A 72,089-nucleotide genomic window follows, 5' to 3' on the forward strand; every position below is an offset into this window, starting at 1 on the left:
AGCAGTAATGTAATCCTGAGAGCGCTGCACTGCTATGGACATTGCCTGTCCCCTCTAATAATGCTCCCTTTGGGCTGTAAAGATGAACGTGCCAGTCACGTGATGGGTTTCGGTAGACAAGTATTTATGATGCTCAACAAGGATTATCCCTCTGAACGTCATTTTAAAGTTCACTGTAAATAGTCACGATTACCAAGTATATGTAAACACTGACACCCTGAAGTGCTTTGGTTGTGGTGCAGTGGGACACATGAAACAGTTTTGCCCTCTTCGGAAAACGCAGCTTTCCACGGCCGAACCGAATAACAACGACTCACAGATTAATGTTAACGTTGCCCTTTCAACGAACGTACAGGATAAACCTGCTGAACGAGTGGACACGCCCCCTCCCAATGACGTGCAGGATAAATTAACTGAACAAGTGGACACGCCCCCTCCCAATGAGCCAATGGACAGTGTAAGTTATGGGTTCATTACCGTCTCAAAAGTTAACTAGCGTCCGTTGAAGACAAAGTCTTTGATATCCCCCACCATAGTAAATGATTACAAGTAGCAAAAGGCATCAGTTGAATTTATTCTTGATGTGTGTACCAAATTTCATAAAGAAATAGTTAATAGTTTTGCAACTATGCTCTGGAAACAAAGGTTAACCTCAATTATTTCTTAATACCCAACTTGTTTCCATGGAAAGTGACAGAAATTTTTTTTGGGGAAATCTCTAAATATCAAAAGGCACCAGTTCACCACTTGCTTGATATGTGTACCAAATTTCGTAAATATATCTTGAGGGGATTTGTAGTGAAGCTCCGGAAACAAAATGTGACAGACGGATGGACGGAACCCATTTCTATATCCCCCGCCAACGAATAAAAAACGTAAATCCCTTGCAAGAGGTGTGTCACCTTCTGGTAAAAGGCAAATCAGTGAAAATGTAATTACTGGAATTCCATGTAATAACAGATTTGCTTTTCTGGAAGAAGAAAGTAATCCAGAAGCGTCCGTTTGTTCATATGTTATCAATGAAACAATCGTATCGAACATGCCAATCCCAATCAGTGTTTCCAACCCCACAGAGAGAGTCCTCTCGCACAAGGACGTTCCTAATGTAGACTGCTCCCATATCCAACAGTCACAGGAGGAAGAGAAACTTTTACAGTCTTTCTCTAACAAAGCATTAGATGAGACAAATAAGGACACTGAGGAAACAATGGAGGATGGTTTAAATCCTCCAATAGAGAGTGACACTCACGACCCGAGCACCGTGGCCGTGTCCGGACAAGCTTGGAGTCCACTCTCTTACATTCCGAAGAATCCCCAGACGTAACTCTGATATATAAGGGGCCGAAGAAGATTCTTTCATTGAAACCGAGCAATCATGTGATGTTCACAATGAAACAAACACCAATGGATTCCCCATGTGAGGAATCTGATGATGAAAGTCAAGATGACTCCTCTCAGATTCTAAAGGCTGAAAGCAGACCTTCGGACGACGAGCTTCAGGACTTCTTGAGGGACTCTTATCGTAAGAGAAATATTCAACTGAAAGATCATTTCCCTGATCTTCCAGTGTTAATTACGAAATTGAAATAAATTGTGCGTAACCCTGTCACCCCAAACTTCACTGAGGCTCAGAAACACAGGTTAAAAAAAAGATCCAGAAAGCTCGACAGGAGCTTCTTAAGTGAGGTCCTTATGGTGTGTTTCTCTTGTTTATTTATTTTTCTTCTTTCCCTTTCGAAGCACATGAATGTTAATTTTGGAAGTCAAAACATTAATGGTGGTGCTAGTTTAGAATGCAAAGTTCAGGTAAAAGATCTGACATGGCGTTTGCACCTGGACGTCTTGTTATTGCAAGAAATGCACGGAGATCTGACTGCCCAAGCCTAATGGAGAAGGCTCATGAAGGGTCAGTAGTTCTTCAGTGATATAAATTCCTTCACTGCCGGGATTGCCTTCTTTGTCTCTCCTTCATTAACGCTTTCGCAAGTTCATTTTAATGAAATAATTCCTGGACGTCTGGCTTGCCTTCAGTTCATTGCCAACAATAAAATCGTTATTTTTGTAAACATTTATGCCCCCAATGAGAATTCTGAAAAGTATAACTTCTTCCTTAAACTGGAGGCCTTTCTAAGCACAATTGACTTGAACTGTTGTTTCATACTGAGTGGTGACTTCAACTTTACCCTTGACCCTGCTTTAGATAGAAACAGTGCGGAGCCACATCCAAAATCTGCCAAAACTTTGGAAAAATTTTTTTAAACTGTGGGTCTCATGGATATTTGGCGTATCCAACACCCCAGACAACGTCAGTTCACCTGGTTAAGATGTGTGTCTCAGAGACACACTCTCGCCCGGTTCGACAGAATTTATGTCAATGCTACAACGCTTGATAAGATATTAAAATCTGATATCATGCCTTCTCTTTTCTCTGATCATCTGGTGACAACATTCTCCTTTAAGCTTGCTCTGCAGCAACATGGCAGTCCCTATTGGAAGCTTAACGTCATGTTACTAGAGAATGTTACTTTTTGTGAAGCCTTTAGGGTGTTTTGGAATAGCCTCATCAAACGAAAGAACAGTTTAAGTAACCCCAGATTATGGTGGGACTATGCAAAGGCACAGATTGCCGTCTTTTGCCAACAGTTCAATCACTTCTCATCTTTTAGTGTAAAAAAGGAAAGGATTGTACAAGAAAAAGAAATACTGAAATTACAATCTGATGTTGCAAACAACCCCAGTGCAACAAATAACCAACTGCTGCTGGAAAAAAGGCCCTTTTAAATGATCTTGTTGACTATCAAGTGAAAGGTGCAATGATCCAATTACGGATGGATCAGATTTATAATTTGGACTCGCCAACATAAAAATTCTTTCATTTTGATAAAAAGATCACCCATCAAAGGCAAATTGAAACCCTAAAGCTCTCAACTGGGGACATTGTGACATCACAAGATAGCATAAAGAGGGAATTCTATAACTTCTTCAAAGACGTGTTTATGGCAAATGATGTTGACAATGATGCAATGCAATATTTCACGTCTAATCTATCCACGTTAAGTGCTACTCAAAGGGACCAACTTGATTCCTTACCTTCCTTGGAAGAACTTACACTCTCACTTGCTTCTCTGCCGACTGGAAAATCTCCCGGACTCGACGGCCTCCCAGTCGAGTTTTACAAATCCTTTTGGTCTTTATTAGGCCCAGAGCTTTTGGAGGTCTTTACTAGTTCTTTACAGTGTGGGGAATTGCCAATGAGCTGTCGTAGAGCAGTAATTAGTTTATTACTGAAAAAAAGGGGACCCTCAGCTTATTGGCAACTGGTGCCCAATCTTTCTTTTAACTTCAGACTATAAAATATTTTCCAAAGATTTAGCTTGATGCATCTCCCCCCTTCTAGAATCTTTGATTCAAAGTGATCAGTCCTATTGTCTCCCTACAGATAGATACATGATAACATATTCCTAATAAGGGATCTTTGGGATGTGTGTAAAGTTAAAAATTATAATCTTGGTTTGATTGTGCTCGACCAAGAGAAAGTTTTTGACCATGTTAGTCATGCATATCTTTTCAAGGTTCTCGAGTGTTTTGGACTTGGTCCCAGGTTTACCTTCCTTATAAAACTTTTTTTATCATGGCATTTCCTCAGTACTCAGAGTAAACTCTGAATTGACTTCAATTGTAAAGGTTGGAAGGGGTATCCATCAAGGATGTCCTTTATCTGGTATTTTATACTCTCCAACTATCGAGCCTCTCCTAATCAAAGTGCGCAGCTTCTTAACTGGATTCACAAATCTGCAAGTAAAACCTGTGAAAGTTTCTGCCTATGCTGATGATATTTGTGCCATTGTACGCACAAGCAAGGAGATCAAGAAACTAGTGGACTGCTTGAACTATTATGGTTTAGCTTCTTCAGCTGCAATAAACTGGAACAAGTGCCAGGCACTGTGGATCGGCCCATGCCAGCTGCCCATGCCTATTCTTCTGGAACGCCTCACCTGGTCTTACAACGGAATGAAGTACCTTGGCATTTTCATCGGTGATGCAGCAACACAAGCAAAGAATTGGGAGGGTCTCTCAAACAAAAACTGCTGAAATGGAAAGGCTTACTGACTCTGCTCTCTTATCGAGGCCGAGTCCTGGTCATCAATAACTTAGCAGCATCTCTCTTGTGGCACGGGATCAAAGCCATACCACCTCCTTAACATTTTTTTGCTGAACATACAGAAAACCTTAATAAACTTTTTCTGGAGTGGAAAACACTGGCTTCGTCCACAGATCCTGAATCTTCCATTGGAGGAAGGTGGACAGGGTCTTATGGACATTGCGTGCAGGGCAATGGCCTTCGGCGTCGCCTCAATCTGGCGGCTTCTCTACGGCCCGTCGGACTTAGTCTGGAGGTCCGCCGCCCTTCTCATCCTTCGTCAAGCTGGTATGCTTGACTTTTCATCAGGATTATTTTTAATGAATGTGAAATGTATTGATTTGTCCTTTCTTCCACCTTTTTATAATAGCATTTTAAATACTTGGCGTGTTTTTATAGTTGACCGTGATTATCTTTCCTACACCAAAGATATGTTTTTGAACGAACCTCTGCTTTACAACTCTCTTTTTAAAAGAATAAGAACGGAGCGTTCTTTTATCAATCATTTTATTCACAACGGTGTCCATTGCGTTTCTGATGTAATGATTGATAACACGAGATGGTTGAGTGCTGCAGCACGAGCAACCAAGGTTGGCATACGGTCCAACCGCCAAGTATCTCTTTTATTATGTGAAGTACTTCAGGTGTACCGGAGAGTTAAGGTACACTGGGAGAGATCTCCTCACACTGGTAATGGCTCAACTGTTCGTGAATCAAATCCTCTCTTCCCAAATCTCGAACTCACTCCCACTGTCATGATTTCCGGTTCAATTGTAAAATATTTACCAAAAATACATTTTGGAATCACACCACAAGTAGGTCTGAGAAAACGTCACATATACCAGGCCTGTGTGAAAGCAATTCGACCTTCTTTAGGAACTTGGCAGTCAAGGAAGTGGCACAACTACTTGCCTCCAGAATACCCCTTCCAACCTAACTGGAAAGCCTTTTACCAAGTTCTCATCCCAAAGAAAGCTGCTGACCTGTCTTGGAGGCTGGCACATTGGGTATTACCGACCAATAAACTCCTGCATGTTTTTAGATCCTCGTGGAGGATCTCTAAGTCTTACTCATGTTGTTGTTCTTGTGGACTTTTTTTGTTTCACAGCCTACAGTTTCCATTGAAACTTCCTGAAACTTGGTATATACATGTAAAAATACCCTGCGCAGACAGTAACCATCTCTGATTTTGAAAATTCCTCCGAGAAAAAAAGGTTATGACGTCAAAATATCTCCGCTAATGGAAATCGCCTAAAAAATTATCTCCGAAACTAAGCAAGCTTTTTGAATTCTGTTTGCGGGAATCGAACAGGGCATGAGCAGAGATGAATTACCGCACATATGATGCATCACTATGACGTCATATCAATTTTTATGACGTCATTCCTATTTTTTGACATTTTTTTTGTTTCACAACCCAGAGTTTTAATCGGATCTTCGTGAAACTTGGCATGTATATGCAGAAAGCCCACACGCAGGCAGTAACCATCTCCGATTTTGGAAATTCTTCTTAGAAAAAAAGTTGACGTCATAATATCGCCATTAATGGAAATCGCCTATACCATTATCTCCGAAAGTAGGCAAGCTGTTTGAATTTTGTTTTCCGGGAATCAAGCCGGGCATTAGCACAGATAATTTATCGCAAACCTGATACATCACGATGACGTCATGTTCATTTTTATGACGTCATCATTAAGAGGACGAGGATATTAGCTCATTTGAGCTTGTTTCTCCTGAAATACCTGACCAATGTCCCTTCTGTGGAACTCTCAAGACCTTGTCACATGCTTATGTTGAATGTGCACGCTTGATCCCTTTGTTTGGTTTGCTTTGTGAATTGTGCTCCAAGCTTTCTTTAAACTTCACTTTTATAAGTTTTTATTTTTGGCTTTGAATCCCAAACACATCCACTGGAAGTCATTTTGGCCAATTTTCTCATTGCCACAGCAAAGAAGTCAATATATCGCACAAGGAAAACGAAAATTGAAAATATTTCAGGGTGTGCTGATAACCTTCTGGCTTTGTTTAAAGGAATCGTTTTTGCCCGTATTGAAATGGAATTTTCTTTTTACACTTTCATAAACAAAATGTGCATTTTTAAAAGTGTGTGGGCTCCAAATGATGCACTTTGTACTGTTCAAAATGGTCTCTGAATCACACACTGATCACTTTTTCTATCATGATGTAACCTTGTATTCTTGAATCTGTCACTTTTGTGTCCTCATGAAAAATATTTCTCCTTTAGAAATTGTGTTTTATACTCTTGTAATAAAAGGACATAAAAGTCAAGTCTCTCTCTGTCTCTCTCTCTCTCTCTCTCTCTCTCTCTCTCTCTCTCTCTCTCTCTCTCTCTCTCTCTCTCTCTCTCTCTCTCTCTCTCTCTCTCTCTCTCTCTCTCTCTCTCTCTCTCTCTCTCTCTCTCTCTCTCTCTCTCTCTCTCTCTCTCTCTCTCTCTCTCTCTCTCTCTCTCTCTCTCTCTCTCTCTCTCTCTCTCTCTCTCTCTCTCTCTCTCTCTCTCTCTCTCTCTCTCTCTCTCTCTCTCTCTCTCTCTCTCTCTCTCTCTCTCTCTCTCTCTCTCTCTCTCTCTCTCTCTCTCTCTCTCTCTCTCTCTCTGTCTCTGTCTGTCTCTCTCTCTGTCTCTGTCTGTCTCTCTGTCTCTCTGTCTCTCTGTCTCTCTGTCTCTCTGTCTCTCTGTCTCTCTCTCTCTCTCTCTCTCTGTCTCTCTCTCTGTCTCTCTCTGTCTCTCTCTCTGTCTCTCTCTCTCTCTCTCTCTCTCTCTCTCTCTCTCTCTCTCTCTCTCTCTCTCTCTCTCTCTCTCTCTCTCACTCTCTCACCCCTATGCCCCTCTCTCTCTCCTTTATTGTATCTACCATACCCTCTTCACCCCCTCCCCCTTCACACCCCCTCCCGTCTTCACCAGTTATAACATCCATCTTAATTTTGGTGTTTGTGTGTGAATTTTTGAGAGCCACCTCTGTGTGCACGTCATTGTTGTCACGGGGGCGAAGGCACGAGCCAGATGGGGCAGGATGGGATTGCGGATTAAAGGATGAAAGGCAGCATTTGCAGATGCATTTAATTCATGTTGAAATTTTAACTTTCATTTGACAAGAGCAAGCAATGACTTCACAACAATTAATTTTGACTGATATAATTAACTTATACAGCATGTAGAGGTCAATTACAAGGAGTAGAGGGTGATGAGGTTCGTGACAAGTTTGTTGTTGTTTTTGCATTTGATGCTCCACGTGTTTAATGATTTTTGATACCTTTCTAAGAATGACAGAATATGCACATGAGGTTAAGAAATAAAATATTAATTAAATTCATCTTTCATGAATTTGGCAATACTTTGCTCTTGTATTGGCAACATGCCTTTTGTTTGGCTAAAGGCCCGGTCACACCTTGACGTTTTAGCCAGCGATAGCAACGTATTAAAATGTATCTAAAACGCTGGCTTACGTTGAACTTTTGATGTTTTTTTTTTTAAAGATTCGGACGTAATATAATCATAGCGACTTGGTCTTATGTATAACGCATTGGTAACGGACACAGAACGTTTCGTTGTGTTATAGATAACTTATACCAACGAATGCTGAACCTGTTGTCGGCCTACACAACCGATGCCCAACGATAGTCTAACTTCGGCATAGCGCGTTGCACGCATCGCCGACGATGTCATGACGTAGCCTATTAAAAGGCTGACGCACAACGATTCGAATCATAACTGCCGTAGAAATGGAAGTGTCAACATCGCGGTCACACCTTGGCGATCTTGCCAGCGTATGCCGACCTAAGAAAAATGTGTCTAAAACGTTGGGGCACGTCAAATACGGTATGAGTAAGTTTGGTATACGTGAGTACAACGCTAAAGTACGCTATCATACGTCGTAGTAAGGAGAGTACGTCAAGAAATTTTAAACATGTTCAAAATTTTTGGACGTACTTGGCGTATGACACACGTTCCGCATGAGATGGGGATAAGTTTTACACACGATATGTGGACGCTTACACACGTCCACAAAGGCTACTTATAAGCTACTCATAAGTCGAAACACGTCGTGGTAATGTCTTTTTTACGCGAAACTTATTTCTAACTTATGTTTGACGTGTTTTGAACCAATTCTTTACGTAGTCCCAACACACATCGACGTATGTAGACGTATTCCAATGACGTCTTCCGGTCGACAAAAAAAATAAATGAACGTGTTTCTAGCTTACAACTGCCATATAACGACGTGTTCCCAGCGGTTTTGGGAATTGGTATATAAAAATGCTGCTCATAAAAGGGGAACCCAACAGTGTTTTCGAGTCCTTTTTGAGTCGATGTCTATGTCAGCAGTATCAGTATCAGTATCAGTATTAGTATTAGTATTAGTAGTAGTTTGTTCATGTTGGCAGTAGTAGGTGAGTGTGAGGGGGAGGGTGTGGGTTATCATGGATCGTCCTTGCGTTTAACGATTTAAATGATAAACTCAACGATTTAAATGGCTGCATCTCCACTATTGAAAGTAGACACTTGCGCTCAACAATTGGATTTTTTTTGCATTCAACGACATTTAAACGGTACCACTCAGCTATTTTCATTGTTTACAATGAACAATTTAAATTGCTGTCACTCGCCTTTGTTTTTTGACGCTGGGGTTTGGAAATTTGAAGCGTTTCTTCTGAACGTGTTAAAACGCTCAAACTCGACTATTTTAATAGACGCTGCCGATGGACAATTGGAATCATAGCCAAGCTAGACATCGAAGTGTGAACATCCTCGTCATGCCGAAGAAAAGTTTGAAGAATGCTGCAAATAAGTGTCCTGGCCGTGGCCGTGGACGCTGACGCAAGGACGATCCATTATACTGACGTCTTTCAGCCAATGAGTAACTTAAAAGTAACGTCTGTCGATGTGTGGCAACGATCGCGTAACGTGCCAACAACACGTTAATCATAGGTTAGAAATAAGTTTCGGGTACGCTAAACATTACCTCGGCGTGTCTCAACTTATGATTAACTTACAAGTAGCATGTGTTGACGTCTGTCAACAATCGCAGACCGTGCATACAACTTGTGGCCAGCGTTGCGGAACGTGTGAGTCATACGTCGTGAAATTTCAAGCATGAAAAAATTTGAGGACAACCAAAAAGTACAACGTTTAAAGCCAACGTACAACGACGTATGGCAGTGTTTTTCAGCGTGCTCTCAATGTTATCAAAACCTACCCATAACGTATTCAACGTGTGCCAGCGTTTTAGAAAAAAAATTCAAAAATCGGCATACATTGGCTAAAACGTCAAGGTGTGACCAGGCCTTCAAGCTTGAATAATTGGAAAGATTGCTTTGATAAAGTGCTTTTAAATCACAGAGACAAACTTCATAAGGAGAAGAAGGTACAGGGTTGGGGGGAGGGGGTTCAAAACTTGCCATATTTGGCATTATCCCAGCCTGCTGCTACGAAATGAAAATAAAACAAACAAGTCTGGAGACGCAATGGTTCACGAGCAATGTACACGGTTCGCCTTTTTTTATTTTTTGACCTTCGAGGGGACGCCACGGGCAAACTGGTGGGAATCGGGAAAAACGTAAATGATGAAAGTTGTAGTACTCGAAGAGCACTACTTGCATACCAACTTTCATTCGAGACAGTTGAAAACCCTCGGAGCTCGATGCCCAATTTATTGATTTTTTTTTTGACATTTTCTAAGTTCGTGATCTTGTGACCTTGACCTTGGGACGAAAATGAAAAATCGAGCTCTGTGGGGCTATGCAGGTGCCATTGGGCTAACCAAATACCGAAACCCCTGCCAGATTCGACAAACCCCCTCAGAGAAGATGTAACTTGAAACCGGCTACCCCGTAAAAACACTGTTTTTTGGGCGTGGCTCCTCCCAAAATGGGCACAGCACGCCCATTCTCCAGAAAACACAACTAGATCATGATACAAACCTCACACCCTAATTAAATCAAGATCGGATCAAAACCCACGGAGCTATGCTTGGGATAGACAGACAGACAGACACACACCCATAACGAATATAGAGGTCACTTACTGACTCGTGAACCAAAAAGCCTTGGACTTGACCACCTCCATCAGAGAAAAATTGGAAAGAGCTGCAACAGTCCAGAGTGGGAAGCAATCCTACATAGTACTTTCGATGAAGGCCTTATGACACACCTTTATAAGCCCTGTTTTCAGCTTCGATTGGACTTTGCTTTGTGGAGAATATCAGCTAGCCTTGGCCATCAGTTGGAAGATATGGTCTGCCCACGACAGGTTGTGACAGGCTCCTGGTGTTGGCATAATGGTTCGAGTGGTGGGCTTGGGATCCTATGGTCCTGAGTTCACATCCTGCTTGGCTGTTGAATTAATATCAGGTAGGGTTGACTCAGCCTGTCATCCTTCCGAGGTTGGCAAAATGAGTGCCAGCTGGCTGGTATCCTGCGTCGGAGTGGTGACCCGTCCAGGATTGTGCCCAATAGCCAAGGAGACTGCTGAGGCAGCACCAACACTGCACAGAGTATGGTCCCAATGGATGGATAGATGGGTTGCACTGATGGAAAAGGGTTGGACAGACAATAAAATTGGGGGAAGGGGAGAGGGTGTTTCAAAAGCTGATTCTTATGGAAGGACTAAGTGATTGCTTGGACTTTTATAGTATTGAAAGACAACTTTCAACGATTTTTTTTCCAGGTATGCAGACAGGGATGCTGATACAGCCTGTGCTGCTCAAAAAATATGGACTGATCTTCACATGTTGGAGTCATCATCGAAACAGCACAAAGGATTTTCTAGCTAAATAGTACAAAGGACTCGACTAGGGTTGAGTTAAAATAAGCAAATATCCATGGTAGAATATCTGGGCAGAAGCAAAACTGATGATTAGAAATTCCAAAGTTGGAGAACAGATCTGATGAGGAGATTTTACCCTCAAGTCCATAATTTTCTCGACCGGACTGATTCCAGGCCATCAGTTTGAATTCAGACTGGGTCACTTCCACTGGACATGCTGCTTTTGCTCTCCCAACAATGGATGAAGGCCTTCAATCTCAGACATGAAATCATGACCATCTCTCTGGACATATAATACATCATTTGATATGATCTGGCTCTTCAAACTCTCTACATATGGCATCCAAGGCCACCACCTATCATGGCTTACCAATTTCCTACACTCTCGTAATCAACGCGTAGCTCTCAACGGGATCCTAATTTCTTCTCCCGGTCGAGGCTGGAGTGTACCAAGGCAGTGTTCTGGGCCAAGTCCTATTCGTAATCTTCATCAACGATCTCTCTGATTGGAAAATCCTCTTAATCTTTTGCTGATGACTACACCCTGTTGAACCATCCGTCATCCCTCAGAAAGGCAGGCAGCAGCCTCTTCCCTCTCTGCAGACCTTGATAAAATTTATGAGCTGGTCCAATACTTGGAATATATCTTTCAATCCTGACAAAGCTCACACTTTCACTATACAACTCTGGTAAGACCATTTGGCAAATCCTCCCGTGAACTTCCTCAACAAACGTCTTGAAAAATCCATGTACTTCCTTAAATGTCACTCATACCTTTGGGCCTCAGCATCAACCATTCCCATCAGAAGTTATATTCCCACAAGGCCTTGGAATACTGCTCTCCCCTTGGACTCGGCTTTATGTCGAGAAAAACAAGACCTTCAAAATCATTGGAATCTCCCGCGATGAATCCGAGTCACTGGGACTATTATTTTTCCAGCACAGACAGGTCAGTGTTATCGTGGTCTTGTACCGCCTCCATGCTGTTCTTGCACTTTCTGCCCTTTCCATGCTCTGTCTCTTCCAGGTTTCTGCAGGGTGCACGTGAACTGCCAGTATCCCTCTTCTGGTGAAACTCCCAAAATCCAGACTCGCTGTTCACCTCCACTCGTTTGTTCCTCTTTTTTTTTCCCCTGCCTTTGAAACCAACTTCCTCAGTCTTTTCAATCTCATTTTTCCCCCAGTGATTCAAGACAGCTGTTCACTACCATCCACCTATTTCAATTGTTCTTTTTGTTATGTTATGTCCTGGTCAATTCTGTGTTCTAGCTCTTCCATGAGCCTTGGTTGTCTACAAAGAAGGCGATGATCTGGCTGAAGCACCTTTTATGAACCATAAATCGCTAATATTGTCAGGTCATCTGGTATTGGAGTTGACTATAAAACTTCTCAACCTCAGTGGGATAGAAATCCACATGCTGCAGGAAGCAATCTGTGATTGCTAATAACGAAATAATTTTCTTACTGTCTACAAATACTTATATATTAAAACAAATAAATGTTGGTGTTTCTTGGACTCTTGTGAGTATCTCATTCAGTGAAGCTTTGGAATGGCTCATGTACCTTCGAGGGTAAAATTGCTGTCACAGGGAGTGATTACCGGACTTTAATGCAGTTTCAACATCATCAGCCTGTAATTGATTTTAAGTTGCAGGAAGTCAGGACTCATCGGTTATATGTTATTCAATCAGATTGACGAGTTGAAATGGATTGTGTGTGATGAATGCCCCTCTTTCTAAATGAAGGCAATCTAAATAGCACAATGACATTTCGCTCCATGGAGAGAAAAAAAAAAAGAAACACTGCAACAATAATGTCCATAGGATACCCTGTTGAGAAATACACAATGGAGTTGGAAACGAAAACAAAACACATTTAGCTCGGACACGTGCTTTGTACGCTGGAAGTGGGTGTACATTTAGCTAGGACATGTGCTTTGTACACTGGGAGAGGGTGTACATTTGGCTAGGACATGTGCTTTGTACATTGGAAGTGGGTGTACATTTAGCTCGGACATGTGCTTTGTATGCTGGGAGAGGGTGTCCATGTTCTTTGGATGAGGTTCTGGATTAACAGCCACTCAAAGGCACAGTGTGCTCCAGATTTCCTATAATGGGAACCAGTAGTTGTCTTTAGTTTGGCAGTGGCACTATATATATATGGTGGCAGAACTCGACATCTGTGAGCAATCTTAGTGCTCTTTGTACCGTGCAATGAAGTCATTTCCATCAAAGGGAGTTGCGGTTCTACAAGTGCCCGCACTCATGCAACATAAGCGTCTCTGCTCCACCTGCATCGAACTTGTCCTGGTCACTCTTCCAAAAGCTTCAGCCAAATGCCGAAGCATTGATGATCAGAATGGATTATAAAAGTGTGACCTTTGGGGACTCCTGGCATTCATCATGACCCTGAGTTTTGACACAACTGACAGATTTAGCAGAAACAAAAGAAGAAAAGCTTAAAAAAAACATTAAATGGTTGGAGTTGATGGATTACAAGATGCTCATGACGGATAACTCCAACCATTTTATTCTCATGTGTTATTACCTTGTGCCGCCAATGCAGACCACTAGGTTCATGCTGGAATTATCAACGACACCTGTAAATCAAACACAAGCACACAAGATGATTGAGTAAACAATATCTTTATTTATTACTCGAAACATTCGTGACAGTTTGTAACCAGACATTAATATCACTTTATATTATTATTATATATTTGTGAAAGGATAAAAGAGCAGTGCATTTCTTCAGAAGCTATTTTATTACTGAGTAGGCAATGTTCGTGAATTATCGCTTCATCATCTAGTGGACGAATGACATTCTATTCTGTTGCAGCGCTACGTGTCATTTTGGAATGCGTTTCATTCCTAAAAGTACAAAATGTCACAATAAATATGTTACAATCAATATTTTCCAAAGTACCATTATTATTTACATATATTAAAAAAAAAAAAATTTACTTTTATTTATTAATCCAATTTCCAGCAAAACTTGGGACAGTATATTCAGCTTGTGTTGGCGTGGTGGCCTTTAATAAGAAATCTGATGGTCATACCGCAAACTATCTTGTAAGCTAAGGGTGTCGGTGTGCTACATCCTGTGTCTCCGGTCACAGGTTTGGTCTATGCATCATCAAGAGTAGAAAACAATTTCTGGAATCTGTCCGCCTTGGACACCTGTGCCATTGGTACTTTCAGGTGATCCTTGGAACAGAAATGTGACGTCTCCACATTGCACCTCAGGCAGTCCATCCTGACCGAAGTGGCTCAATTGACTGCCATGAAGCACAGCACTGGCGGTGTAGAACGTGTCTGGCTCCACCTGTCAGCAAGAAGAACGATATAAAATTCACAACAAAAAAAAAAATCGAGGAAAATAACAACTGAAGTGATTGAGAATAATGTAAGTGTCCAAATTAGATTGTTTGCATAAATTCATCGTAATCTAACTTCACTTGAGACTTGAAAATAATCCAAACTGGTAAAAATGAGTGCACAAATGAAATATGATAATGAAGGGAAATTACGAATATAAAACAAAGCCAGACAATGACAAATGACACAAAGAAAGATAAAATATTACTCTCTGATCTGATCACCATTCTTTGATACCCAGTAGAAATCCACCATAAGAGTTCAGTGAGGGAACCAACACTCAATGATTTTTATATATTTGATTTAAACCACTATCAAGTATGCAAGATCCACTAGTAAATAATATAATAATACATGTTCCCTTGGAAGAAACTTCAATGCACGAGGATACCATTCGGCCCCTCAAAGCCTGTGCTAGTATTGCCAACTTAGAGAAGAATCAGCTTGCTGACATCTACAAAAAGGATGGCACATTCTATGATGCAATGCCTGTGGGTCATTCCTTGTTGGATCATCTTGTATTGGAATTTGAACCCAGAAATATGCTACCTCTGAGCCATCCTATTAATCCAGTATACGCAGGCATTAATAAGTTTGAAAGCAAGGCTAATGAGGAAGCATATTAACCCTATGGTGGAACAGAAGAGAAGGGAACAAGAATAAGAGACGTGAATAAAGGGAGAGGGGAAGAAAATTGGGAAAAAATGAGACAGATAGAGAAGCAGGGCTGGCAGGATGGCCTAGAGGTATGCACACTCGCCTCCAAGCTGTCTAGCCTGGGTTTGATTCCGGACCGAGCTATAAACTGTCATCCTAGCGTTTCACAGGCAGGGCGATTCATCAATATGTGTGTTGTCTGTCAGATGGATGTTAAACGGGGATCCCATCTGCCAGCATTCATTGGTGGATGTGAAAGATCTACTGGTGTCCTTCGCAAAGAGTAGGCAAGCTATCGCCGGCACCCTGAACAAATTCCAAATTTCTGCCCTAACTAGTCAAACGTCAGGCCTGGCCAGCCAGTTCGTGAAGACTCGGGCCAAGCTTCCCCCAGCTGACCCCACAATGTGGGATAATCGTGGCCATTGCAGAATAATAATAATAAGAGAAAATAATAATAATAACTAGAACTGCCACTTTATAACTGCTGGCAGTGATGACCGGGTACCCAGTCCGTCCGCCTTTGATACAACATGGGACGTAAATACAACATGGGTCACAATTTTCGCATTGAAAGGATAAGCGGTGCCAGAGAAAACATAATTTAATGGTGATACAAACACAGGCATGCTTCGAGACGGCGCGGAACAGGCGAGTTACGAACCGGGCAGCACAAAGCGTTCAATTTCGTTATTACTGGCTTCCAGATTCAAATAATAAAATAATTCTGGCTCCCAAACTGCGTGACCGATCAGGTTGAAATTTTAAGCTTTTGTTTCGCATGTTTTATAAATGTGAAGGTTCGCATATATAGAAGCAGCGGTTCCAGAGTAAACATTAATTAATATTTATCCTTCAATCCAAGATGGCGGACAAACCATGTGACTTATGATGTCATAATTTGCACCACGTGTGAAAACACGATGGTGGATGATAACTGCAATTTTTTGCTTCTCCAGGTTAAACAGTTCCAGAGAAAACATTATTTAATATTTTTCTTAAAACCAACATGGCTGCCAAACCCTGGGCCCGATCCCGTTGAAATTTCAAACCCTCATTCCGCATGACTGTTCCACCATAAAGGTGATGTTTCACATTTATTGATGCAGTAGTTCCAGAGTAAACATTAATTAATATTTTTCCTTCAATCCACTATGGCTGCCAAACGTTGCATCGTACCGCAAAAGGGGGTGAGAACTTTTTATTCGTCATGGAGAGGCGGTCATAGTGGTGGAGTTTCGCCTGGATCTGTTCAGCCGTTTCAGAGAAAAGACGTTTAAAGATATTGTTTTTCAATCCAAGATGGCTGATGAACCATGTGACCTATGACATCAGAAATTTATATTCTGCTTCCAACTGGGTATTGGAACACGTATGTGAAGTTTCGTGTTAATCGGTAAAGGTGCGTTTTTCTATCCAAGATGGCCGCCAAACCATGTTACGTTTGACGTCATAATTTTTACCTTGCGTGCATAGATGATGATAGATGATAATTGCAAATTCTCGATTCGTTAGGTTAAGCGGTTCCAGAGAAAACATTATTTAATATTTTTCTTAAATCCAAGATGGCGGCCAAACCATATGACTTATTCGAAATTAACAAACTTATATCGCCTTCCTGTCCCAAATATAGTTCTCAAATCTCCCCTTCATTGGACCAGCGCTTCTGGAGAAAAGATGTTTGGAGGTTTTAGGGTTTTTTCAAGATGGCCGCCAAACCATGTGACCGATCAAAAAGAAATTAACAAACTTGAGAAAGGACTTCATGGGGAATATATGTGTGAAGTTTCATCTTAATCTGTCTTGCCCTTCTGGAGAAGAAGATTTTTAAAATTTATTCATTTTCAATCCAAGATGGCTGCCGAACCTTGTGACCAAGGATATCATAAATTTAAATTCTGCTTTCCATCGTCGACCCGAACAAGTGTGTGAAGTTTCGTGTAAATCGGATAAGGTCTATTTTTCTATCCAAGATGGCCGCCAAACCATGTGACTTCTGAGGTAAAAAATTTTTTACCATGTATGCAGACTTGAGGGATGAAGGCACTTGCAAATTTTCGCTTCGATGGCTTATGAAATTCCAGAGAAAACATTATTTAATATTTTTCTTAAATCCAACATGGCGGCCAAACCATGTGACCTATCACTTCAAAATTAACAAACTTGCATCGCATACATGTCACGAATATATTTCTGAAATCTCGCCTTGATTGGACCAGCGCTTCTGGAGAAGATGTTTGATGGTTTTAGGGTTTTTTCAAGATGGCCGCCAAACCATGTGACGTATCAACAACAAATTAACAAACTTGAAAGAGGACCTCAGGGGGAATGTACCTGTAAAGTTTCGCCTTAATCTGTCCAGCCCTTCTGGAGAAGATTTTTAAAAAAAAAAACACTAAAAAACAAGATGGCGGCCGAATTACGTCATCGATGACGTCAAAAATAACATTTTTGACGAGTTTTGTTGTAGATGACGCTCAAAATTTTTCAGATTTTTCCTATATGGCGTTCTACTTGACGAATTTTCACCGGTATATCGCTTCACCTATGACGTCACGAAAAATCACACGTATTCCCCATCGTGAGCTTAGTAAAATGTATTAAACGAAAAAATTTTCCATTGCACGGTTTCCGAGATGCAGATGTCCAAAGTTTATCACTTTTTTCAATATGGCGACCGCACCACGTGACCAATGACGTCATAATTATAACGTGATTGTGCTATCAAAAAAGATACAAACTATGGTGAAAATTTCCTGTCGATAGGACTTAGTGTCCCAGAGAAAATGATTTTTAAAGCGAAAAAGGGTGCAAAATGCCGGCGGAAAAATAATAATAATAAACAGAAGAAAAACAATAGGATACCCTGTACTCACAGGGTAGCCTAATAATGCGTAATAATAATAAACAGAAGAAAAACAATAGGGTACCCTGTACTCACAGGGTACCCTAATAATGTGTAATAATAATAAACAGAAGAAAAACAATAGGGTACCCTGTACTCACAGGGTACCCTAATAATAATAAACAGAAGAAAAACAATAGGGTACCCTGTACTCACAGGGTACCCTAATAATGCGTAATAATAATAAACAGAAGAAAAACAATAGGGTACCCTAATAATAATAAAGAAGATGCAGAAAGAATTGCCTGAACATGGTGCTTTGTGTCAATGTGCTCTCCTGCCCTATGTTCATGCACCAGTGCGTGTGCACCAGTAGCCAAGCATTGCCAGAACCTATTAGATTCAGCAGTAGCAGATAATGGGAAAAAGCTGCGTGCACACAAAATGGAAAGGGGAGGTGGGACAGGGCTCAGTATTGGCTTCACTTCTCCTGAGGGTGAAAGTTTGAAGGCACATTTATCATTGCACCTGGAAGGCCATTATTATTTTCACTACCACAGGTTCATTGCATAAAGGCGAGTGGTTGAAATGACTTTTATCACATCAAAGATGCATTTTGAAGTCAATGTCTACCTTACGCAAGGATTTTATTAAGGTGATTCCTACCAACTCCACCATTAGTTTCTGCTCCTTAGGTTCCCCTGCCCTATCCACGCACATTGAGTTCTCAGCTAAGTTTGGCCTTTACCCAATTGCTTATTTTCTTCCTCACATTCTGCAGTCTCAAACTTTTGCCTCGAGCACCCTGTGCATCGGACATAAAATCGGATAAATAAAATGGCGCCTTAATAAGGTTAAAACATTTGAGCTGAAAATTCAATTTTACCATTGGATTTCTGCTGACGGAGACAGGCACGCTGTATCATGCCATCAATGCAGGAAGAGCAGATGACAGCAGTGGGAAACAAAGAGCAGAGTGCACAACCGGGAATGAAATTACCCGGCAAAAGCCATGAAATTACTTCAAAGTCCCCAAACAACCTCTAATAGACTATTTGCACCCTATCATTACGGGGTGAAACCTAAATCAGCAGCTCGCCACAAGTCGACAGTGCTTAGTGATAAAGATAGCCAGGTGCCTGAATTTATCAGAAGACCTAAGCTTAACCTGCTGCCTAGCAATTTCAAAGCTGCACATTAAAGCCCAGATTAAGGTGAGCTATGGCTGGAGATTAATGTGCTCCTATCCACCAGGCAACATTGTACAAGCAGAAAGTTCAGGTGTTGAGCCATTCGAATTCCAATTTTAACTTATCTACTCTTTCTGCTCCCTCTGCCTTTCTTGGGAGACCATTTCATGCATTAAAAAAAGAAAAGAGGAACTTCACCCTGAAACTCAGAACAATTGTTAATGTTACATTTTTATTCTACAATGTAATATACAGAATAATGAGAGATGCTACGATGGACGTATCTTTCCTCATGTTACTGGTAGGCCTTTATGTGGCTCATGGAGCAGAACTGCAATAAAAAAGTTCCCCTACCTATGGAACCAACTTCCACATTCTCTTCAATCTCACCCTTCTCCCCAGGTCTTCAAGACAGCTGTTCACCACCATCTCAGATCATCCTCCATCAAAAACCATGATCTTTTCTATCCCTGTTAACCCCCTCCCCCCCCACCCATCCACTTCTGAAATTTCCATTTTTTTTTTCCTTTCAGAGAATTTGCTTCTGTATCCATTTGTCCACCCCCTGCATTCTTCCCTACACCTCATTCTTACCTGCGTCCCTTATTTGCCCGTCTCTGTCTATTTTGTCCCTCGGCCTTGCTGTTGGTGTGTTTCCCCACTCTCTGCTGTTGCATCGTGATATATTCTGTCTTCTAGCTCTTTCATGACCATTGACTTTGGATCCAAATTTTTTTTTTTCTTAATGCAGGTGTCATCACAATAATAGATGCAGATGTATTTACTGCATCATTGAGGAAAGCAAAATATGACAGTCATGCCAATATTGGAAAAATACAGCAAATATTATTAACAGACATTTCTTGAATTGCTGGTTGGAATGAAAATTTCAAATAATTACTAATCACAGTCTCATCGCTTTATGCCTTCCCTGTCCATGCCCTCCTCTTGCCACTTTGTTCTTCCGAAGTAGATGCAGTTTGAGCATTATTTAGCTCTGCTCCACTGTATTCCATTTTGAAAAACAAATGAATTGCTGCAGTGAGATGTGCTCCAATGTGGAAGCTCAGTAACGGTCTACTAGCACTGTGACGTTACTTCCACAAGCACTTCTGCCGGCCTATGTATGGCATTATGCAGTATCTCTCAAAAATATACCTGGTGTTGGCTTAATGGTTAGGGTGGTGGGCTTTGGATCCTTGAGTCCTGAGTTCAAATTGCGTTCAGCTGTTGAATTAATATCAGGTGGGGTTAACTCAGCCTGTCATCCTTCCGAGGTCGGCAAAATGAGTGCCAGCATGCTAGTATACTGTGTCGGAGTGGTGACCCGTCCAGTATTGTGCCCAATAGCCAAGGAGACTGCTTAGTCAGCACCAACGCTCTGCATAGAGTATGGTCCCAATATTATCCTCCTCCTCCTCTCAAAAAAATGCATAGTTGCAAACTCTACCACTTTTTGTACACTTCAACAACCTTCCAAATTTATTGCCCAATAATAGCGGAAAATACCACTTTCACAAAGTAATATCTCATCGAAGTTTTTGATAGATTTTCATGTTATGACAAAAAAACAAAAAAAAAATCATATACGAAATCTCATTTTATTTGATTGGCGGCAGCAAAGCACACGGCAGCCAATGTCAAATGCTGTCCCTTTATTGACCTGCAAAACGTAGGATGTTTCTCATTGGTTGACTGACATAATGCAACTCAGAAAAAAAACATTGTACCAATGAGAACAATGCCTGTGCTGTATTAACCAAATGTGCTGCACATGCACATTGCACACACAAAAGCTGTGGGCCAAGGCGAAGACAGCCGCCTACCAAAATATTCGTGCTACGTAAGTCCGAAGCATCCCAATGACATGAGGTCATTGCAGTAGATCTACCTCAAGTCTGTATTGGAGAGTAGGGCATGGCCAAGTCTAAGTTTATCTTTCAATTTGAGTTCATACTTCACTCATTACAAGACATGTCACTCTGTGTTGTAATGAGTGCATCACACTGCAGTATAATGAGTTATACAATGTAAAGTCAACAACATATTCCATTACTTAAATTCATCAGGAAATTAACATGATTATTGTGCTTTAATTTTGCATAACAGCATGTTAGAATGTACAAATTTAAGGTTAAAACAAGTCTGAATACGACGATGGTTCAGGAGCGGTATTTGACGATGTAGATTGTTTCAGAAGTCAAGGATGAGACAATGTGATAATGTTTGACCAATTTATAAAAATGATCAACATGATGTGGTACGAGTGACAGGTTATTAGCTGCAAAATGTCGAAAACCCGGTTTCGTTCAACAACTTTAAAAATTTGACCTTTGCATATAACCTTGAAAGGTCCCAAAACAATGTTGTGGACATTAAAATAAGGAAACAGGATACGTGCTATAACTTAATGGAGTTAGATCGTCGAAGAAGGTCGAAAACCCGGTTTGATTCCCACAACTTTGAAAATTTGACCTTTGTGAACTTTAAAGGTCAAAGGTCAAGGATTATGACCTTTGGTGCAAAACTTCCTCTGGAACATTCCAGGAACAATATAAGGGACATTTTTACAAAAGCGGGTCAGGCAACGGTAAAGACTGTCCGAGAATTTTTATCAAGCATATATTGCCCAGTCAGTGCAGAGGCCTTATGGTGATCCTGTGTTGCTGACATCATTTGAACATTTTTCTAGGCCTTAAGGGGTTCAAGCACTATTTCAAGAATATCAAAGAAAGTTGATTTTTGAGTTTGTTCTTTACCGTTACCTGACCCGCTTTTGTGAAAATGTCCCATAACATCATATAGGCAATATGGCATTTCACAGTCCTCGGATTATCCATACTTTGATGAAATCAGCGTAAAAACAAACTTGAAGGGGGCGCCACGGGCAAGGTGTTCGAGATAGAGCAAAATGGTTTCAAGACTTTAGGTAGGGAATGACCTCAAGATTATGCATAAAAAATATTGTCATCCTAGCTCTCAAAGTTTGGGTGGTCGTCTGATTTTTATGTCAAAATTCGAAATTTTCTAAGTTCATGACCTTGTGACCTTGAGACTAAAATGAAAGATCGAGCTCCGTGGGGCTATGCAGGTGCCATTGGGCTAACCAAATACCGAAACCCCTGCCAGATTCGACAAACCCCTCGGAGAAGATATTTTTATGTCAAAATTGCAATTTTCTAAGTTCGTGACCTTGTGATCTTGACCTTGGGACGAAAATGAAAAAAAAATCGAGCTCCGTGGGGTTATGCAGGTGCCATTGGGCTAACCAAATACTGAAACCCGTCAGATTCGACAAAATCCCGAGGAGAAGATGTAAATTGAAATCGGCTACCCCCGAAAAACACATGTTTTTTGGGCGTGGCTCCACCCATAATGGGCGGACCACGCCCATTTTCAGAAAAACACATCTAGATCATGATATAAACCTCCCACCAAAATTTCATCAGGATCGGATCAAAACACACGGAGCTATGCTCGGGACAGACAGACAGACAGACACACAACAATAACGAATATAGTGGTCACATATTTTTCATGAAAATATTTTTCGTGAACCAATTACAAAATTCCCCCATCATGGGGGTGGGGGGCACCCTCTCTCAAACCATGTCTCCACCATCCCGCACCCCCCCCCTTTCACCCCTCGGTCGCTTCGCTCCCTCGCACCATGGGTCCTTTCCATCCCCCCTCTTTTTCTTCTCTCAATGTTTGCAACTATGGAAATGGAACTTTTTGTCGAAATTTCTGCATTGCCGGAAATCTTTTGTGCACGTTCGGATAATTTTTCTCAAACCATCTGATCACATCAGCATTTATTGCTGCGTTTAATTGCACTGTGAGAGTCAAGTCAGCGTTCAGACTGAATGGCATGTTGTATTAGTTTATAAACACAGGTTATCGAGTCGATATGAAAATAAAAACCTGACAGCGTTTAGGTTTTAGTGATATGGTGATCTTTCATGCACACTCGCTATTGCATCAGTCATACCTTCATTGAGCTAAGAACATGTGAGCATTGTAACTAGTTAAATACTAGTGATACCCGTACACATGCACGGGATAGCAGTACAACATAGCTGGTAGCAGACGACAGACCGTACACGGGGAATGACAAAAATACGCATTGTGCAAAATGCAAGTGGTACTATGGAACGCCAAGACTTCCCAAACATTGTTGGCATGTCCGCTAAGTGCCACAGCAATTTCATAGGGATCGTGTGCAAGCTTGGTATTATAATAGAGATCCTACTCGGAATATTTCAACGCAGATTCTCCAGCACACCATTTTGCACGATAGTCCAAAGACAAAAGACAAATGCTCCCAAGTCATAAAGCTTCCCCCCTCCCCCCCCCCCTCTCATGGATTATTTTACATTATGAAGAGGCCATTAGCAACCAGATAGAGAGCACTGATAAGATTATTGAATCAAAGTTTCAAAAGCAGGAAATGGCAAAAGAGATTTCATAAATATATGCGAAAAATTACAGGCCCAGACCAGGAATCAAACCCAGATCCTTCTGGTAAACCATACCAGTGCTCTGTCATCTGAGCTATCTGGGAAACCCACCTGCTGAGTAACGCAATTCTTCCACATATACAAGTGCCACTCTCTTTCCCCTGCTGCTTCCAGGGTACTCACTGCTAACCATAGGAGCAGTGAGGGCCTGCTCACGAGAGGGTCTTCCCCTTGTGGGGAGACACATCCATGTCCGCTATTAAACACCACAGGGGGCGTAGTTTAAACACCAAGCGGGGGAAGACCCTCTCGTGAGCAGGCCCTCGCTGCTCCTATGGTTAGCAGTGAGTACCCTGGAAGCAGCGGGGGAAAGAGAGTGGCACTTGTATATGTGGAAGAATTGCATCACTCAGCAGGTGGGTTTCCCAGATAGCTCAGATGACAGAGCACTAGTATGGTTTACCAGAAGGATCTGGGCTTGATTCCTGGTCTGGGCCTGTAAATTTTCCACATATATTTATGATGTTGGTTCTGTCCTGTCCATTAATAATCAGACAGATTGTAAAATATTGAACCATTTTACATGAATGAAAGAAAATTTTCAACATACCTGTGCGGGCTCATCAAACAAGAGTGAGAAAGGCTTGTCAGATCCATCCGTGGACAGTCTAGTCTCAGTTTGTGCCACCACCTTGGCCTGCAACTTCAGTTCTATCGTAACAGCGTACTCAGCTGGTCCTCTGCTTGAGCCATAGAGCCCCAAACCGGCGATGAAAATCCGCTGATCTACAGCAAATTGAACCGAGTCACAGCGACCTTTGTAGCGCCACTGATTGGCACGGCTTGCAGCAGACTGGAAGCGTAAGCAACGATGGGCGTGAAGGCCGACACGTGGGTGGATGATGAAACCTTCTGGAGGCCCGATTCCAGCTGTGTGGTATAAAAATATGTTTTTTACCTCCTCAGCTGTGAGGACACCTGACTGTGCTGCACCATTGGCGAAGTCTTCCAGAAGTATTGCAGGCACACGCACTAATTTAAGGGAAGGCCCAAGCACACAACGTTTGTTCATGGGTGTCGAGACTAGGCCGCGACGATCACACTCGGCTTCGGCCCACGTCAGGCACGCATCAAAGATCGTGCTCTCAGATACAGCCAAAGACTCCCGTTGTAGCAAGGCATCAAGTGTTGACCGGTCGAGACGACAGAATGCAGCTGAGCGCAGTGCCCGAGCTGCAGCTGCATCGACAACTCGCCAGCAGTGTTCATCAAAACCCGTCTCACCGAGTCGTCTTGTCTGAACTAGGAGGTCACAGACATTGGTGCTGTTGAGATTTGCAATGAGATAGTCCTCACAGGCATGTTGTAAGTGTGGGAGGTCAAATTTCTTGGCCGCCTGGTAGGTTGGCAACACAGTAGCAACAGTGAGGTCCACCTCGTCACAGTAGATATACCTGTGGTGATTATTCAACCAAGTTAGTAAGAGTTAATACAGTGATTTCAGTTAAATGCTACGAAATAATTTTAAAAATTTTTTAACTACATACATCTATCATCATTGATATGTCAATACATTAACATTGAAAAAAATGGCAGTGCAGTATTTAAATAAAACATGCCAGGTCTCTTTCTTAAGAGTGCAGCTTCAGATGGAAACATCACATCAGTCAACCCAAATTTCAATCATTTAGTTACATCTTCCTCTCCCCTGATTCTTATTCTTTCTCTTGGTCTCTAAGCAACTTCACTGCTGTTTGCATCATTGGTTAGGGACACAGCTACGCCACTGATGCAGTGTTCCTATTACCTTTACATTGGTAATCATTTTGCTGACCTCAGAAGGATGACAGGCTGAGTCAACCCCACCTGGTATTAGTTGAGCACCCAACAGGGCTCAAACTCAAGAGCCTAGGATCCCAAGTCAGCCACCCTAACCACGAAGCCAATACCAGGCTCATTCACACCACTCAAAGGTGACCCAATAAATCAACAGCAATGAATAAACAAGAGACTTGCACAGTGGTTTGCAGTATCAACCAGAAGATACCATAAAAAAGCAATCCATCAAACAATGACTGATGGACTTTTGTGGTGCTACGACATTTTTTGTTCCGAATCTCGTGATACAGCCTCGGATTGAAGTGCTACAAGGACAATTCAGCAGAATGAGGCAGTAAGAACCAGGTAAATGAAATCCAATCAGAGTCGTTGGTTGAGGCTTTGTGATGTGACAATTCCTGATCAGTCTGCTCTCAGCCACATATTAGTCCAGTGGGGATTGGTATGGACGGCCAAAGGAACTCTCAACTACTAAGGTAATTCAATAATATTCAGTCATGAGTGTCCATACAGAATCAAAACACATTCAAACTTTTTTGGTATGCAGTGTCGAGGCTCATGGAAGAGCCAGAACACAGAACAGATCAGGATGTAACAGGATGAAACCATCAGCAGGAATCTAATCATTTACCTTTGAGTTGTTTACTCTACTGGTTCGGACAGACTGTAAACTATTGCATTGATGCTTCACAGCCGGGTGTTGCATCAATGAGTGCATGATTCCTCGCATGGACATTAACTTGGGAATCTACCTGCTAGCATTAGCTGGTGACATTGAAGACTAAGTATTTTGACGCAGAGTAGGTGAGTGATTGCCAGCAGCCTGAAAAAGTTCTAAACTGGCTGTTCTGTCATCATATATTGGACTGTTCTTGATCTTCCATTCTTGTAAAAATTGATCACATCTTCCATTGAGTGCTCAGACTCGGTTTAAGGAAGACCGGATCTTCCTTGGGAGCTCATTTCCTCATCATGGTGTGGCTTGGTTGGTCATGAAGAATTTCAGTGACGTGTTGTGATTTGATCACGTCTCTCTCCAGTTTTCATACAGTAAACCCATGGCATATTGCAAGTCTGGTGCTCCTAAACTACAGCAGTAAACGTACTCTAATCAACTTATACTGATAAAATTGATCATTTTGGGGGCTTTGAACATGTGATAATAGCATGATTAAAAATATGCTTCAGATGGAAACATCACATCAGTCAACCCAAATTTCAATCATTTAGTTACATCTTCCTCTCCCCTGATTCTTATTCTTTCTCTTGGTCTCTAAGCAACTTCACATCCATTTAGACCACTTCATGTAACTTATTGTCATTGAGCTGATATTTATTGCAAGTTAATTGGCAATATCTGTATCTGACTGTTTTTCATTATGCAGAGAAGACACTCTGAAATACTTAGCATTGATTTTGGAGAGTTTCCTCTTTCTCCCTCTACCACTTCCATTATCAAGTGTCAGTTATATGTACCCAACCATGTTCAAAGACCTAGATGTTTCACCAGGCAACCTTTCGATCTCTCATCATTCCTCGATTCCCACAACAAAAACTGGACATAATATGACTGTCTCTACTTGAATTAGCTTTATACCAGTGTGGAACCCTCTGATTAAGCGTGCTGTTGGTTTTACGGTTAAAGTGGCACGCTTAAGATCTTAGGGTCTTGAGTTTGATCCCATGAATTAACACTTGGTGAGGTTGACTCTTCCTGTCATCCTTTCAAGGTCAGCAAAATGAGTACCAGTGTACTGGTAATAGAAGGCATCGAATCTGTGGCACAACGGTGTCCCCAGTAAATGATGCAACCAGCAGCCGCAGGCTGCACACAATAGCAGACGCCTTCTGAATGGTTGAATGACAACCAAAACTCTAATTGTAAACTACCACATGTGAGTCTATCCCAGGGCACAGTATTCTAATGCTGTGCATCTATATTTGAACTGAATAGTCAAAAACTCAAACAAACTCTTCTGGCAAAGGTCATGGTAACTAAGCTTCCCAGCGTTGCACTGTTTTCAGTGCAAGATATGCCTGCCTGTAAAGGGAATTCAAACAAAAAAATAACAAAGGCCACGATTAACGACCTTTACCATGTACGTCATTCCCCTCAACGGCCTTTATAGTAAATGATTCATTTGTGTGTGTGTGTGTGTACATATATATATATATATATATATATATATATATATATATATATATATATATATATATATATATATATATATATATATATATATGTCTTGTGCACATGCCTTCCTTTCCTTTTCTCCAATTTGATTCCACTTTTATTTGCAACATCCCTTTCAATGAGCTTCTTGTATCATTGTTAACCACACAAGATAGTTTGAAATTGTAAATTTTACAATGCTTGCTGGTGCAGAAGAATTTTGTTTCGTTTTTCCTAATCGAAAGCCTCAACATCGGTCTTTACGACTAATACTACTTTTACAACTACCTCTATTAGTAACCTTCTGGTGGAGTCAACTGGGGAAAGTTGTTGGCCAAAGTCTTTTGGAGATGTTTAAGATAATGAAGTGTGTGGCCAGGATCGGTGAAGTGGAGTTTTCGCAGAGAGTGGACAGTGTTCGGACCAGGGGCCATAGCTTGAATGTAAAGAAGATGAGAGTTGGGACAGTTTTTTTTAAGGCATGGGGTCTTTCAGTTAGAGAGTGGTTGATGCATGGAATTGTCTCCCTGTAAAGGTAGTGGCAGTGTAGGGATGGATACGTTTAAAAGGGAGTTGGATAGGTTCCTGGATGTATTGGATATCGAGGGGGAGGGGGATATTGGCTCGTGTGTGGATGGGTGATGATACTGGATGGGGTTGATGTAGTGCAGGCATGATGGGCTGAAAGGGCCTCCTCCTATGCCGAAGTTCCTCGTGTGGAACCAACTGGTCAGGCCTGACGGTTGGCTGAAGGTGCTCGGAATTTGGGATTTAGCCACAGTGCCGACGATAATTCACCTCCACTTCACCAAGGACACCATGGCATCTTCAACATTTCAGCAATTAACGCTGACAGACGGAACGGCCAGTTTAACGTCCATCCGAGGGACGGCACACACAATGATGAATCGCCTTGCTGCAAAACTCCAGGATGGCAGTTTATATCTGTGCCGAAATTCCAACCCAGGCTAGACAGCTCACCTCGTGGCTATCCCACCAGTCCATAAGCATAGGGTTTGACACCTGCATTCTTTTCAAAGCAGTCTCTTCAATGCACGAAGGCAAGAGCCCATGTGAAGATTTAATTTGGAGCAGCAGGCCCAATAGGCCTGGTGTCAGCTTAACAGTCAAGATAGCTGCTTTAAGATCTTAGGGTCTTCAGTTCAAACCCCCATTGTTCCGTTGAATTAACAACAGGTAGGGTCGACTCAGCCTATCATCCTTCTGAGGCTGACAAAATGAGTATCAGCTCACTGGTAACAGGGGGCATTGCATCAGTGGCACAGCTGCACCCCTCTAAAATGATGCAGCCAAGCAGCCACAGGTGCATACGAATGAATGAAGCAGGACGGATTTACAGTGAAAATATGCACATCATCGAAACGAGCAGTCCATCTCCAAGAGTCTGGAATGCTTTGTAATATGTTTGACATGAAGATGCCAAATGTGTTATTTTGATCCCTTCCTTGTTGGTTACAAGACAAAGCTAATCAATACACCAATTATCTTCCATACATATCGACCGAATGTATTGGCAAAACTCAGAGAGTGAAACTCACTTCATGAGAGCCAGGAAGGCGTCTGGCTGCATGTCAGGAAGGGCGATTTCTTCAGTGTTCTTACATGTGTTACTGAACAGCATGGACTGGAACACAGAGCTACCAACAGCGAGCACGTACTGGAATGGGAAAAAAAGAGAGAGAGAGAGAGAGAGAGAGAGAGAGAGAGAGAGAGAGAGAGAGAGAGAGAGAGAGAGAGAGAGAGAGAGAGAGAGAGAGAGAGAGAGAGAGATATAGAGATATAGAGATCTCTGTTGCAATATTTTAATAAATCATCATTATTATCAAGGGGACTCAGAACTGAGGGATTCGGGGTGTTTTATCGAGTAAATGTTAACATACTTTCGACTTGAAAGACATTTATAAAAACAGCAAATGGGTCCGTTTGACAATGGCGATGGGTGTGTTTACGTCAGTATCACAACAATGGAACTTGTTTAAGTGACAGTCCAGTAACACAGGGGTCGGGGAACAACACCGAAGTGTCACGTGAGGTTATTTCTCCACTTATTGCATGGTTTGATGATAGACTAACTCGACCATAAGGATACCTTATGTGCAGGAATGCGCACACACTCCTCCGGAGGGCCAACGACAAAATGCACGTCGGCCATAAGGTCGTTATTGTACATGAGAGCATTCCTGGGGGTAAGGGGGATAAGTGGGGGGGGGGCACGAAAGTCACAACTCTACTTCTTTCATCATAACATACAGTATGTATATATATATATATATATATATATATATATATATATATATATATATATATATATATATATATATATATATATATATATATATATATATATATATAAACAGGCAACCATTGGTAGTACAAAACATAGTGAAATAAGTCATTAATTGAATATCATAAAGAACCCAAATTATGTAAATTAATTGTGTAAAGCAGAAATAGAACAAAACGCGCGCTCGTCACAGTGACGCACTTGTGGGGGTCACGTGGGCATCGTGGGAAAGTGTTGGAAAAGCGTGAAGGAAAAATTTCACGTTCAGACTACTACCTTTGGCTTGTTACTCACTGCTACTCTTGGGTTCGAGGTCGGTTGACTGAGCGCGTCTATGACGTCATCCTTCCGAACTCGGCAAAATGAGAACCAGCTTACTTGGAAGAATGAAGCCATTTGAGCATCCTCCGTCGGAGTGGCGACTCGTCCAGGATTGTGCCCCCCCCCTCGCGAATGGGTGATTCTTCTTCTTCTTTCCCCCCCCCCTCCAGTGCACTCACCTTTGAGCCGTGTGGTGTGGGTTCGATTCCCGACGTCACGCGCTAAACGGTTACCCTGGTATTTCGCAGGCATTCAGTTTCCCATCCTTTGGAGGAGGTTATGCCGTCTGCGCCGTCTGCTCGGATTTGACGGTGGATGGTCATATCAATTCGATCCCACCACGGCTTTCAAAAAAAGCATACCATTGCGTGCCGGTGCCTAAAAAATAAAGGCTAAATTTCAAGTTTATACTTTGATTAGACCGCTGGGAAGAGCAACGGCAAACCAGCCAGTGTATTATATGCTTAATATAGTGACTTGCCTTGAGTAGTGTCCACGGACCGAGAGCACGGACGGCCATATGTGAACGGAACGGACAGTAAGTATGGATCGGTTTACTGAAGTACTATATCCGAATCCCGCACCACATACAGTACAGTGCAGAAGTACGCCCTGTTAAGGCGTCGCCAGGTACGCATCACCGAGTTCCGGTGCTCGTACGTGCCGTACGTGATGCCCACCTCTCACGCACGGTGGGGAATGCTTCCTGCCAGTGCTCGTGCGGCCCCATGGCGTGCTGCTGCTGCTGCTGCTGTCTCGGCTTCTTCGCAACACTCCCCGCGAGACTCCGCTCTCGCGACTCCAGCTCGGGCCGTCCTCCCCACACTGCACCGCCTCGACCACCCGGTCTCGGGCCGCGACGTGCGTTCCCCGCCCTCCGGAGACGCGCACGTTTCAGCGCCTCGGGCAGCAGAAGCACGAAGGAGAGACAGCGGGAGGGCAGCGTTCCCACCCAGGCGATGCCATCGCGGCCCATCGGACCCACTCCGATGGGAACGATCTCGCGGTCTCACACTGGTGTTTGATATCGATATCTCTCTCTGTCTCTGTCTCTCTCACACTGGTGTCTGCTACCTCTCCGGGACCTCTCTCTCACACTGGTGTCTGATATATCATATCATATCATATCATATCATATCATATCATATCATCTCTCTCTCTCTCTCTCTCTCTCTCTCTCTCTCTCTCTCTCTCTGTCTCTGTCTCTGTCTCTGTCTCTGTCTCTGTCTCTGTCTCTGTCTCTGTCTCTGTCTCTGTCTCTGTCTCTCTGTCTCTGTCTCTGTCTCTGTCTCTGTCTCTGTCTCTGTGTGTCTCTCTCTCTCTCTCTCTCTGATCGTTCCACCCTTCACGTGTTGTCTCTTTAATTACCTTCCTCGCTTTATCTCCACCTTCTACTTCAGACGAGTTGTACAAGTCACTGTGAAACGTCTGTCTCTATGTATAAATACCGCGCTTGTCCTGATACTGCATCTCACGGTGTCTGCTTCGGTCGCTGTACACAAGGTTCCAGTCTTGCTGCGTTGTCAGGATACTTCAGACCCAGGACGACGAGGCCGCTCGGTTTATTATGGATGCCAATATAATTCCCGCTCCCTTTTTCCCTTCCGCACTTTCCTTTCACTTTTCCTCATTATCACGTGTACCCTCCTGTGCACGCACCTTCCGCGGTCTATCTTTAAGCGCGCGCGCCCTGCCATAATACCCATGGCGTCACACGCCTTCCCTTCGCCCCGCCCTCCCTTACGCCCCGCCCCTCCCCGGCGCCCCGCCCTCCCTTACGCCCCGCCCCTCCCCGGCGCCCCGCCCTCTTTTCAGACCACGATTCGCGTCTTTCTGCGCGGGGGATCCACGGACGCGCTTTTGTCCGAACACCTGTCGGCTGCGCTCTCTGGCCTCGTAAATTGCAACAAATCGCCAGAAAGCACATCGTCCTCGCCGAAGGATCACGTGCCCGTATTTTTCTCTCTTTACAATGTCACGCGCGACTGTTTGGGATGAAATCCAAGCGCTCGCTCTGCACTCCCAACAGAGTGTCGCCGATGCGAATGTTTAAAACGCAAACACCGGTCACGGACCGGCTGGCAGGCCAAATGAAAATGAAAGCGGTTTCATTGGTTGGCTGCTTTATAACGTCATTTTCTCATGTACAGCTTGTAAAGGCTGACCTTTACACAAACCTGAGCAAGCTCGTTGGGAATCCGAGATCAAGCCCGTCTGGGATATGGTTCCCATCACGATAAACATGGCCATTAATACATCCAATTTGATCAGCTGTCAGTTCATTTTAACCGTCGATGGGATGAGGTGTTGAAAATGGAGAACACGGACTGAATGAACCATTTACCTTATACCAATCCCAGCATGCTGTTTGTTTAGAGTTCGTCACCGCATTTCACCCTAACCCATCGGATACACGTTGAGCCGGACGTCCTGTGTGCGAGCGTCAGGCCTGGCGAGCTGGTTCGTGAAAGACTTGCGACAAAAACGTTCCCTGGCGAACTGCAATAAAAGACGAAAAATAATTGGGGCCTTGTAATGAAGTGGAAGCAGTAGTCGTAGTAGTCCTAGTTGTAATGGTGCTGATAGTAGTAGTAGTAGTAGTAGTAGTGGTGGTAGTAGTATTCGTAGTGATTGTAAGAGTAGTAGTAGTAGTAGTTGTCGTCAATATAGTCGTGGTAGTAGTATTCGTAGTGGTTTTAGTAGTAGTAGTGGTAGTAGCATTTGTAGTAGTTGTAAGAGTAGTAGTAGTAGTAGTAGTCATCGTCGTCATTGTCATCGTGGTCGTAGTATTCATAGTGGTTGTAGTAGTAGTAGTAGTAGTAATAGGAGTAGGAGTAGTATTCGTAGTGGTTGTAATAGTAGTAGTAGTTGCAGTAGACGTAGTAGTAGGCATAGTAGACAATATTACAAACACGCCTTCAAAGATTATATGAACAGACCAAGTGAAGCCACAGTATAATCTATCGATAATTCCAGCAATGTGTGTGTGTGTGTGTGTGTGTGTGTGTGTGTGTGTGTGTGTGTGTGTGTGTGTGTGTGTGTGTGTGTGTGTGTGTGTGTGTGTGTGTGTGTGTGTGTGTGCCACCACTGTTTCTCGACAACCACTGGTCCGATCTAATTGAAACTTGCCAGGTATATTGCTGGGGCCCTGTGGATGTGTCTTTTCAAGGTTTGATATTAATCGGACAAGTGCTTCCCAAGTTATGGCCATTTATTTACCAACCAATGACAAGACACGTTGCTGCATAGGCATGGCCGATGGGGAAGAGAACCTCAGCCGCGTTCCCCATTACGGGTTACAACGTACGGACTTCCGGATAGTGATGACTTAGTGTATTCTAATAATTTCTCGATTTCTTATGCGCATTTATAGGTAAATACAATTCCCCAATGCAGTCGTTGTTTACAAGAGCGAAGGAACGGCCTGTGTGGTTGTTTGAATTTTTTTTGTCTCTTCTCTTCTCTTCTTTTTGTGTTTTTCTTTGCGATGACATTGCGAAAAGGCAAAATACGTTGGCGCTAATTTAATGATTGGCCATTAAAATGAAATTGCGAATGATCGTAACTGCAATGTGTGAACTTCTGGACAGTGAGGTCATCAAAACGTTGGCAGATCCAGCAGCCTCCACATTCTTGCCCTGGACGAGGAAACAAAAAAGAAGTGGCGTTTCCTCAGTCATGTTGTTTATGAAGAGGTGCTAACAAGATAAAGGTCTGTACATGTAGACAATTTTTTTTATTATTACTTACGAAATCTTTAGATTTCGTATTGATTTCATTGATGACTTCCGTCATCTGTTTGTGTGTTTGTTTATTTGTTTGTAGGCATGATAACTCGAGAACGGAAGAAGCTACCAATGTCAAATTACATCACTTGATTCAGGAGGGTGATGGCTCGTGCTGATTGGATTTTGGTCAAAATCGGTCAAAGGTCAAGGTCACAGTGAGGTCAAACATTCGATTTTTATGGCTTGGTACAGAATCATCGTAGAAATTTCTGGTTTGCGTCGCTACCTTCTCTCGAGACAGCTTTTATTTGACAAGGTCAGAGGTCAAGTTGACGATTTCGTAAATACCAGTCTATGACTGCTTGTTTGTGTGTGTGTGTGTGTGTGTGTGTGTGTGTGTGTGTGTGTGTGTGTGTGTGTGTGTGTGTGTGTGTGTGTGTTTGTAGGCATGACAACTCGAGAACGAAAGAAGCTACCAATGTCAAATTAATGAGACCACGTGATTCAGGAGGGTGATGGCTAGTGTTGATTAGATATTGGTCAAAACCAGTCAAAGGTCAAGGTCACAGTGAGGTCAAACATTCGATTTTTGATGGTTTGGTACAGAATCATCGTAGAAACTTCTGGTTTGCGTCGCTACCTTCTCAAGAGACAGCTTTTATTAGACAAGGTCAGAGGTCAAGTTGACGATTTCGTAAGTACCAGTCTATGACTGCTTGTTACTTATGAAATCTTTATTGATGACTTCTGTCCTCTGTTTGTGTGTTTGTTTGTTACTTACGACATCTAAATATTTCTTAAGTATATTGATGACTTCCGTTTTTGTTTGTTACTTACGAAATCTAAAGATTTCTTAAGTATATTGATGACTTCCGTTTCTGTTTGTTTGTTTGTTTGTTTGTTGGCACGATTACTCGAGAAGGGAAGGAGCTACCAAAGTCAAATTACACCCCGTGATTCAGGAGGGTGATGGCTCGTGCTGATTAGATTTTGCTCAAAATCGGTCAAAGGTCAAGGTCACAGTGAGGTCAAACATCCAAAACATTCGATTTTTGATGGGTTGGTACAGAATCATGGAAGAAACTTCTGGTTTGCGTACCGACCTTCTCTCGAGACAGCTTTAATTCAACAAGGTCAGAGGTCAAGTTGACGATTTCGTAAGTACCAGTCTATGACTGCTTGTTTGTTTCTTTGTTTGTTTGTTTATTTGTTTGTAGGCATGATAACTCGAGAACGGAAGAAGCTACCAATGTCAAATTACACCACGTGATTCAGGAGGGTGATGGCTCGTGCTGATTAGATATTGGTCAAAACCGGTCAAAGGTCAAGGTCACAGTGAGGTCAAACATTCGATTTTTGATGGTTTGGTACAGAATCATCGTAGAAACTTCCGGTTTGCGTCGCTACCTTCTCAAGAGACAGCTTTTATTCGACAAGGTCAGAGGTCAAGTTGACGATTTCGTAAGTACCAGTCTCTGACTGCTTGTTACTTACGAAATCTTTATTGATGACTTCTGTCCTCAGTTTGTGTGTTTGTTTGGTACTTACGAAATATAAAGATTTCGTAAGTATATTGATGACTTCCATTTCTGTTTGTGACGAACGAAATCTAAAGATTTCGAAAGTATATTGATGACTTCCGTTTCCGTTTGCTTGTTTGTTTTTTTGTAGGCACGATTACTCGAGAAGGGATGGAGCTACCAATGTCAAATTACACCGCGTGATGCAGGAGGGTGATGGCTAGTGCTGATTAGATTTTGGTCAAAATCGGTCAAAGGTCAAGGTCACAGTGAGGTCAAATATTCGATTTTTGATGGTTTGGTACAGATAACTCGAGAACGGAAGAAGCTACCAATGTCAAATTGCACCACTTGATTCAGGAGGTAGATGGCTAGCGCTGATTAGATTTTGGTCAAAATCGGTCAAAGGTCAAGGTCACAGTGCGGTCAAACATTGAAAAATGATAACTCGAGAATGGAAGAACCTACCAATGTCAAATTACACCAAGTGATTCAGGAAGGTGGTGGCTAGCACTGCTTAGATTTTGGTCAAAATCGGTCAAAGGTCAAGGTCACAGTGAGGTCAAACATCCAAAACATTCGATTTTTGATGGTTTGGAACAGAATCATCATAGAAACTTCTGGTTTGCGTCGCGACCTTCTCTCGAGACAGCTTTTATTAGACAAGGTCAGAGGTCAAGTTGACGATTTCGTAAGTACCAGTCTATGACTGCTTGTTTGTTTGTTTGTTTGTCGGCACGATAACTCGAGAACAGAAGAAGCCACCAATGTCAAATTACACCACGTGATTCAGGAGGGTGATGGCTTGTGCTGATTATATTTTGGTCAAAATCGGTCAAAAGTAAAGGTCACAGTGAGGTCAAATGTTCGATTTTTGATGGTTTGGTACAGATAACTCGAGAACGGAAGAAGCTACCAATGTCAAATTACACCACGTGATTCAGGTGGGTGATGGCCAGCACTGATTAGATTTTGGTCAAAATCGGTCAAAGGTTAAGGTCAAAGTGAGGTCAAACATCCAAAAAATGATAGCTCGAGAACGGAAGAAGCTACCAATGTCAAATTACACCACATGATTCAGGAGGGTGATGGCTAGCGCTGATATATTTTGCTCAAAATCGGTCAAAGGTCAAGGTCACAGTGAGGTCAAACATCCAAAACATTCGATTTTTGATGGTTTGGTACAGAATCATCGTAGAAACTTCTGGTTTGCGTCGCAACCTTCTCGAGAGACAGCTTTTATTAGACAAGGTCAGAGCTCAAGTTGACGATTTCGGAAGTACCAATCTATGACTGCATGTTACTTACGAAATCTAAAGATTTTGTAAGTATATTGATGCCTTCTGTTTCTGTTTGTTTGTTTATTTGTTTGTTTGTTCGTAGGCACGATAACCCGAGAACGGAAGAAGCTACCAATGTCAAATTACACCACGTGATTCAGGAGGGTGATGGCTTGTGCTGATTAGATTTTGGTCAAAATCGGTCAAAGGTCAAGGTCACAGTGAGGTCAAATATTCGATTTTTGATGGTTTAGTACAGATAACTCGAGCACGGAAGAAGCTACCAATGTCAAATTACACCACGTGATTCAGGAGCGTGATGGCTAGTGCTGATTAGATTTTGGTAAAAATCGGTCAAAGGTCAAGGTCACAGTGAGGTCAAACATCCAAAAAATGATAACTCGAGAACGGAAGAAGCTACCAATGTCAAATTACATTACGTGATTCACGAGGGTGGTGGCTCACGCTGATTAGATTTTGGTCACAATCGGTCAAAGGTCAAGGTCACAGTGAGGTCAAACATCCAAAACATTCAATTTTTGATGGTTTGGTACAGAATCATCGTAGAAACTTCTGGTTTGCGTCGCAACCTTCTCGAGAGACAGCTTTTATTAGACAAGGTCAGAGGTCAAATTGACGATTTCGTAAGTACCAGTCTATGACTGCTTGTTTGTTTGTTTGTTTGTTTGTTTGTAAGCACGATAACTCAAAAACGGAAGAAGCTACCAATGTCAAATTACACCAGGTGATTCAGGAGGGTGATCGCTCGTGCTGATTAGATTCTGGTCAAAATCGGTCAAAGGTCAAGGTCACAGTGAGGTCAAATATTCGATTTTTGATGGTTTGGTACAGATAACTTGAGAACGGAAGAAGCTACCATTGTCAAATTACACCAGTGATTCAGGAGGGTTATGGCTAGTGCTGATTAGATTTTGGTTAAAATCGGTCAAAGGTCAAGGTCACAGTGAGGTCAAACATAATTCCGTAAATTCATGTGGAGAAATGGAGTACTTTTGCTTTGGTCGACGTTACGAGTTCGTTTTAACTTCAATTTTAATCTTGTCTTCGGTTTTTGCGATCGCTTAGGACGCTTAACACTCAGTTGTCGAAATTCTGCTAAAAATCGGATGTTTTGGAGACGTTTTAAGATTGTATAAAAAATATTTCACTCGCTGCGTCACGGCTCGTCACGTGGTGCAGCGCGCTTGAGCAGACGCGTCGTTGAGTCATGTTAAGGTTTTGCGTGTGTGCGCTGACGGTGTTTTCGATAAAGATGGTGTTTAAAAGTCATTTTTTTATCCCAATAAAAGTTATCATCGCATGCCTGACTCGCTAAGCCATCGGATTTTGTAAAGATTGTTGGTGGATGGCCGTATATTACGGTTTTGTGACTTTGATAAAATAATATAAAATAATTGCATGGAGAAATGGAGATTTTTGCTTCGGTAGACGTTACGATTTTTGATGGTTTGGTACAGAATCATCGTAGAAACTTCTGGTTTATGTCACTACCTTCTCTCGAGACAGCTTTTATTAGACAAGGTCAGAGGTCAAGTTGACGATTTCATAAGTACCAGTCTATGACTGCTTGTTTATTTATTGAAGAAAAATTGTTCCGAAAATAATTTATCAAAAAAGTGCACGTTTTTTTTATGTTTCCAAGTGTCAAAACGGTGTGGCCTTTGGAAGTGTTAAGGAATTCAGCTCCACTCAACATGCTTGCCAACGAAATACATCTCAATTTGGTGGTATGCTGTGCAAACTTTTTTTTCTTAAACTATTTTCAAACTAAAACAATTCGAACATGGAATACCTAATGACACTGGACTTTCAGGTCTCCTTCAAATCCTACCCTGTCGCCTCACCGTGACGTAGGAGGGGCAATGGTCAATGGCAGCGAATGTCATGGCTCGCAAAGACAGGGAGGTAAACTTGATTTTAATTTGGATTTTAATTAACTCTGTGTGTGTAAGTATCGCAGCAGTTGTTACTTCAATGCAAGCGATAATTCGTGGAATGATGTGAACATTCCTTACGGGCACGCACTACTTCCGCATAGTGATAACTCACTGTATTCTAATAATTTCTCGATTTCTTATGCACATTTATAGATAAACGCAATGCCCCAATCCAGTCGTCGTTTACGAGAGCGAAGGAACGGCCTGTGTGGTTTTGAAAGTTGTTTTTTTTTTTTGCACGTACGGCCACGCATGTGCGGGCACGCGAGAGCGAAGGAACGGCCTGTGTAGTTGTTGTTTCTGGCACGCGGTTTGAAAGTTTTATTTTTATTTTTTTATTTTTTTTTTGCTTTGCAAATACGGGCATGCGAGAGCAGAGGAACAACCTGTGTGGTTGTTGTTTCTGGCTCGTGGTTTGAAAGTTTTTGTTTTTTTGCACGTACGGCCACGCACGTTCGGCCATGCACATACGGGCACGCACGTACGGGCACGTACTAGTATATATAATTATATATACATGTATATATAGAGAGAGAAATGAATATATATACATATATATATGTATATTATGTGTGTTTGTGCATGTATTTATTATGTATTAGCCGTAACAGGTACACCCTCGGCCCACTTGTTTGCCACAATGGCAAATTGAAATCCGAAAAAATAATAAATAAACAATTTCGATATTTTTTTTTTTTTTTTTGCTGGATACATAAGTCTGTCTGAACGTTCGTGTTAATCGGTTCAAGGGTCTCAGAGTAGCGACTGGACATGCAGACTCCGCTCCGTTTTATGTATCCGATGTGTACGTAGTACGAGTATTACGTACGTATGCATCTTGTATTTATTTCAGCTCGGCAGTACTTTTACCATAACCGGATTGATAATTATTGTAGCCCATCCAACCATAATTATTTATGACATTGATTCCATTAAGAAATGTTTTCCCACCTTCACGACACCATCATTGCACTGTTTGAATATCTTCGCCTTTCCTATCATTTCGGATTTGAAGTGTCTGCGGGGATCGGATGTCCGTGTCATCGCATATTTTCCAATTTGAAAATGGATATCCGGCCCGAACGTTATCGATATTATTTATGATTTATCTTTGACATCTCCATAGTTTTCAGCAATTTGCAAATATTTGGCTTGATGTCTGTACGTACTATAACGATAAACATCACGACTTGATTGGTAAATATTAAATGTTGATGTCAACTCACTAATATGATCAATGTTCGCGTTATTAGTAAAAGCGAGTCCCGATTCATGGGGACGCTAACTACGAGCCACGATCGAGATTCCAGTGGGGAAAGCGATGCGTAACTTTGCCCCAGCAGTCCGGAATCTCGTCTCAAGATCCCCTCTCGCAGCCAGGCGAACATGGACACCCTTTGTCCCCATGGAGGACGCACCACAAAGGAGATGACTGACGTTTGCACAGCAGACGGGGTTTTTGTGCATCCCCGTAAACGATGGCACGCTCCTCCAGATGGAGCCTGGGACTCTGGGAGGGAGGGGGCATGACCTACCTTCTTTACTCTGTGAGCACGAGCAACACCCCCGCCATGTTGATGTCCCACCCCACACCTTGTTGGGTTCCCCCTCTCCTTCCACCTCCCTCTTTCCCTGCCCAATTGAAACGCCTCGCGTTCCGATGGTTGTGAGCGTGATGAATGTTCGCCTTGGCATTTGCTTCTTAAATCTCACAAAAGCTGGCGATGGTGGCCAGCTGACACTGCCACCAAATATAGATGCATGACTTCTCACACGAGTTAAATATTCGTATGCTGCAGGTGTTCACCCGAAGGCAGGTTTGATGCTGCCAAAGAAGTTTCTTGGCAAGGGTTATACTGGTTGGTTTGCCATTGCCTTCCCCGCGGGAGCTCGGACAGGAATTTGTAATTTGTTCAGGGTGCCGGCGATAGCTCGCCAGCTCCTCTTTAAGGACACCGTGGGATCTTTAACGTCCAACAACTAATGCTGGCAGACGGAACGGCCATCTTAATGTCCATCCGAGGGACGACATATTGATGAATCACCCTGCCTGACTGCCTGTGAAACACTGGGATGATGATTTATAGCTGGGTCGGAATTCGAACCCAGAATAGACAGCTTAGAGGTGAGTGTGTACACCTATGGGTACAAGACCCTCCATCATGTCAGCCCGCTTAATTACAATCTATTCTTACAATTAATATGCTCGAAAATGGATTTAATACAAAAGATTATATGCACGAGGTGGACACATTCCATCCTTCCTGCCTACTGTTGTTTCCGCAGTTGACTCTTGGTCTGGAATTTTGTTTTTCACGAGTTTCATATGAACCATTTTGTTGTGTTGATGAAGCCACTGAGGCAGAAATAGGTCTGGATTGGTGCCAACGGAAACTTGCAAAAACCCACGTGACTATTACACAATGCCACTTTCGTGTGGGGATGACCCACGGTAATTGGTGCTCCTCCAATGGTCGTCTTACGTGTGGTGGTCTATATACGGTGGTCCTTTTGTGTGTTTGTCCATGGTAATATGTAATCTGGTATTTTTGTGTGGTTGTCCATGGTAATACCTAATCTGGTATTTTTGTTTGGTAGTCCGTGGTAATATCTAATCTGATATTTTTGTGTGGTTGCACATGGTATTATCTAATCTGGTCTTTTTGTGTGGTTGTCCATGGTAATATCTAATCTGATATTTTTGTGTGGTTGCACATGGTATTATCTAATGTGGTATTTTTGTGTGGTTGTCCATGTTAATATCTAATCTGTTATTTTTGTGTGGTTGTCCGTGGTAATATCTAATCTGTTATTTTTGTGTGGTTGTCCATGGTAATATCTAATCTGGTATTTTTGTGTGGTTGTCCATGGTAATACCTAATCTGGTATTTTGTTTGGTAGTCCGTGGTAATATCTAATCTGATCTTTTTGTGTGGTTGCACATGGTATTATCTAATCTGATCTTTTTGTGTGGTTGTCCATGGTAATATCTAATCTGATATTTTTGTGTGGTTGCACATGGTATTATCTAATGTGGTATTTTTGTGTGGTTGTCCATGGTAATACCTAATCTGATATTTTTGTGTGGTTGCACATGGTATTATCTAATCTGGTCTTTTTGTGTGGTTTTCCATGGTAATATCTAATCTGGTATTTTTGTGTGGTTGTCCATGGTAATATCTAATCTGATATTTTTGTGTGGTTGTCCATGGTAATACCTAATCTGATATTTTTGTGTGGTTGCACATGGTATTATCTAATCTGGTTTTTTTGTGTGGTTTTCCATGGTATTATCTAATGTGGTATTTTTGTGTGGTTGTCCATGGTAATATCTAGTCTGTTATTTTTGTGTGGTTGTCCATGGTAATATCTAATCTGTTATTTTTGTGTGGTTGTCCATGGTAATATCTAATCTGGTATTTTTGTGTGGTTGTCCATGGTAATATCTTATCTGGTATTTTGTGTGATTGTCCATGGTAATATCTAATGTGGTATTTTTGTGTGGTTCTCCATGGTAATATCTAATCTGGTATTTTTGTGTGGTTTTTCCATGGTAATATCTTATCTGGTATTTTTGTGTGATTGTCCATGGTAATATCTAATGTAGTATTTTTGTCTGGTTCTCCATGGTAATATCTAATCTGGTATTTTTGTGTGGTTTTCCATGGTAATATCTCATCTGGTATTTTTGTGTGGTGGCCCATGGTAATATCCAATCTGGTATTTTTGTGTGGTTGCCCATGGTAATATCTAATCTGGTATTTTTGTGTGATTGTTCATGGTAATATCCAATCTGGTATTTTTGTGTGGTTGCGCATGGTAATATCTAATCTGGTATTTTTGTGTGGTGGTCCGTGGTAATATCTAATCTGGTATTTTTGTGTGGTTGTCCATGGTAATATCCAATCTGGTATTTTTGTGTGGTGGCCCATGGTAATATCTAATCTGGTATTTTTGTGTGGTGGTCCGTGGTAATATCTAATCTGGTATTTTTGTGTGGTTGTCCATGGTAATACCTAATCTGGTATTTTTGTTTGGTAGTCCGTGGTAATATCTAATCTGGTATTTTTATGTGGTCGTCCGTGGTAATATCTAATCTGTTATTTTTGTGTGGTTGTCCATGGTAATATCTAATCTGATATTTTTGTGTGGTTGTCCATGGTAATACCTCATCTGGTATTTTTGTTTGGTAGTCCGTGGTAATATCTAATCTGATATTTTTGTGTGGTTGCACATGGGATTATCGAATCTGGTCTTTTTGTGTGGTTGTCCATCGTAATACCTAATCTGATATTTTTGTGTGGTTGCACATGGTATTATCTAATCTGGTCTTTTTGTGTGGTTGTCCATGGTAATATCTTATCTGTTATTTTTGTTTGGTTGTCTGTGGTAATATCTAATCTGATATTTTTGTGTGGTTGTACATGGTATTATCTAATGTGGTATTTTTGTGTGGTTGTCCATGGTAATATCTAATCTGTTATTTTTGTGTGGTTGTCCATGGTAATATCTAATGTGTTATTTTTGTGTGGTTGTCCATGGTAATATCTAATCTGTTATTTTTGTGTGGTTGTCCATGGTAATATCTAATGTGGTATTTTTGTGTGGTTGTCCATGGTAATACCTAATCTGGTATTTGTGTGTGGTGGCCCATGGTAATATCTAATCTGGTATTTTTATGTGGTTGTCCATGGTAATATCTAATCTGGTATTTTTATGTGGTTGTCCATGGTAATATCTAATCTGGTATTTTTGTGTGGTTGTCCGTGCTAATATCTAATCTGGTATTTTTGTGTGATTGTCCATGGTAATATCTCATCTGGTATTTGTGTGTAGTGGCCCATGGCTATATCTAATCTGGTATTTTTATGTGGTTGTCCATGGTAATATCTAATCTGGTATTTTTGTGTGGTGGTCCTTGCTCGTGTCCTCTGGGAATCTCTCCATGGATCAATGATTCGTTTTGGTGGTGGTTTTTCTCTCGTGTGAATTCAGGTTTTGTTTTGTGGTTAATTCGCTCATTATGCGAATGATACACATGAGCTGAAAAATACATTCACCCTTGTTTTCCTTTGTTCTCAATTCATTGCTTTTGTTTATATTCTAATAAGTCTTTCCTTGTTTTCCAACTTCTTTCCATTTCTGCCTCCGATTCTTCTACCCTTGCCAGTAGTGGGTTTTCTTTTCAGCACCCTTGTATTCATGGTGTCCTTCTGCCTTAAGTCTTGCTCCCATGCCCCTCTCCTACCCCCCTTCACTCAAGTTTCATTTTGAAGACTCTGTCCTGCTGATGGAGTCATTAAGGCAGAACCAGTGTGGTGTCTCAGACTGAAAATCCATGACATTTGTGCACTGTTACCTTGAGGTGGTATTTCATAGTAATACAAAGAAATACGAGGAAATCAGACACAGGTGGAGGCCATTCAGCCTATCATGCCTGTGTGACATCAACACTAATTTCTCAACACAAGACCCAAAGAAGAAAATGTAAGATTTGTTTTTTAATAGTGTTTTTGTGGGTTTTTGATTTATTTCATTTTATTTTATTATTTTATATATATATGTTTTTTTTTTTTTTCTTCTCCTCAGGGGAGGGGGCATGGGCTTGGTTCAAAAACACACATCAACCACACAACCACCCCTTGACAAGTAATGATCAACGGAGATTGATCTCATTCTATCTTAATCATGTCATGAGGGTTGTTCAAGGTTACTCTGCACTTTTTTTCTCGAGGAAATTATAAAGTAAGATGGAGTTCATGAAACTGTCCCTTTGGCAACCTCAAAGGCAGAAGTACAGGAATCTTTAGAAGAAGTATGCGGTGGTTTGAAGACATCTCCTTTCACCTCCTCATCACTTTAAAATTTGGTCTTTGCAGATGCTCTTTCAATGTTCCAAAGAGGAGACGACATGGTAACATCACATCTGGACTGTCGAGTGGACCTCGATAACAAAATATCCCATCCCAACTACCTTCTGATAAAATAAGTGCTCTTATGAAACCATTTTTGGTTTTTTTTTATTTCAGGTACAAAAGGAATGATGGTTTCTTCACTCCTAATACTGACACACAGTTTCACTCCAATATCATGCACATCGATGTGGTGATGGCATGGACATGTTGTGTAATGTCCTGATTGGCCAAATTAACTGTCCTTCATGGATTATGTTTTTTAGGAATCACATCACGAGTCAAAAAAACATCTCGTACCACTCAAACACTTCCCCATGAGACGCGTATTGTTGAACTGTGCGGATAATCTCTCGCAACATTCAGCTGTTTGGTGACATTTTCGTTCTCCAGAAACTTCATGACACAACACCATCCCAGAACATTTGGAAATACCCAGAATGCTTTGTATTGCCATGGCATACTCTTTTACAAAGGAATAACAAGGAAATTTGATGGCGGATTACGCCATTCTGTCAATCATTTCTACTCTACACCAACACAACACCAGATTAAATAAATTAGTCAAGTAAACGACTTGATTTAATTGGGGGGATTAGGGAAGGTGTCGAGGTGTTAAAATAATAATGGGAATTTTTTTGTGTTTGTTAATTTTTTTGGAGAGGTGGAGGGGTGGGGAAGACAGTTTTAGGATGAAGAAGGTACAACACCAATCACACTATCCCTTGATGAGACCCTCTGAAAGACATAACAGCTAGCACAGATGTACACAATCACCCATCAATGCTCAGGCTACCTCCAAGTCCTGCCAACATCCCTATACCCCCACTATCTCCATAACTTCCAGGTACCTGTCTAATTCCAATTTAAACTTCTCTACTGTTTCTGCTGCCGCAACCTTTCCAGGAAGACCATTCCATGCATTAACTACTCTCCAAGTAAAAAAAATCCCTGTCTTACTGCCGTGTTAACTCTCCTCTTCTTTACTCTCAGGCTACGTCTCCTGCTACTATCACTGTCCATCCTCTCAGGTTCTGTCTCCTGGTCCTATCACTGTCCATCTGCTGAAGAACTCTTCTGCACTTATTTTGTCGATATCCTTCATTATCTCAAACATCTCGATCATAGCCCCTCTAACCGCCTCCTTTCTAATGTGTAAAGGAGTTCCCAGATCTTTCCACTTGCACGCTGCAAAACTCTCAGCCATCTTTTATTCTTTTACAATAATCAACAAACAAAAAATTTATACTTGAATATATAACTTTGGCCAGGTCCAGATGGTGGGGGGGAGGGGGGGAGTAGCTATGAAAAACTGCAAACACATTCATGTAGTGAACGTGAACAGGTTAATAGGTGAATCCAAAATGAGGCATTGATGGATTTCCCATCAATGCCTCATTTTCACTCCACTTTATAATCCCTTTTGACAATTGTTTTCAGCACGACTATAGATTTATCTATACCTTGTCTTTCAAAAAATGAATTTGCATACTGTGTTTCCTGTGTATTAACCGTGCTTTTCATCGGTGGAAAAATGTTAGAAATCAGAGGTGCGGCTAATACACAGGTATTGGGGGGAAAAATCAGTATTAAAAACAATCAATTTTCCAATGCTGAATTTCAATTAATTTCCAGTTGTCATACATATACCAGTAGATCTATGTTCTACATATCGAGGAACTTTTAGAACTTTCATAATTATCTAAAATTATGCAAGTACAATTGATCTCAGTTGCACGCTTTTTCCCGTTGAGTCATGCACGATAACCCCGACATGCAGGGCCGCCATCGCTACTCTTGTGTCCTGGATACAGGAGACCAACGGGGTGGTCTCGGCTAAGTGTGCATGGCGTGCACATATGTCTACACATATCAGTTGATGGTCGGTTGCCCTTATGCCTACCGTCATCGCGCATGTTCCTGTCAATTCTGAATAACTGACAAACAGGAGTGAGGAATGATTGAGAGGAATACCCACCTGGTCTCTCATCAAACGAAGAATTATGATCTACTTTGCGGCCAGCTCGTCATGAGCCTACAGGTTCAGGCTCTTGTGATTACATACCAGACATTACGGCGCTCTCCAATCAAGAAATTGGACTTTGATTTTACCCCTAAAAGATTTGACAGATTTACAAAACAGACTTAATTAAATGTTCCAATAATTTTCTGCTTCGTTTGGATTTCAAACTTTTTATTTTGTGCTACTTCAAATTAATGTGCAAAGGTACTTAGATCCAGATGAGAAAAGAAATTAACCAAATTTAAAAAAAAAAAAAATTTTTGAGGGTGAAAAGGAGGTGTGGTTAATCGGCGGTCGTGGTTAATACACCGGAATATATGGTAAGGGTCATTTTGCACTATCATCAGCTATAGATACAGAATTTTATAACCAGTCACAAATAGTAATGGGAGGAGGGCTGTGCACTGTCCCTGGCTTGTTAAAAGAACTATTGACATTTGTCCCTTTCAAAGACTCCTGAAAAGGAAAATTATCCCCAAAATTCCTGGAAGTTTTTTTCTTCGCAACAGTTTTTTTTTCTCAGCTAATGGAGGAGCTAAACGACAAAGGGCAGCAGATTTACAAACTACCAAAGAGTTTTGGGAGGGGGTGGACATATTCAAGGAGGAAACGAAGAATCGCCCTAAAACGAGTAGCAATGGCCCATACATGAACAAAATGCGAACAAATGAGTGTGTGCAGAAAATATCGTAGTAGCGATTGGCAGCAAATTTTATGGGCAGGAATTGCTATTAGCAGGACTATTAAGCCTCCTTTGGGATACTGTTGCAGCAGTTTTCTTATCAACCTTTGAATGCCCTTAATGCGATCATAGCAATGGCTTTTCATTGCGTTTTTAGCCAAATAAACAAGAAAAGATTTAAGGTTGATAAACACTGTGAATGCAGAACATAACCCTGGATTTTGAGAAGATCCCGCACACTTACACGGCTGAGCGTGAAGGAGTACTCGGGCAAAATGGACCAAATCAGAGTTCGAAGCAACAATTTAAGACCTTAAAACCGAAAGGAGATTTGATTGTGACCTTAGTCCATTCTTTCATTGCTGAACCAATAAAAAGCAGAGAGTTTGTGAAGTTATTGCACAACATCCAGGAAATGATCACATTTTGGAAGAAAAAAAAAAAAGAGCCAAAAATTAATTATTATATAAAGTATGGATCATGTGAGAAACAAATTACAAAATCTACAACTTTTGTCGTTTTCGTTCAGTCCATTTTTTCCTTTTTTCTCCACAAGGATCTAGGTTCATGGAAGAGCTAACCATCAGGAGGTGAGGGTTTCTTGAGGATCATATGTGACCTGGGATGGCTTTGGGGGTGGGGGGGGGGGTTGTCAGAAGTAGAAGCACACATCAGGAGCACTCTTGTAGAAAATAGAAAACCAACCAACTTGCTGCCAGTGGGAGAGTTTCAGTTACTGTATCAGCCTCCTGTCTTAACATTCAAAATTTATGGAAGGCCTTGTTTTTGACACTCAAAAGAAGTAAGGTGGCAAGCAGGAGCACTACCCCAGAGTGGGTAGCCATACTCCACTGAGCTCTATATGAAAGCCTTTTACACCACAATTAACTCGTGAATTCCTTAGATATATGGAGAATACACAAACGGTGTCGAGCCTTTGATACCAGTTTGGAGATATGATCCTGTGAAGGTTATGATAGATAGTGAGATCAAGGAGTTCTCTTCCAGTGGCTATCCCCAAAAAAAAAAAGTTGGATAGTTTGATTGCAGATCCTTGTGGAGGGACGATGTAAGAATGTGTGACCTGCTGGTGTTGAATGTCAATGCCATGTTCCAAGTGGCTGACGAGCGGCTTATCTTGTCCACGTCGGATGAAAGGGGTTCAGTAGCGGCCAGCCTTCCACAAGTGTGATCTATTGTTAAGCACAGGGTGGAGTCATCGGCAAAATGATAGTCGGTTTTCAAAATAATCAGATAAATCATCGATATCTTAAAATTCAATACTGTTCAGTAACAGCTGGTTTCTCCAGCATGTAACAGCACTTCTCACCTACCCTTGATCATAGCTTTGTGTTTCTGCCAAGCCAAAGCAGAAAGAAACACTTCACTCACGATGCCACCCAGCAACTGGCAGGGTTAATGTACCAGCAACACGGGTTATCGACGTTCCATATCAGCTTCTCTCGACAACTCCATTGGGTTTGAGCCTCACACCTTCACCCGGCTATTTGTTACCTGGAGTCGTTTGTAGTCGCAAATAATTTTGTCACCGTTCCATTCCAACCAAAGGTGTTTGGTCTGGGTTTCCTGGTGCTCAGATTACCAACCATATAGGGCCTAATCAAATTCTGAAACACTTATTGTGGAATTAGAGAATTTCCTTTACAATGTGAAGCTAAAGTGAGCTTTTTGATGCATCGTTCATGGCTCATGGAGGAGGTAAAGAGGGAATAAGAGTGAAGAGAAGGGTGAAAGTAATCTCGGTTTCACAGAGACAATAGGATAATGCAGTGAGTGTTCATTCATTCTGCCACAAGCTTAAATCAGTTGTTTTGTGGTTTCTTTGTATGTGTTCCCTATTGGACAGATTATGAGAATGAATGGTTCTGCCATGCCTTCTGTTTTTTTTTTTTCCTTTCCTTTAATTATTGGCAGTTTCTCTTCATTCTATATATCCTTTTCCAATGGTATCACATTGGTTTCGAATTATAAAGTTTTGAGAACAAGGGTTTGCTTAATCTCTGTCGACTTATACCACTTGAGGGAATGTGCAGCGCTATTATTAGGGGCCTCTTTGTGGTAACAACTGTTAACAGCACTTGTGCTCTACATTCCTGATGCAGCAAGCTTTGCATGCCAACAACATCCACTCAGTCCTGAACCATCACCCCTTGGGAACGACCTTGTTGAACCGGGACAGCTGATATGGCACTTTTGTACATTTCCAGGGTGCTTTGGGATAAAATAGTTTAAAAGTCATAACAACATAAGTGTCGATAGGCTATTGTTTGAAGAATGTGTTGATCTCATATGTTTGTCACCTTTCCACCACAAGTTTGTTTCCATGTTCGAGATGACTTCTCACGATTGCTGCTAATGGAAAGCATTGTTTTCATTCACTATTTCATGTTCGTTCAACCAAACTCGCTGTACATCATGCCCCTTCCATACCATACTGATTAGCCCTTATTATCAAAACTTTTTTGCCTGAAGCAACACAGAGAAAGGTGGCAAGGTGCACTGTCAAGTGTGTAGACATAATTGTGTCCTCTCCATAGTATTGCATTGAAACCCACAGGGCAAGGATGTGCAAAATGTCACAAGAAGCCACCTTTACCGCAAGTGTGATGTTTTGCATTGTGGGAAGAAAATTGTGTGGGTTAAAAGAGGGTTAGCTACATATTTGGATGTGCCATCCATGCTGTCACAATGCATTTCAGGACCATCCATGCTGTCACAATACATTATTACATTATTAGTTATTAGTCGAGAGCATAAGTTCCTCAGTTGGGAACACCAAACCACCAGTAAGGTAACAACGAATTTTTAAGGGGGGGTGATAAAAGAGACCACCCATGGTGGGGGGGGAAGACTTGAGCTGCTCTATTGGGGAAGATGGTAGCTCCGTTGGAGTCGGATACATGAGTCTGGGTCTGTACATGTGCTCTGCTCTCTTGCTTCTGGTGTCCTGACCCTCTTGGGCTTTAATTTAACTTCTTGCAAGGGCTTCACCTTTTCCTCTCTCCACATGCAGCCCACTGTTCTCCTTGACTGCCCACAAGCTCTTGTCACTTTACTTTCTCTACTCTTCACCCACTAATTGTTTTGCTTCTCCGCTGGTTGCCACAGCTGCTCATTGACGACCATGCTGTTCACTGGCCCATGCTGTGGCTTGGAGATCTGCTTATGGTGTAGCCATTTCGATCCTTTTTAAAAGACCTCACCTGGCCCCATTGTGGATGAATGGTTGCATGCCAGTGGCACCATAAGTTTCATTACTTGAATTGTGTTTCTTTACACCATATGCTTTTATTTCTTTATTTCTGTGCATTTGCTCTGTGTCTGTCTGCCTTTTGTCTCAGGATTCACCGTATTCATCGTCCTGTGCTTTCCTTCAATAAATGATTATTCCGTATGAAAACGTCACGTGGTGACCGGCCATTGCAAACCTCATGCGCAAGAAACTGTTTTAACTCCGATTTGGTAAATCCATGGGGAAAGATGGGGGGGGTGGGGTAAAATTGGAATGTTCTCTTGCAAGAGACCGCTAATTTCTAACCGGGAAGCGCAAGGGACCAATCTGCTCGAGTCCCTCATGATTCAGCCTATCCTCGTAAGTTAATTCCCAGCACAGCAGTTTGGCATTTTCAGGACCATTGACGCGACAATATGGTTCACAGTTTAGGAAACAAATGACAACGGTTAGACAAGACACACCTCACTTTGCTTTTAAAGATGATTTCACAGAGTTGAGAAGATTTGATTGTGTAGTTGATAATGATTAAGTTTTTCTTGGTGGAAAGATGAGCTGGGGAATGATAGGGAAGCGGCACACAGGAAAAAGGAGCTCACAATGATGACCAATTTTGCATTACAAGGAGGTATGGTATTACTCATCACATTCATGTCTGCAGGTTTTGACACTTTATGACCAAGAAACGAAGAGGAGGTTGTTGTTGAAGTTTGGGGTGGTTGTTTGACATTGTTCCTTCAGTGCAAAGTGAGTCACATTGGGTCATTGTACATCAGGCTGAACTAATGAAACAGAGCAGTAGGTCTTGCTCTATCAGATCCAAATCAAACTTTGCAGCGAAGGCTTTACAAGGATATCTCCACAAAAAAGATCTGTTCTGGCCGATAATTTCCAGCAACCATGACCCAACTTTCGGAACTAAGACTATTCACCTCGTACCATCCAGCAATGAAAGAACAAATGATATGCTAGAGGAAAACATTCTGAACTCTACTCCATTTACAAACTTCAACATAACAGCACAAGATAATGAACCGATATCTCGTTGAGCGTAAATGATGCAACTCGATCAACTCTGAAACTTTGCACGTGTAACTGAATATGCATTTACACCGAGATGCAAAGTTTCTCCGAGGGGTGGCAAAGAGGATGGGGGCTCAGATTGGTATCCAGGCACGTTTTCCGTTCAGCATCCAAACAAGTTTCCTTTGCATTGACAGATGAAACGTATTGGAATTTCCATCACAGCTCTCCAAATCCCTCCCATCTTTGTTTAATGGAGCCAGGGGTATGTTGAATGGCAACTGAGCAAACGTCGGTGGGCTCCAGCAAGCCCAGACGTGATCCCTGGCAAGTAAGTGGAATATCGAACCAAGCTGAACTGGTGTTTCCACATCAACCACAATGCACTCAAACTCATCCATGCCTCGTCGCTTTGTACCTCTTCTACAATTAAACTATATAAATAGTATCTCTTTCAATCCCTCTCCCACTTCCCCTTTGATCCCTCATCAAAAATTGATGGATTACAGGGTTTAGTCTCAAACAAAATAATGAAGCTAGGGGAAAAACCATCGATTTTCTAAATATTTATTTTTCATGACCTGTTCAGTTCCGAACGTAGGCAGCATCTGCCTGCTAGTTGCATCATTTTAGTGGGAGCAGCAGATGCATGCAGTGCCCCTTGTAGATTAAGGCAAACATTTTGAATTTGGCTGTTGGACCGGCAAACTCATTGACTACTATTTTTGAAGCTCCTGTCGTATCCTTAACCTCTATGAGGAATGCTGGCAGATAAGACAGTCGGCTTAATGTCCCCCCAAAGCAGGGACTCGGGGATGCAATGCCATGCTTGCGAAGCACCAGGATGACAGTTCAATAGTCCGGTCTGGAATTGAACTCAGACCAAGCTCACCCGCAAGTCCACTATATATACTGTACTCCGGAGCTGCATCTTTGATAAGTTGGGCAAAACAAAGACATTTCAGAAAAAGGTTCAACATGTGTAGTCTCGGATGAAGTTCTTTTCATTATTGTCATGGTGAATGTTAATGATTAGTGCTGATCAGGGATTGCAATGTGTAGCTCATTGTTTCCATATCTTTGCAAGACAAGCCAAAACCTGCATGTTTGTAACTGTGTGTTGCCTCTTTGTCCATGTATTCCTGCAGGGCTGGGTGTTTGACAATTTGGATCTGCACCAGAAAATCACAGACATGATGTTAAATGTGTTTTTCCATGTAGGGCTTCGCTGTTCTTGGTTGTATCGTGTTACAGAAAGTTGAACAAATACGAGTTTAATATGTTTGAATATGGCCGATCACACCACTAGATACTGAGTCAGAGTCGAGCTCGATTAGTCCTTTCTCCCATGGAAGGTCGCGTGGTGTATGCTTGAGGGAGGGCACGAAAACTCTTTTGGTTGAATGCCCTCGTCTGAGATACCTGGCCTTGGATTTGTGCTCCCTTGGAGTTTAATCCGAGTAAAAGTACCGTTCTCATGTACTACCTGCAGAGGTATTCTCATCTTGGATGTGGCGTACATCTATCTGGCTACCCCCATGACACTGAAGTTCTACAAGACATAAAAGGTTTCATGTGGTCTGTCGAAAAGAGGAGGCCGTTGTGTGCCGGTCCAATTCCCTTCCATGATATTAAATAGGATAAATAAAGGGATGTGGATGTTCACAGTGAGTATGGGGTTAGTGCTGTACAGAGAAAACAGGTAATTTGAGAAATGAAGTTGATGTGTGGATAAGGCCTAGGTCACATTTGCTCGACCGTGAGGACACGGCAGCCGTACGCCCTCTGAATTGACAGAAACGTGCGGTGGCCGCAGAGAAACTGAGGTGGCCTCAGGGAGGCCCTATGCCGTTTGGCTATATTTTACAGGCTGTAGGGTCGCCGTTGAATTATAGCGCGGAGTTTTAACTTTTTTTCATTTCTACGTTCGCCGTAGCAATTCGACAAGCCAAGCTATGACGTAGATGTGTTCCACGTCGACCGTACGTAGGGTGTACGGTGGGCTTGCGTTATTCGTGCGGCTGCCTTTAGCTCGTCTCCATGAAAAATGAATTTTCCCAACCCCCAAAAAATTACGGTGGCCGCACGATTTCCACGGTCGCCGTACAGTGGCCTTGCGGTCTGTGTGACTAACTGCGGGCAACGCAGGGTCGACGCACGGTTCCCCTACGCCCACCGTGCACCTACGTGCGGCCTCCGTGGCAGTCTGCATCGACCGTGCGTCCACCATGCACTACCACTAGAGATCGGAGTAAAGGTGTTTGCCTATACAGTGGTGCCCCCAGAATCCCAATTTAATTCGTTCCAGGAGGCTGTTCGGATTGCAAAAAGTTCGGATTCCAAAAATATTTTCCCAATAATAAATAATGGAGTGAATTAACCCGTTCGTGGACCACAAGAAAACCCACTTTCAAGACACTTTAAACTGAAATTCCCCATGTTTAAGGTAAAATAAGATGAGAAATGACCTTCGGTGGCGGTGTATTGCATGGAAACTGGTACAATCACCACATCCAAAGGTCCACACAGGCTCGTGCTCCGCCTGGGTTCCGATCGCTCGCGCACTCTGCGAGAGCGCTGCCCCCAGGGCAGCTCATCAAACATGATGCCCGCAGAACCACAATCACTTTCATCAAATGCATCGGGCTGACATAATCATGGATATTCCAAATTACAACTGGTTTTGCTGTGAAATTCAATCCTTGCCCGACAGTCCGTCACACCACGTGATCGGATTGCTTTTTTTGTTGTTAATTAAAACACAAGATGATTAAAAAAACAAACACAAATGAAGGTGAAAACATGAGGTAAGGCCTGTCACATTTGGCTTGGCAGCCGGAGGGTCTACAAAATGTACGGGCACTAGCAATTATAAAGCGGCCGCAGTATTTCCACGGTCACACAATGTAGCAGTCACATATGTTTTTCGCAGTGTCTCGCGTAGCGAATGCTGCTCATAGAGAGCTCGGCATTGTTCGTCTTCTTCTTGTTGTTCTTGTTGTTCTTGTTGTTCTTGTTGTTCTTGTTGTTCTTGTTGTTCTTGTTGTTCTTGTTGTTCTTGTTGTTCTTGTTCTTCATCTTCTTCTTCTTCTTCTTCTTCTTCTTCTTCTTCTTCTTCTGAAGACAAAACCTTAATCTCTCGTACTCGGCTCTTGTATAAACAAGATCCAGATCGCCTTAAATACTGAGCACATGTACACATCCTCACATAGACGGTGCCTTTTGAGAGCGTCTATCATGAACTTTTAAATATAGTCGGACATTTGCTTTAAAGTTTTGAAAAGTTGACGTTACTATTTAAAGATTATTCCACTTATCATATTGTAATTTCGTAAATACATTATATATTTCGTAAATACACGATATATTGTAAATACGTAAATACATTATGACGGGTTTTGCTATTGGCTTAATGAAGACACGTGACGAAATATCGGAAGTTGTTGTTGTTGTGAAAAAAATTCAAAATTTTTTTTTTTTAGCCGACAAAACCTTTAGGTTTTGGACGCTGCTCTTGGACACATTTGTTCTTGTTATCTTTCGGGTAGTCGCATGGCGTATTTATACATTGTGGAGACCGAAAACATGGGTGTGCCGCACGGTCTTTGATTTGATGTCGCACGGTGACCTTAGGGCGTTCCTGCGGCGGCCATAGAATTTTGAAGGCAGACGCAAGGTGCCCGCAAGGCGACCGCAGGGGGACCCGAAGCCGAACGTGCGGCCAGACGGACGGTAACGAATGGGTTAATTTTTTTTTAACCAGTTATTTTGTTTCGGCTTGTCGAATTTCTACGGCGAACGTAGAAATGAAAAAAGTTATAACTCCGCGTTATAATTCCACGGCGACTTTACGACCTGTAAAATATGGCCATATGGCGTAGGCCACCCTGAGGCCACCTCAGTTTCTCTGTGGCCGCCGCACGTTTCTGTCAATTCAGAGGGCGTACGGCCGCCGTATCCTCGCCGTAGAGCAAATGTGACTGAGGCCTAAAGTATCGATCGACACACGAGAGATGCTTTCACGAGGACTTCCACCGACGAACTGAATGAACAAAGCGCGAAGATGCGGCTCGAAAAGGTGGGGGAGACACGTGAACAAACATGAACGCTAAGTTGTGTTCGGTTTTTTAAAATGTATTAGGTTTTTAGGGCAAAATTTTCTCGATAAAATTGTTCGGATTCCAATTTGTTCAAACAATGGGGCGTTTGGATTCTGGGGGCACCACGGTATATTATAGTTATAGTATATTCAGTTATATATACTGGTATATTTTTATTCCAGTAAAAAAAAGAACTTGTATATATACCCACTCGTTACCGTCCGTCTGGCCGCACGTTCGCCTTCGGGCCCCCCTGCGGTCGCCTTGCGGGCACCTTGCGTCTGCCTTGAAAATTATATGGCCGCCGCAGCGACGCCCTAAGGTCACCGTGCGACATCAAACGAAAGACCGTACGGCACCCCCACGTGTTCGGTCTCCACGATTTCTAAATACGCCATGCGGCTACCCGAAAAATAAAAACATATGTGACTGCTACATTGTGTGACCGTGGAAATACTGTGGCCGCCGTATAATTGCTTGTGGCCGCAGATTTTGGAGACCCCACGGCCGCCATGGCAAATGTGACCTAGGCCAAAAGCACAGGTTTGAGGGGGTCATATGGTTTTGTTGTAATCTTATGTGGGTATCACAAGGTGGAATGAGGACCTCCCAGCTCCCAAAGCATCCATCTTCATTTTTTGTTTGTTTCATGTTTCAAAGATGAAGTTAACATAGGAGTGACCAGGTCACCATGTTACCTTTATGGTGTCCCACATCATTGTATTTCCTTTCAACCTCTTACCGCAACCCATAAATGAACTCTCTGTTAAAATTTCTGATCTGTGCGGAAGAAGTGTTGTGTTTACAAACTTCAGTAAAACAATCAAGCAAAGCTGTGCAAGTGAGCACAACATGTTTTTGGTGTTTCTAAAGTGGTGTGTGGGAATTGATTCTTGTTTGGGTGGTCTTGTTTCACTTAGGTTGCTGAATGTGCGTGAGCGAGCCCAGGAAGGGCCAAAGGGCTCCCTGCCAGCTGCATCCTGTGCTGCTTGGCCTACTTAAGTAGCGCCAAGAGAATCCTTTTCTTTTCCTGGTCACTGCCAAGCACACATAGTCAAGAGTCTATCTACATATTACATATGCGGCGTTGATACATTACCTGCTCAAATACCCCCACCCCGTCCCTCTACACACTGCACATAGCACCTTTCTCTTTCTGTTACTTCGTATATTTCGGAATTACAACAAAAGATGGCCAGTGCAATAAACAATTAAATTTCTCACTCAGCTCGAACCATTAGTCATGAGATGGGTGGCCGGAGCGTGGTGGTGGGGTGGTAGGGGAGGAGAGGGGGACAGAAGGTGCCTTATCACGACGAGCTGATTCCCCCCCCACAGGTCGCACTGTTCACGCTTCAAAAAAATATATAATCGAACTTTTTTTTTTAATCGTCATACGTGCTTCCAGTAGCAATGTCTGCTGTAACTTTGTACTTGTGCTTACATCGTCGATCAACGCCAAGAGTCTACTTCCATTAGTATTGAGTTGTTTTCCCCTCATAGGATTTTCTGGGAATTCTCAAAATGGGATTTTTATCTGACTCTGCTTTATGCACTTCACATTCTGTTAAGAAAGGGGGAAAATATCTGTTGTTGGCGAGCGTCACCTGGGTGAAATTTCCACGAAATCAGACTTCGATGCATCCATCACTCACTGGAAGAGACTGCTAAGACGTGGGTAAAAAAAAAAGCTCAGATGGAACGGTGGACAAACTGATCATTAACAAACAGTCACGTTTGTGTTCATGACATTTCGACTGCAATCAGATCACGCTTGAAGGACACGCCATCGTAGATCCAAAATATTTTGCTTGGAACAATTGTGGGAAACCTGTGATTCAACGCAGCAATCTCGGTCGATTAAATGCAGGAAAATCATTAAATGGTCCATGACCATCCATCCATTAGCACCATAGCCTGTGCAGAGCATTGGTTCTGCCTAAACAGTCTCCTTGGCTATTGGGCACAATGCTGGACAGGTCACCACTCCAACACAGGATACCAGCAAGCTGGCACTCATTTTGCCGACCTCAGAAGGATGACAGGCAGAGTCAACCCCACCTGGTATTAATTCAACAGCCAAGGGGGATGTGAACTCAGGATCCTAGGATCCACAAGCCCACCACCCTAACCATTAAGCCAACACCAAACATATCCATAACCACTGGCAATGCAACTACATAGCCATTACTCTTGGCCGCTCTATCTATGGTAACTCACACCCATGTTTGCGGCTCTGAACCTGCGCTCAGTGCCAAACTTGACAACTGGGACCTCTGAACCAGGGTTTTCGGGTATTGCGACTTGGAGCGGCGAGTCTCCGATGTCAGCAGTGAGGTCACAATAGATTCAATACAAGTCTTCAAAGAAATCAACTGGAAGTACAGTACGTTTACTTGCCGACTGATTGAAAAGTACTGATTAAGACGAAGGATAAATTTACTGAAAATATAAAAAGCGAAAATATTAAACACAACACGCAGTATATCCAAACTTACTGAATTCTAATTTTTTACAGGTAATAAATAATATTAATAATAATAATGATGATAGATCTGTACATTTTAGTCTGGATATGAAGTGGAAAACAAAAATCAAAATCTTTCATCGATCATTCAAATGTGTTGATTTTCCCTGGCAAGGAACTCCCTTTTCAGTTCGGATTCTTTAAAGTCAATCGCTCAATTTACTAGAAAAAAAACAAGACACCACATGTGTCGTGGCAGTGAATGACTACCTGACAAGCCAAAAGCTGCCGTAGAGATATGTACAATGCGCTGGGATAGTGATAATGCGATGCAGCACATTACCACTAATTATCCAGCGCATGCGAAGCAAAAAGCGGGGTTAAGCAATTGGTTCATGTCCGTCAATCTGTCCGTCTGTCCGTAAACATCAGCTTATGATTGAGGTACAACTTATTTAAATTTAATGTTATATTTTGAACACTAATCGGAACATGAATTGGAAAACAAACCTGCTCTTTAACCGTACTTCGTGTCTGAATTTGGCTCAATCGCACGTGCGCAGAAAGGAATGAGATAATTTTTTCACTTTGTCTGCCTGGAAGTCAATTTTTTTTTTCAAATAATTCAAAAAAGGAAACACCGTTTTTAAAGACGTCACAAAGGACACAAAACAACTGGCACGAATAACTCATGGAACATGTTAGATCGAGTGCTGTGATCGACAATGCGTCAACGATGGTTAAACCACGGTAGATTCCACAATTAATTTATTCATACAATTTCTACAATCTCCATTATATTTAAATTTAATTATACACAAGTACACTGGAGAATACAAATCACCTACTTGTCACTTTCAAAACCCTTCTGTTTAGCAGTACTTGGACATGTTAAATAGGATGGTGCATAATGGTGGCATATCGGACTTCTTCAACAGCAACAAACTTCCACAATTTTTTAGCGATATTTTATAATCATTGTTATATTTAAATTGAATTATATACTTTAACTCTGCGTGGGAAAATGTGTTCTGTGAACTCTTTAGTTGTTATGATTTAAAATTCTCGGTATCGTGATTAATCAAAATAATCTTGTCAAACATGGGCGCCATTACTTTTTGGACCTTTTGGTGTGCAACAGCTGACTCGTTTCGATAGAGTGTCATGAATCTCATGATCTATGTGTAATTCCCTTGACTCTTTCAAGTTCGATTGGAGGCCTCGATTTGTTCTTCAATTTGCAACTTGTTGTTTACCTCCAGATATTTTTTTCTACTACTCCAGATATCAAAAATGGAAACGATAATGGTGGTCTTTATTCATTTTAATTATCCTTTTGCCCTCAAATAAATTCTGCCCCTCTTGCTGTTCTACTGCTCCGGTCATGAGCCAGAGTCTACGTGACAACCGAGATACCTTTCGGACTTTAAGGTTGCAGGAAACTGACTGAGCTATTTTTTTCATAAGGGAAATGACCTCATTTAGAGTATTACTATGTGGATAGTCAGTTTAATCGGAATCGTAATCAATTTCAATAGTGGCCGAGGCCGTAAAATCCCATTAAATATAAGCTACCGTCTAACCCCCCCACCCCTCCACCCCAGCTGAGGGGCCTCGCCACCGAGCCTATAACGTTCCCGGGGCCCGTCCCGACATTTTTTGTGTCAGAGGTTTCCTCCTATCTCTCACCGTTCAGATTAGCATGTGCAGCCAAACAAACAAACAAACAAACAAAAACTTCAAATTATGTACACTGATGAGCCAAAATATTTTGACCAATGACAAGTGAAGTGAATAACATTGACTATCTTGTTACAATGGCACCTCTAAAAGGATGGGATATATTCGGCAGCAAGTGAACAGTCAGTTCTTGAAGTTGATGTGTTGGATGCAGGAGAAATGGGCAGGAGTAAAGACCTGAGCGACTTTGACAAGGGCCAAATTGTTATGGCAAGACGACTGGGTCAGAGCATCTCTGAAACGGCAAGGCTTGTGGGGTGCTCCCAGTCAGCAGTGGTGAGTACCTACCGACAGTGGTCCAAGGAATGTGCCACAATCCACAGTGCATCACACCCTGCTGCGTATGGGGCTGCGTATCTGCAGACCGGTCAGAGTGTCCATGGTGACCCTGTCCACCGTCAAAAGCACCTACAATGGGCACGCGAGCATCAGAACTGGACCTTGGAGCAGTGGAAGAAAGTCACCTATGCCGATGAGTCCCGTTTTTTTGCAGATCACGTGGATGGCCATGTACATGTGTGCCGTTTACCTGGGGGAAGTGATGGCATAAGGATGCACCGTGGGAAGACGACAAGCCGGTGGAGGGAGTGTGATGCTCTGGGCAATGTTCTGCTGGGAAACCCTGGGTCCGGCCATTCATGTGGATGTCAATTTGATACGTGTCACCTACCTAAACATCATTGCAGACCAGGTACACCCCTTCATGGCAATGGTATTCCCTGATGGCAGTGGCCTCTTTCAGCAGGATAATGCGCCCTGCTACACTGCACACATTGTTCCGGAATGGTTTGAGGAACATGATGAAGTATTCACAGTGTTGCCCTGGCCTCCAAATTCTCCAGATCTCAATCCGATTGAGCATCTGTGGGATGTACTGGACCGACACGTCCGATCCACGGCGGCTTCAGCTCGCAAGTTACAGGACTTGAAGGATCTGCTGCAAATGTTTTGGTGCCAAATACCACAGGACACCATCAGGGGTCTTGTAGAGTCTATGCCTCGATGGGTCGGCACTGTTTTGGCGGCACACGGAGGACCAACAGCATATTAGGCAGGTGGTCATAATGTTTTGGCTCATCGGTCGGTGTATATATGTAGATATATATGCCTGGTGTTGGTTCAATGGTTTGGGTGGTGGGCTTGTGTCCTGAGTTCAAATCATGCTCAGCTGTCTAATCAATACCAGGTGGGGTTAACTCGACCTGTCATCCTTCCGAGGTCGGCAAAATGAGTGCCAGCTTGCTGGTATCCTCTGTCGGAGTGGCGACCAGTACAGCAATGTGCCCAATAGCCAAGGAGACTGCTTCGGCAGCACCAATGCTCTGCACTGAGTATGGTCCCAATGGATGGATATATATATATATATATATATATATATATATATATATATATATATATATATATATATATATATATATATATATATATATATATATATATATATATATATATATATATATAGAGAGAGAGAGAGAGAGAGAGAGAGAGAGAGAGAGAGAGAGAGAGAGAGAGAGAGAGAGAGAGAGAGAGAGAGAGAGAGAGAGAGAGAGAGAGAGAGAGAGAGAGAGAGAGAGAGAGAGAGAGAGAGAGAGAGAGAGAGAGAGAGAGAGAGAGACAGAGAGAGAGAGAGAGAGAGAGACAGACAGAGACAGAGACAGAGACAGAGACAGAGACAGAGACAGAGACAGAGACAGAGACAGAGACAGAGACTTTGACATACCTTTATTTATACAAGCTTAGAAAAAAAGCAGTTACACATAAACATACAAAACAAACCATAATAAAAAGTTCAAGTACACAGCTAAAATACAATGATAAGATAATTGTGATCTACTTTAGACAAAGCATTCCTGTGGCACCATTCCTGCTCTAACATTTCAAGATTATTAATATTTTGGTGAAAATAAAATTCTGCACGTAATTTGGCAACGGCAAGGGCCTTAAAAACAGTTAAAACATTGTAATCAGAATCAGGGTTTGCAAGAAGTTTAGCTTTCCTTGTTTTATAGATTGCTAATTTCCCTTCAGCTATTATAAAATTGGCGAGAGCAGATTCAACATGACTTTTGGAATTTAATGGAAATCCAAAAATAAAAGTACGTTAAGAAAATACAATTTTCATATGACAGCACAATTGTGATAAAAAGGTAAAAAGTGGAGTCAGTCTTGCACAGTCAATGTAGGCATGATACAAATCTTCAGAGGCCATACAAAAGGGGCACGAAACAGAATTTAAAACATTAAAATGATGTAATAAAACATTTGTAGGTAAAATCATATGTACACTTCTCCAAGAGATATCACCAGTCTGTTTTATAATCGGTGGGACATACATGGCAGCCCATTGTGGGCACAGAGGGGCCCCCCCGGAGGCAACATCCCCTTCCATCGGGATCCAAAACTATCTTTGCACACATTAGGATTCCGTATGGTGACACAAAGGTGGTACAGGCACTTTTTAGCAACACTAGGAACTGGAGAGGAAGACAGGATCACAGTTTCTGATAATGCCAGTGATGTTATATGCAACTGCAGAAAGACGGGGGCATGGATTGCAGGGACAGCGTTGGTGGTATCAAAATGGAGTCCCAAACTTCTGGAGGTACGCAGAACCTCCTGGACGAGCTGGGAAACAGTTCTTAAAGAGCGCATCCCAACGGTAGTCGCAATATGCCTGACTGAGTGCCATGTTTTGTTCTCATTCCGCAGATCTCGTATGAGACGTATACCGGAGTTTATGAAGCATTGTATGTAAGCACGTGATCGAGGTATGTTCGCAAAAAGTGCATTGTAGAAGATAGGCTCGTCGAGAAAGTTGTTTATGTTGTCGTGAGCCATATCTCAGTGCACTAGAAGAGGCTGCCAGGCTTGCAACAGGTCTTGATAAAGCAAAGGCAATGGAGCGATGTCCACATGTTGCAAGTCCATGAGAAAAAGTTCCTGATTGAAGTCGAGCATGCCAGCCATTTTCAGCAAATGGCTAGCAGTGGGGCGCCATGGCAGTGATGCAGAAAAACGAAAGCGGTGGACAGTGGCGACCCGAAAGGCCATCAGTCGGCTGAGAATATCAATAAGACCATGGCCACCATCTGCCAATGGAAGGTAAAGGACTTTAGGCTTGACCCAATGTTTGCCACCCCAGAAAAAATCAAGCATATGTTTCTGGATTGTCAGCAGCAGTGCTTCAGGAGGGTGTTGGGCAATCATTTTGTGCCACAAGGAAGCCAACAGGTTATTGATCACGAGGGCACGGCCTCTGTACGACAAGGTAAGTAATATTCCTCTTCACTTCTCTAGTCTATTATCAATTTTGTTAACTGTATTTAACCAGTTCTTAGCCATAAAAGCTGGGGTGCCAATGCACACACCAAGATAGCGGATGCTTTCCTTCTCCCACTGCAAGTTTCTGGGAAGATGAGGCAAACCAAGAAGATGAGAAGATTGGTGTGGCCAATCCATAGAGTTTTACATTTGCTCCAAAGATAACTTTTCCAAGTCATTTAATAACATGGTGACATCATCACTATGATGCACCACGACACACACATCATCAGCATATGCTGGGATAACAATTGGCCTTTCAGTTGGCATTACAGGAAAGCCTGGTGGACTAGCACGAAGGTGAATTAGGAGGGGTTCAATACAGAGGGAGTAGAGAATACCTGATAACGGACACCCTTGATGCACTCCTCTCCAACCATCAATGGTGCACACAGGCGATTATTAACTTTAATGATGCTAAAAACATGATTACACAACAATGAGACATGGGATATAAAAGTTGCCCCAAAACCAAACTGTTTTAAAGTATAAAATACATATTCATGGCTAATAGAATCGAAAGCTTTCTCTTGGTCAAGTAAAATCAAGCCAGCATTCTGCTTTTGAAGAGCACAGACATCCTACAAGTCCCGAATTTAAAAAAAATATTATCATGAATAGACCGGTTTTGAATACAAAACGATTGATCAAAATTAATTGAAAAGCTAAGAAAAGGCTTCACACGATTTACAAAAGGGCCTTGGAAAAGATTTTGTAATCCGCACAAAGCAGAGAAATAGGCCTCTAATTCTGCAAGGTCTGGAGATCTCCTTTCTTCGGGATTAGGCACACGACTGCACGGCGATAACTTAGAGGTAACAAACCATCTTGTAAACTAAACTTAAAAACATCTAAAAGTGTTGGTCCAAGCAAATCCCAAAATGTTTTATAAAATTCAACAGGTAAACCATCAAAGCCAGGTGCTTTATGATCATGAAGGTCATTAAGAGCTATTAAAAGTTCATTGACAGTAAAAAAAAAAAATCTTGTTCTAAAGAGTGTTGTTGCGATTCTTCCAATTGCGGTAGATTTTGGGTAAAATCAGACATTGCTCGTTCATTACTTTTCTTTGTGATAAAAACATTTTTGTAAAAATCTCGAATAAAACACTTCAACTGAGCATTTTCTTCGATAATGTGTCCATCACTTGAACGTAAGCTTAACAGTGAATGATTAGACTTTGTAGTTTTTTTCAAAGTTAAAAAAGCCTTTGCAGCAAGTTTCTGAAGTCGACAGACCTTTCACTCTAAGTCGGGTTCGCACTCCGAGAGCATCTTCTTTAATTAAACAATTCAATAGGGCTTGTTTCTCATAAAGCCGCCGGCATCGTACATCCTAATCAATATTAATCGCGCTATCTTGTAAAATGAGGATTTCTTTTTTTTAAATACTTATCCTAGCTTGCTTTACATTAGTGAGGTTATTCCGATATTGCTGACAGAAGACTCAGATTTGTGCTTTTATATAATCCCACCATTGACAAAGATTTGTAAAATTGTTCCGTGATTTTAGAATTTGAAGCCAAAATTTTTTTAAAGATGATTTTAAAAAGGAATCATTTAAAAGTGAGGTGTTAAAAGACCAATGATAAGTATTCCTCTGAGGACTAGGAAAAGAAAGACGCATTTTAATTAAAAAAAATGATCAGAAAAGCCAGAGGGAGTGATGTCGGTAAAACTTACACGATTTAAAAAAGGAGAGACTCATGTAAAATTTAGCGACATGTTATTTAACAAGCAACGACACCAAGTAAATTGCTGAACGTTCCCATGCTGTAGTCGCCAAACATCACCAAGATCATGTAACAAGAGAGTGGACAAAGCCAGGGTACTAGCTGGGTGAGGTTCAGGGCTGTTCCAATCTCTGACTGAATCTAATGTACAATTAAAATCACCACCTAAACACAAGAGGGTATCGGGGGTGAGATGATTAAGAAAAGTGAAGGATTCAGTGAAGAAAGCTGTCCTGACTGTACTATCACTTGGGGCATAAACATTGACAATTAAAATCTGCTGGTGGTTATATATAAAATCAATTACAGCTAAATATCCAGGAACAATTTCTTTAAAAACAAGAGAGGAGATGGGAAGACGTGCAGAGATATAAAAAGCAATACCGGCACTCACGGAGTCCGTGTTACTAAAAAAACCAAGTCCTTTCAACTTCAGCCTCCAGTCTGCCATGCAACTCGCAGTCGCCCTAGTTTCTTGTAAAAGAAGAATATCTACCTTTACATTATTAATTAGCTGCATCGTTTGGACTTTACGTAAAGGACAACGTCGTCCGTTTATATTTAAACTTGCTATAATCATAATCAAGAAGTTTTTATGCAATCAAGTGCTTCCTTGCTTTAAGAATATTATTTTTTCAGTCTTTTACAAGAAGCGCTGGAAATGGCAGCATCTTCCGGGTTCTTAACAATAATTTGTGCTTTTTGGACAAAGGCACGCAAGTTGGGAAAAAAATAATTTACATCAACTCGCTTCTTACGAGTAGTTTTTTGTAAAAAATCTAAGATATCGGAAATAGATATTAAAGTATCATCGAGACTACTATCTGGGGGGAGCTCCTCGCCAAAAGCACTTGACGTCAGAGAGGACAACCGTCTGAATCATAGTTCTCAATTTCCTCAGGGCCTTCACCCATTGGCTCAATCTCCATGGTTAATTCAGGAGGAGGGACTAAAGACGTAAGAGGAACACTCTCAGCGGTTACATCCTTGGGGGTGTCATTAACTATAGTGATGGAAATGTCGCTATCTTTAACAGGAGCACTACAAGGTTGAGATGACTCAAAGAGTATGGAGGGGGTAAGTCCAGTCTGAAGGGGACTGTTAGTAATAGTTGGAAATTGCAAACCAGTGGGGGGGGGGTAGGAAGAGGAGGAGGAGCAGGGAAAGAAGAAGAAGAAGAAGAGACAGGAGGGGCAAGGGGAGGGGGAGGGAGAGAAGAGCAAAGGTGGGAAGGAGGGAAGAAAGAGGTAGAGGGGGGAGGGTAACATTAGCATCATTACAAGACATTTTAGATGTACCAGGTGGTTCAGAAGAGGAACTAACTGGTGAAACCGAAGCACATGGGGCCTGTGTTGTGGGGCAAGTCCCCACAACCACTTGTGCGAAGGAGCGAGGAGCCGCTGAAGCAACGAGGATTTTCAATCTGGGCTCAGTGGTGCTTTGAGAAGGGGAAAGAGATCTTTTTGTGCTTTTATTTATAGGAGCAGATGCTTCATGGGAAGCTTCTGCTTCTGTAATGGGAGCATTATCTGGGATGGTGAGTTGTTGGGATGAGGAGTCTTCATTACCAGTTTTATTCGGCATGTCTTTGGGGCACGATCTTTTAACGTGGCCGAATTCACCGCAACTATAACACACAAGGGTTTCCGTGTTTGCATATCCCATACAAGTATGTCCCTCGATTTTAAAGGGAAGGATTGCCTGAAAACCTGAAACACCTGGTGGTAAAATCATATAAACAATCCGACAAAATGACATGATGTGTTTAAAATTATCATTCCGACTACGGAACGGAATCATTGTTAATGGGGATACAACCATACCGTATCGTTTTAACTGGGATACAATCTGATCACCTTTCACGAAAGGTGGTAAATTTGAAATCACAACCTTTTTTTTGTGGGAGTATCCAGAGGAGAAAAGGGAACATAAATATCGGGATCAAAGAAAAATCTGCGCTCGACGACTTGAGAAACGAAAAAAAACAATATTTTTGTTCATACGGGAAACCGCCTTAATATTCTCAATCCTGATAATCTCACCGACACCAACAATTAACTTCTCCATGTCGATCTCCGACGGAGGAACACAAACAAAGCCATGTCTACGGGTTAACGCTTCAAATGAAGCATTCCGTGAACTTACACCCGCCATGACTCTTCAATGGCCGGATGTATACAAATAAATCGGTGAACACCGTTCAAACTTCGTCAGTTTACGAGAAAACAAGAACAATTTAAACGAAAGGAAAAGGTATAATGAATACAAAATAAGTAAATAAATAAACAAGCAGTCATAGAAATTGTCTTACGAAAAGAAAACTTACGAAATCGTCAACTTGACCTCTGACCTTGTCTAATAAAAGCTGTCTCTTGAGAAGGTAGCGACGCAAACCAGAAGTTTCTACGATGATTCTGTACCAAACCATCAAAAATCGAATGTTTTGGATGTTTGACCTCACTGTGACCTTGACCTTTGACCCATTTTGACCAAAATCTAATCAGCGCTAGCCACCACCCTCCTGAATCACGTGGTGTAATTTGACATTGGAAGCTTCTTCCGTTCTCGAGTTATCATTTTTTGGATGTTTGACCTCACTGTGACCTTGACCTTTGACCGATTTTGACCAAAATCTAATCAGCACTAGCCATCACCCTCCTGAATCACGTGGTGTAATTTGACATTGGTAGCTTCTTCCGTTCTCGAGTTATCTGTACCAAACCATCAAAAATCGAATATTTGACCTCACCGTGACCTTGACCTTTGACCGATTTTGACCAAAATCTAATCAGCACAAGCCATCACCCTCCTGAATCACGTGGTGTAATTTGACATTGGTAGCTTCTTCCGTTCTCGAGTTATCGTGCCTACAAACAAACAAACAAACAGAAACGGAAGGCATCAATATACTTCCGAAATCTTTAGATTTCGTAAGTAATAAACGCGATAAACTAATAATGCACAGCAGTAGATCGGTACGGCCACTGCCCAAAGCACAACGAACGTACCGAATACTGGCGTAAATACTCTTCTCTCCCTCCCTCTAACTCGGGAAATGGGGGCACAAGAGGAGGGGTGGGGAGAAGAAAACGCTGCACAGCTGGGTAAGGTAGACAAGAGAGCACAAGGGGACAACGCAGAGTTAACACACGCACCAACACACTGCCATGACACTTACATACACAGAGCGACTGGCCACCAGAGAGAGAGAGAGAGAGAGAGAGAGAGAGAGAGAGAGAGAGAGAGAGAGAGAGAGAGAGAGAGAGAGAGAGAGAGAGAGAGAGAGAGAGAGGTCTTCCACGAGAACACTGAATGGATCAAGATGGAACAGGACAAAAGGAAAAGAACAGAGAGAGGGAGAAACACTTCCAGCTGAGTTGAAGGAATGAACAAACATCGACAACAGAATTACTTTTTGATGAGATCCACACACAAACATCGCTATCACTACACTTGTGAACAATCACGCATCCATTCCCAAGGAACCTCCTCCCATTCCTGCCATGTCCTTGTACCGCTCAATCCCCAATGCTTCGAGATACCTCGATATAAGTCCAATTTAAACCAATCTACTATTTCTGCTGTCACTACTTTTCAAGAGACCATTCCCTGCATTAACAACTCTCTGTGTGAAAGACCCCTGCCTTCATTCACAAATCAGAGCTTGACAATGCACGTCATGCCACGAGATCAGGTAGCACCTGCAGTCTTTATGCACCCATTGAATGGCGATATCTGAAGAATTCTTTCATCTGCCCATTGCATGCACTCTAAAAACAACGATTGCTTCAAACAGGTACGAACATGAAAACCTCTGCTCATGCTGCCCTTCGCAGGAATGCATCTTTATATGTTCAAACAAAGTCAACCTATGAAGATGGATGAGTGATATATTATCATGTGGTGACAAGAGATAGAGATTGGCAACAATAAATTATGCATGAACATGCGAATAGTTCAATACAGCAACAAACTATCGAGAAAATAGAGAGAGAGAGAGAGAGAGAGAGAGAGAGAGAGAGAGAGAGAGAGAGAGAGAGAGAGAGAGAGAGAGAGAGAGAGAGAGAGAGAGAGAGAGAGAGAGAGACTGAGACTGAGACTGAGACTGAGACTGAGACTGAGACTGAGACTGAGACTGAGACTGAGACTGAGACTGAGACTGACTTTTATATCGTTTTATTATAAAAGTATAAAACATTTCACAAGGCAAATTTAAACAAAGAAAAAAAGTTGAGGCACCATTTGCCTGAGGTTCATAAAAGCATCAACACATGAGAATCGAGTGCCATTCTTTAAGTACAGATGCTCCAGCAGAGTCAGAAAGACAATGAAAGTTCAAGGATCAATGATATTGTTACAACTCACAAATAATGTGAACTTCATTCTCAACACATTTACACAAGACACCACCACTGCACCATAAGTCTTCAAACACAGGAAGACTACCCATGTTTATACGAGCAGACACCATGCCTTTGAAACAAAAAAGTGCATTTTCATTTTTCTTATTTACAAATCTGGCTTTTCTGGTCTTATAAATTGCAAGCTTAGCAATTTCAAGTAAAAAATTCAAGAGCAAAAACACAGATTTGTTTCCAGTGTTGAGAGCAAGCCCATAAATAAAGATTGGAAAGGAAAAAACAATTTTAAATTTACAAAAAATCCGACTCAGGTACAGAAACAAAGGTGACAACCTCTTGCACTCAATAAACGCATGATTCAGATTTTCGATACTCGTACAGAAGGGGCATGAATTGGACACAGAGGGGTTAAATTTCTGTAGGAGAACCTGTATGGCCAGGGCTTGATGGACCAGTCTCCAATTTAAGTCTCCCGTGTGACCAATGGTCGGAAATTTGTACATCACCTTCCAATTGGGAGTAAGAAAAGCTCCTGCAGGTAAGGTCTCTTTCCAGTGGTTTCTTAACGGTGTCGTACAGCCCGGTAAACACACTTCTGGACAAATCCCATATAACCTTTTGTCCCCCATGACGTGGAACACACCAGACTCGTCACTGTTTGAAGAGAACACGTCATGGTTTTTTTGGGCAGTGATTGAAAGTTCAGGAAAATTTTGATGAAAATCAACTTCTTGACTTACCCCATTCCACCCAATATTTAAACGTAGAAAAGTCTGGGTTTCTATCCTCATGACTTCACCCACTACTCTCATTGAATGCAATCCAATTTTTTTTAGAAATCGAACCAGCAGGCAACCATCGTTTCAAGGAAGGCCCCATAAGATCTCGCACTTTATTTATTCCACTATTTGTAAAGTACTTTATGAAAGACCGGCTGGTAGATATTCTAGCAAATAAGTTTTGGAATAGTGGCTCATGCACAAATTTTCTGGCATCATCGGAGATCTCTATCCACTGCACTCCAAGAGCTTGCCAAGCATTCAGAATAGATTGATGAAACGCAGGGAGCCGACCTCTATAAACCTGCTTTAGGTCTATAAGGAAGAGTTCCCCGTCATAATCCAAACCAATCATTTGCCGAAGCAAGGTATTGGTGAGAGGACGCTAGGACACTACTTCACCATATAGTAGATGTTTTATTGCCATGAGTCGAAAAGCCATTATTCGACTCGGGATGTGCACCAAGTTTTGGCCACCAGACATTCGTGGCCTGCACAATACATCTGGCTTGAGCCAGTGGTGGCCTCCCCAGAAAAAAATCAATCAGACTCTTCTGAATGCTTGTGATCACAGCTTGAGGAGGCTGGAGTGTGATAACCTTGTGCCATACGGTTGGAAGTATCAGGTTATTAATGATCGTTACCCGTGCCTTAAGTGACAAGAACAGGAGCATTCCTTTCCACTTTGATAGTTTCTGCTTAATGTTGTCAAGGAAACCATCCCAATTCCTTTGGATATAGCTCGTAGTTCCCAAATGGATTCCTAAGTATTTAAACCCATCTGTGTTCCATAACACTCCTCCTGGAAGAGTTGGGAGAGGTGCACATGAGGAGTGTGATGAGGAGAGTGTATTTGGGTGTAGCCAAAGAGCTACGCTCTTGTTCCAAATAACTCTTGCTGATGAGGCAAGTTCAAATTTGGCAAGACAACGGGATAGCTCACTGACATCTTTTGGATTTTTGACCACAACACACAGGTCATCTGCATAAGCAGAGATAAAAATGTTTGACAAGGATAACCCAGACAATGAGGTGTGAAGGATAACCAGTAGAGGTTCAACAGAAAGTGTGTACAACATGCCTGACAGTGGACAACCCTGACGGATACCACGCTGAAAAGGAAAGGGATGGCACGAGCGATTATTTACTTTTACCAGGCATGATGCATTTCTGTACAAAAGTTTTATGCTGGATATTAATTTTTCCCCAAACCCTGCTCTATTAAGGACCGAAAATAAGAAAGAATGATCCACACTGTCAAAGACTTTTTCCTGATCCAGGAGTAATAACCCAAAACCCTGAGGCACGGTTTGACCGATGGCAATTAAATCTCGAACTAAAATATACTGTCATAGATGGATCGTTCAGGTATGCAATACGTTTGGTCATTTCCAATCAGGAGAGAGATGACATTTTTAAGACGCATTACAAGCACTTTTGACACAATGTTGTAATCAGTAGTTAGCAATGACACAGGCCACCAGTTTGTAATCTGTTGCAAATCCCCTTTTTTTGGGAGGAGACACAAAACCACTCTCCTGCAGCTCAGGGGCAATTCACCCTGATCTAGGCTTTCAAGCAGGGTCTCCATTAGAGCAGGACCCATAATGTTCCAAAAGGGTTTGTAAAATTCAGCAGGAAGTCCGTCAAGTCCAGGGGGCTTTGCCGTCCTCAAGCAGTTTTGATGCCGCAGTGAGCTCCTCAAACGAAATGTCACATTCGAGTTGCTGTTGTTGCTCTCGAGAAAAGGATGGAAGAAGTTCAATCACCTCATTTGTTATCATTTTGTCCAGTTCTCGGTGGAAACAGATTTCAGTAGAAATCCTGCAATGAGTGTTTAATGTCACTCTGGCAAGTCAGAACACCGTTAGAAGAGTGTAAACTGTGAATCTGCCGAGAGGTCTTGACGGCCTTTCCAAGGTTGAAGAATTCCTTATTTGGAGTCTCCAGTTGAATTCTGCTCATCCGAAGATGAACCATTGCTCCAGCCACACGCTCCTTGACTAGTTCAGCCAGTAGTCTTTTTTTCCACCAACTGCTGATCGTGATCACTTCTACTGGATGTTCCAGCTTCTTGCTCATATTTAAGTACATCTTCTTGGAGAGCACTTATCAACCCAG

At 42.0% G+C, this 72,089-nt stretch overlaps 1 protein-coding gene across 1 annotated transcript; it reads right to left on the minus strand.

Moving 5' to 3' along the window:
• Positions 1–13,880: 13,880 nt before the first annotated feature.
• LOC147011742 (BTB/POZ domain-containing protein 6-B-like) lies at positions 13,881–31,796 on the minus strand. Its single transcript, XM_085855910.1, has 5 exons — positions 30,770–31,796; positions 29,574–29,664; positions 29,023–29,141; positions 24,062–24,905; positions 13,881–14,246 (listed from the first exon to the last, which is right to left on the minus strand). Exons 1-5 carry the CDS (start codon positions 31,063–31,065, stop codon positions 14,058–14,060), a joined length of 1,539 nt encoding a protein of 512 aa, XP_085712036.1. The 5' UTR covers positions 31,066–31,796; the 3' UTR covers positions 13,881–14,057.
• Positions 31,797–72,089: the final 40,293 nt, after the last annotated feature.

The sequence above is a fragment of the Eptatretus burgeri genome, chromosome 15 (genome assembly GCF_056783735.1).
Source record: "Eptatretus burgeri isolate ZD-2024b chromosome 15, Ebu_testis_v1, whole genome shotgun sequence".
Taxonomy (NCBI): Eukaryota; Metazoa; Chordata; class Myxini; order Myxiniformes; family Myxinidae; genus Eptatretus; species Eptatretus burgeri.

Coding starts and splice junctions, on each gene's coding strand:
- LOC147011742 (XM_085855910.1), bottom strand. CDS start 31,065: ATGGGCCGCGATGGCATCGCCTGGGTGGGAACGCTGCCCTCCCGCTGT. Junction 24,906..29,022: donor GCCTTCCTGGCTCTCATGAA/GTGAGTTTCACT, acceptor TAATCACCACAG/GTATATCTACTGTGACGAGG. Junction 14,247..24,061: donor TGTTTGATGAGCCCGCACAG/GTATGTTGAAAA, acceptor TCTTGCTGACAG/GTGGAGCCAGACACGTTCTA.